This window comes from Balaenoptera acutorostrata, chromosome 16 (assembly GCF_949987535.1).
Source record: "Balaenoptera acutorostrata chromosome 16, mBalAcu1.1, whole genome shotgun sequence".
NCBI classification, from domain to species: domain Eukaryota; kingdom Metazoa; phylum Chordata; class Mammalia; order Artiodactyla; family Balaenopteridae; genus Balaenoptera; species Balaenoptera acutorostrata.
In genome coordinates this window covers 63,177,960-63,249,226 of record NC_080079.1, presented here as the reverse complement: position 1 = coordinate 63,249,226, position 71,267 = coordinate 63,177,960, and the positions used below count along the sequence as shown (strand labels likewise).

At 48.7% G+C, this 71,267-nt stretch overlaps 2 protein-coding genes across 2 annotated transcripts; both read left to right on the top strand.

Moving 5' to 3' along the window:
• The first annotated feature begins 15,009 nt into the window (after positions 1–15,009).
• On the top strand, positions 15,010–16,022 carry LOC130704998 (mitochondrial import receptor subunit TOM20 homolog). Its single transcript, XM_057530327.1, has one exon. The coding sequence runs from the start codon at positions 15,120–15,122 to the stop codon at positions 15,555–15,557; it is 438 nt and encodes a 145-aa protein (XP_057386310.1). The 5' UTR covers positions 15,010–15,119; the 3' UTR covers positions 15,558–16,022.
• A 13,033-nt stretch (positions 16,023–29,055) lies between these two features.
• CHST3 (carbohydrate sulfotransferase 3) lies at positions 29,056–70,627 on the top strand. The gene is made up of 3 exons (XM_007167714.2): positions 29,056–29,193; positions 62,892–63,113; positions 64,506–70,627. The coding sequence occupies exons 2-3, from the start codon at positions 62,956–62,958 to the stop codon at positions 65,797–65,799; spliced, it is 1,452 nt and encodes a 483-aa protein (XP_007167776.2). The 5' UTR covers positions 29,056–29,193; positions 62,892–62,955; the 3' UTR covers positions 65,800–70,627.
• Positions 70,628–71,267: the final 640 nt, after the last annotated feature.

Below are 71,267 nucleotides of genomic sequence, written 5' to 3'. Positions count from 1 at the left end.
GAATCCTCCCACTAGGCTATTAGTGCCAGGAGCTTACCCACCCACAAGCAGGCCAGCACCAGCCCCTGGAGCCCCAGGCCATACGGCCAGCCACACAGTGACAAATCCCCACCTACAAACAGGGCCTCAATACAAGGGCCTTGCAGCTGCTGGGCTAGGGGACAGCACCGCCTACCATATTCACAAAACCACTATTTTAAAAGCTAGATGCACCCCTATGTTCATTGCAGCATTATTCCCAATAACACAGATATGGAAGAAACCTGAGTGTCAATCCATAGATGTAAGATAAAGAAGATGTGGTACATATACACGATTCAATATGACTCAATTACAAAAAACCAGGGCATCTTGCCATTTGCAACCTCACAGATGGATCTAGAGTGTATAATGCTAAGTAAAATGAGATAGAGAAAGAAACATAATGTCTAATTTCACTCAAATATGGAATCTAAAAAAAAAATCACAAATGAACATAAACAACCAAAACAGAATCATACATACAGAGAAAAAAACTGGTGGTTGCCATGGGGCGGGGGTTGGGGGTGGGGAGTGAGGAGAACACCTGAGGGAGATTAAAAGGTACAAACTGCCAGTTACAAAATAAATAGGTCATGGGATGTAATGTACAGTATAGGGAATAGAGTAAAAGTACTGTAATAACTGTGTATGGTGACAGATGGGTACTAGACTACAACTAGTGATCATTTTGCAATGTATAAAATCATTATATTATACATCTGAAACTCAATAATATTGTAAGTCGATTATACTTCAATTAAAAACCAAAAATTCTGGGCTTCCCTGGTGGCGCAGTGGTTGAGAATCTGCCTGCCAATGCAGGGGACACGGGTTCGAGCCCTGGTCTGGGAAGATCCCACATGCCGCGGAGCAACTAGGCCCGTGAGCCACAATTACTGAGCCTGCGCGTCTGGAGCCTGTGCTCCGCAACAAGAGAGGCCGCGATAGTGAGAGGCCCGCGCACCGCGATGAAGAATGGCCCCCACTTGCCGCAACTAGAGAAAGCCCTTGCACAGAAACGAAGACCCAACGCAGCCAAAAATAAATTAATTAATTAATTAATTAATCAACACCTAGAATCAAGCAACTGGTGACATCCTGAATGAAGTAAGGGACTTAAATTACTATGCTGAATAAAGGTGTTAAAAAAAAAAAATCACTTAAAAAAAAAAAAAAAAAAAACCAAAAATTCTAGGGGGACTTCCCTGGTGGTCCAGATGTTAAGACTCCGTGCTCATACGGCAAGGGGGCACAAGTTCGATCCCTGGTCAGGAACTAAGATGCCACAGGATGTGCGGAACAACGAAATTTTAAAAAAATTAATAAAAAATTATACCTCAATTCTGTTTTTTTTTTCAACCAACCTTTATAAACCTGGGGTTTTACAGGGGAAGCTTATCTGGTGGCCTAGTGTGAGAACCCTGCCCCCTGGTGGCCAAGGCTAGCATAGCATCAGGGAGGCAAGGAAACAGGCGCTTGCTATCCCGGAAATGACCACAAGATGGCAGAAGAGCGCAACGTTCGCTGCACTAACCCCTGGGAAACTGCTCCCAATCTTCTGAAACCCCACACCCAGCCAGATGCCCAAGGAACTGGGACAGGGGGCCAGGAAGAGCCAGGCTGGTGCAAAAGTGACCTTATACCGCTGTCCACAGGAATGATGCCCGACGTGCCCCCATTAGGAGGCTAAGCTATCTTCTCTGGCTGCCACCACAGCCCTAGGGAGGGGCCCCCCAGACCCACCAAATTCAGCTAAGGCTCAGGAGGATGCAGAATTGGGCATCAGGGACCCACAAGCTATTGGATGCCAACTCTGACCACCACTGCACCTGACTCGCAGAGAACTTGACGGATATACAACTTTTAGTCCCTGGTCGGGGCTTAATAAAACCATTCACTCAATCATTTAATCCAGAGATGTGATGGAGCACCTACCAAGGGCCAGGGACTGTACTACAGTCACTGAGGGCACGGGGATGAACAAGAAACAAGGAATAAGCTCCTGCCAACACCGGGCTCCCGATAAAGTGGGAGAGACAGAGCTGAACAACAATCTCATGCAGGCACAAATGAAAAATCACTTAGGGGCTGTGAAGGGCGCCTGGGGGAGGGGTCTTGTTGACCCCGGGGGGCAAGAAAGAAACCTGGAGAAGGCATAGGAGTTTGTCAGGTGATACTAAGGGAAGAAGACTTTCAGGCAGAGGGAAGAGCCCGGGAGTGTGAAAGCCTGGAGGCAAGAAAAGGCTTGGTGCCCTCCTGGAACAGAAGGAGGCCAGTTAGGATGGAATGTCGCTCAGCCATGGAGCAGAACGAAGCACTCACACGCGCCGCTGTGTGCCTGAATCTCCAAAGGAGCCAGGGACCCAAAGTCACACACTGTAGGATTCCGTGTAGTTGAACTTTCCACGACAAGCAAATCCATAGAGACAGAAACCGATTGCTGGTTGCCAGGGGCGGGGGGAGAGGGGATGGGGAGTGACTGCATCATGGGTAGAGGATTTCCTTTTGGGGTGACGACAACGTTCTGCAACTAGATAGAGGTGACAGGTGCACAACATTCTGTACATCCTAAATGCTCTGAACGTGACTGAGCTGATGTCCTGTGAATTGCACGTCCAGAAAAGCCAGAGCACAGTGTGTGGCGTTCAGGGAGGCCAGCCAGGAAGGACAGGCAGGGCACTGGTGGGGATCAGCCTGCCTGGGAAGGCAGGGAGGACTTTGGGGTTTGTGTTTAGGGATCAGGAACCAGGGAAGGGTGAATAGGGACAGGCTCGCTGTGACCAAGCTGACCCCTGGTTGAAAGGAGATGAAATAAGAGGCAGACAGTCTAGGTCAGAGCTGATGACCCAGGGTTGAGCCAGGGGAGGGAAGACAAGGCAACACAAGGAGTAACAAGTGTTGGCGAGGATGTGGAGAAAATGGGACCATCGAGGACTACTGGTGGGAATGTCAATTGGTGCAGCCACTGTGGGAAACAATATACACGTGAGGCCAAAAATTAACAATAGAACTACCATGTGATCCAGCCATTCCATTCCTGTGTATTTATCCAGAGAAAGGAAAACACTAATTTGAAAAGATAGATGCACCCTTATGTTCACTGCAGCATTATTCACAACAGCCAAGATACGGAAGCCACCTATGTGTCCATCAATAGAGGTATAGATAAAGAAGATATACGTATGAGTGTGTGTGTGTGTGTGTGTGTGTGTGTGTGTAAGTACACATTCGAATATTACTTCAGCTCTAAAAAGCAGGAAATCTTGCTATTTGCAACCACATGGATGGATCGAGAAGGTATCACGCTAAGTGAAGTAAGTCTGACAGAGAAAGACAAATACCTCTGGTTTCACTCATATGTGGAATCTTAAAAAACAAAAACAAATGAACATAACAGAATGGAAACAGACTGAGATACAGAGAAAAAACTGGTAGTCGCCAGAGGGGAGGAGGGTGGGGGGATGAGGGGAATACGTGAGGGAGATTTAAAAGTATAAGCCTCGGGCTTCCATGGTGGCGCAGTGGTTAAGAATCCGCCTGCCAATTCCGGGAACACGGGTTTGGGCCCGGGTCCGGGAAGATCCCACATGCCGCGGAGCAACTAAGCCCGTGTGCCACAACTACTGAGCCTGCACTCTAGAGTCCACGAGCCACAACTACTGAGCCTGCGTGCCACAACTACTGAAGCCCATGTGCCTAGAGCCCGTGCTCTGCAACAAGAGAAGCCACTGCAATGAGAAGCCCGAGCACCACAACAAAGAGTAGCCCCCGCTCACCGCAACTAGAGAAAAGCTCGTGCACAGCAACAAAGACCCAACACAACCAAAAATAAAATAAATAAATAAAAAGTTTTTTAAAAAAATAAATAAAAGTATAAGTCTCAAGTTATAAAATAAATAAATCAAGGGATGTAATGTACGGCATAGGGAATAGAGTCAAAATACTGTTACAACTCTGTACAGTGACAGATGGCATATAGACTTATCCTGGTGATCATTTTCCAGTGTATCAAATCACTATGTTATACACCTGAAACTCATATAACATTGTAAGTCGATTATACTTCAATTAAAAAAAAAAAAGAATTACAGTAAGTCCCCCACATACGAACCTTCAAGTTGGGAACATTCAAAGATGCGAATGTGCATTCACATGTCCAATCACGTAAGTTAGTTCACATGTCTGGCGTACATTGTCATGTGCTTGCATCCTCTACAAGAGGCTGTGCTCCCGTGTGCTGTGCTGTACAGTACTGTATAGAGTACAGTAGTATAGCATCCTTATTTCAAGCCCTGGATGTCCGGAAGCAAGCGTAAAAGCAGCAGTGATGTAGCTGGTACTGCTAAGAAGCACCAAGCGAGAACAATGGAAACAAAAGTGAAAATAATGGAGAGAGTGGAGCGACAACAGGACGAAGAAGTAACTGAAGAACCAAAGAGATTCACGACGGAGGAAACGGCAAGGGGATTTTCTTTATTTTTTTAAAAATTTTATGTAATTTTTTTATACATCAGGTTCTTATTAGTTATCTATTTTATACATATTAGTGTATATATGTCAATCCCAATTCATCCCACCACCACCCCACCCCCGCCAACAAGGGGATTTTCTTTAGTTGAGGAGGCACTGTTAGTTTTTGAGGCACAGGATCCGAACGAAGAACGGTACGTGAAGCTTGCAGCAGCTGTTCAGAACGCCATCTAGTGTTACCATGCCATCGCTGACGAGAAAAAACGAGCTACTACCCAGACATCCCTGGATCGTTTCTTTCAAGAGGGTAGATAGAACTAACTGAATCCAGCAGGGAACCAGAACCTGTCCCATCAACATCCGGCGTGAGTGAAACTGCAGCTTGCCCTCCGTCTCCTATTGCTGACCAGCCTTCAGCTCTACCATCTCCCACCTCCTCTCCCCCCTCCAGTCAGTGGCTCTTCTTGCCTGTTCACTCGATGCCAGCCCCTGTATGCCAGCTGTACTACTGTACTACTGTACTCTTCAAGGTACTGTACTGTAAGATTAAAAATGTTTTCTTTAATTTTTTGTGTTTGTTTTTTATGTATTATTTGTGTGAAAAATATTATACACCTATTACAGTACAGTACTACATAGCCGATTGTATTAGCGGGGCACCTAGGCGAACTTTGTTGGCGTTACGAAGAAACTGGACTCACGAACGCACTCTCGGAATGGAACTCTTTCATATGTAGGAGACTTACTGTATAGCTCAATGCTGTTTTGTTAAAGATCAACTTTTATACAGCTGGGGTTGGATGGGGACCCTTCCTTATCGGGCTGCCCCCTGGTGGCCAAGGCTAGTATAGCATCAGGGAGGCAAGGAAACAGGCGCTTGCTATCCTGGAAATGACCACAAGATGGCAGAAGAGCGCAACGTTCGCTGCACTAACCCCTGGGAAACTGCTCCCAATCTTCTGAAGCCCCACACCCAGCCAGATGCCCAAGGAACTGGGACAGGGGGCCAGGAAGAGCCAGGCTGGTGCAAAAGTGACCTTATACCGCTGTCCACAGGAATGATGCCCGAAGTGCTCCCATTAGGAGGCTAAGCTATCTTCTCTGGCTGCCACTGCAGCCCTAGGGAGGGGCCCCCCAGACCCCGGAAACTCAGATAGGGCTGAGAAGGATGCAGAATTGGGCAGTAGGGACCCGCAAGTTATTGGATGACAACTCTGACCACCACTGCATCTGGCTCTAGGAGAACTTGATGGATATAAAATTTTTAGTCCCTCTAAACAGTGCTAATGAAATAAAGCAAAAGACACTATAAGTCCTATAAACAGACCTCAAAATATTCTCTCCAGATTTTTTCTTTAATCATACCTCAAAGATCAGACAAAAGTGAAATAACTAGCATTAGAATTTTAAATCCTCTTTCTTGCCAGATTGTCTCACAGACAATAGTGAAATAACTAGCGTTAGAATTTTAAATCCTCTTTCTTGCCAGATTGTCTATCTGAACAAGTGACTGTCATCCAGCAGGGCTGAAGTGACTATCAGCTGCTACAGGGCTGGGGAGCAGAGGCCACCCTGGGGGCAGACCCTCTGGCAGGGACTCAGGGCGAAGGGAGTGGCTTCCTGGCAGCCTGTTTGCCTGTAGATCTACATGCAGAAGGGAGCATGGCTCTGCCACCAGTGCCCTGATAAGGCTACGTCTGTTGCTGCCCCAGTTCTCCAAGGGGAGATCCCACCCCTCACCTCCTGCCCTTGGCCATGGATTATTTTTATCCATCCCAATCACCAGTTAGCCTGGCAGCCCTGTCATTTGGGAGCCTGGCCACCTCTGTACTATAATTCCCCAGCAGACACTTAGACCTCAGGATGGCCCCTTCCACTCACCCTTTGGTGATGCTCTGTGGCCAGAAGTCTCTTTTGCAGATTAGGGTCAGGACTCGGTGCTGTGGAGTCAAAACTGGGGCAGGGTGGAGGTTGGGCCTCTGGATTTTCTGCACCCACCTCTTCTCCACCATTAAATTGGGCTTGGACATCTTGGGAATAGGAGTGTGCCTTCTCTTCTCACAGGCGAAGGACCGGTGCTGAGTGCGGGGCTGGACGGAGCCGCACAGGGTCGCTCAGGCGCAGAGTAACCTTTGGTAACGCGCTTGCGCATTCCTCCCTGCCTGGGGCATGTTCACTTGCAAAGGGGCCGCTTTTCCCGCAGGCCTGGCCTGGCACCCGGGATGCGGCTGCTCTCCGGCCTGAAAGATGATTCCAGGGCCCCTTTGTGTGCCTGGCATGTTATTTCACTAAAATTTAACTTCCATCATGCCCCTCCGCTAACTCCTCAGGAAGAAGGAACCTAGGATGTTACTGAGGGCTTACAGAGCACCAACCACTGTTGAGGTTGTTTTATTTTGGGTTTTTCAGGGCAGATTTACACTTATTTAATGAGTATTAATACATCAATATACACAGAAACCTTAATGAAAAAGAAAAAAAGGAAATAAAATCAGAAACTGGACGAACTCATTTGCTTCACTGTCTTTCCCCGACACACATCACTGATAGCGAGTCTTTGGTTAAAAAATATGCCATTTTTTCTGGCATCATTTACTCTGGACAGTAAAGGTTTTTGTGATGTTACGGGATCCCACAACATTCTTGGGAGGTGGGCATGCTTCAGTGCAGGTTACGGATGAGGAAACTGAGGCTCAGATTTGGGCTAGGAGCTTTACCCAGGCCAGAGCTCCTTCTCTGAACACATTATTTAAAGTAATCTCCCCTGGGAGAATCCTTCTCTGTGCTTTGCCCTGCATTATATTTTTTCAAAGCACTAACCTCTACCTGCTTTGCCTAAATGGATATCATACCACACTCCATTGCGTTCCATTATATTATTTGATTGTTCGTGGCCTGTGTCTCTCCTGCACTGTAAGCCCCCTGAAAATAGGGAGCTAGGTGGCTTTGATCACAGCTGAATCCCCACACCTAGAACTGGAAGGGCCCACCGGGGCGCTCAACAAGTTTTGTTGAATAAATTCAAGGGTGAAAGCCTAGATTCAGACCCAGATCTGCCTGGTTCCAAAACAGGTGTTTTTTCCAACCCACCGTCCTGCCAAAGAAACCGAGGCTCATCGAGATTATGTATTAGTTGAAGCCAGCTAGAGGCTGAGCTCAGGATTTGAACCCAGGTCCTCCAGTCCCAAGCTCTCCTGGTAGAGTCCCTAGTAGGAGGGGCTACAAAAGTGTTTGCTAACCACCTCTGTTCCTTCCTCCCATCTCCTGCCTGGAAAGTTTCAAGCAAAGGGATTTGAGGGCTTGGCAGGTACCTGCGGTGTTCCTGAGCGTGGCAGCAGAGGCCATTCGAAGTGCTCCAGCGGGATGGGAGTTAGGAATCTGGCTGCCCCCTGTATAAACCCCTTCCCTCCACAGCCAAGGAGGCATATGCTTGGGCAGCTTAGACCCAAGGCAGATATCCCATTGCCAGGCCTCTAACAAGAGTCAGATGGTCCTTTGTGCTCTTCAGCTGACCCCCCACCCCCATGGGCATTGTCATCACCATGGAAACTGGGCCCCTTGGCTTCCTTCTGAAGGCATCTTTGGACAGCATCCTATCAGCCCACAAGCCCCCACTGCCTAAGCTGGCCCTGGAGAGAGACTCCAAGTGGGCTGAGGCCTCCAGGGCTTTAGGGCTGACCTGCTGACCCAGTTTCTGACCAAGATCCCCCAAGAGGAGAGAAGGCCAGGCATCGGCTCATTCGGCAGCGATGTGTGGGTGGCTGGAACACTGTGCTCAAAGCTGGGAAACGGAGGACAGCGGAGCTGCTGATCCAGAACACATGGGGCCTGACGATCAAGGGATGTTCCCTCCTCTGTATCTCTCACATAATGACAGCGGTAACAAGCACTACCACACTCTGTGCCAGGTACTATGCTAAGCACCTATGCTGCAGAGTTTGCTATTGGCCCATCTTACAGATGAGGAAACTGAGGCTCAGAAAGGTCACACAGCCAGCAGGTAGCAGAACTGATTGCCTTGCTCTGGAATGCTTAATGCACGTCTGTCTTGTCACCAGCACGCAAGCTCCCCAGCAAGGAGACTGCATCAGTTTTACCTCTGTCTCCCTAGCACTGAGCATAGGGTCGGACACGTAATGGTAAATACTTGTTCAAAAAACTAATGGGTAATTATAAATTGCAAAGCTGTTTTCCAATATATGATTATATTTTTTTGCTCTTCTCTTTTCCCTACTCTTGACTTCTCCCCAACCTTTTTTTTTTTTTTTTTCCATTTATTTTGGCTGCACCGGGTCTTCGCTGTGGCATGCGGGACCTACGTTGCAGCACGTGGACTCTTAGTTGCGGCACGTGGACTCTTAGTTGCGGCATGCGTGTGGGATCTAGTTCCCCGACCAGAGATTGAACCCGGGCCCCCTGCACTGGGAGCGCAGAGTCTTACCCACCAGACCACCAGGGAAGTCCCTCCCCAATCATTTTTAAACATTGTTTTCTTCCAGTTTTATTGACATAGAGTTGACATACAGCACTATATAAGTTTAGGGTGTACAGCATAATGGTTTGATTTACCTACGTCATGAAGTGATTATCACAAGTTTAGGGGACATCCACCATCTCATATAGATACAAAATTAAAGAAAGAAAAAATAATTTTTTTCTTATGCTGAGAACTGTTAGGGCTTACTCTTAACAACTTTCATATATCATTTACAGCAGTGTTAATTATATTTATCATGTTGTCCATGACATCCCTTCTTCCCCAGTAATTAAGCCTATTTTCCCTCACACCTCGAAAGGCTTTGGAATCTGTAGGCCCACTAAGTGTGGAGGTGTAGGGCCACTGCCTCCAAGATGCAGCTGAGTATAATGGATAAGAATGCAGTCATTAGAGCCAGACTGTGTGGGTCTGAATCCTGGCTCTGATATTGACTACTTGGGTGACCTCTGTGAGCATCAGTTTTCTCACCTGTAAAATGGGGATAATGATGGTGGCGTGATGTTAATGAGGATGGGGTGTGAGATACCTCTCAGGCACACTTCAGATGCTCTTAGCCTCTGCTGTTACTCATTCTACCACTGAGGTGGCAACTAGCTCCACAGGGGCTGTGACCAGCTTCGCTGGGGCGTAACCTGACAGCACCTGGCCTCATGTCCATGCTGCACACCTCTGGCCTCTTGTCCTGGGGCTTCTCTGAGGCCACTGAAGCATGGGATGCCAAGGACTCTGCTTGGTGTCCACTCCTGCATAACCGTGTGTGTGTGTGTTTGTGTGTGTGTGTGTAGCCCCTTGGGGTGGACATTGGCCAATGGGAGACAGGAGCTGGTGGATAAATTCTTCCTCTTATTCCCCCTGGTCCAACTGTCCTGAGGTGCATTTTATATGCCTTCTTGAAGGATACCCCCACCCCGGGGATAGAGCATTCATTCAAGCGCACCTAGAAGCAGCCAGGTGGGTCACACACCTTTGCTTCAACTCTGCCTCCTTCCCTGCTTCACTCCTGTCCCTCCCTCCTACCTGCTCCCTGGGGTCACTCTTCCTAACAAAGCAGTAGGCATCAGCTCTTAGCCTCAGGCTTTGCTTTCTAGGAATCCAGCCTAGACAACAGTTGTCTCCCTCTAAGGGTGTTGGAGGATGGAGGGAAGAAAAATGGCCCACCGAACTGAGAAGGAAGGCATCTTGGGATGGAAAAATGAGGCAGGCAGCTCCATCTAATCAATGGATCCATTTTATTACAAGATAACTTACTCTCAGGGTGCGATCAGCCAGACAATGACCTGGAAGCATTCGAGGCTGCACTCTGCACTGCCGAGGGGCCATTCAATTTTATAGTTAACCTAAGGTATGGGGGTACATGCTTGGAAACAGGACGTGTATTCCTAAGTCAAGATTTATGAATGGGTAACTACTCTCGTGGGTGCAGGGAATAGGCAGTAAAGGTCTTCATCATTGTTTGGGGACTAACAGAGCATAGAGGTCACCTGGTCCAAATGATTATTAAACAACATCTATGAACTACAAAGCCCTTGAAGTGATTTACTGCACAGTACAGTCCGGGGTAGCGTCAGTGGAAGGACAGGAGAAACCGAACAGGCCCAAGACAGCGTCAGTTATGCTAACAGCCATACGAAGGGCTTGTGCAAAGATGAAATATGCTCATTAATGTCAAGGGCTTAGATCAGGGTCTGGCATCAGTGGGCTCATCCTTCTCCCTCTTCCCCCACATCCGATCAGTCAGGAGGCCCTCTCACTCCATCTCCTAAACAAATCTTGACGAGGCCCACCACCTCCATCCCCACTGACACCGCCTGTCCAGGCCACCACCAGCTCCTTGCCTGGACGCTGAGTGGGTTCTAACTCCAGGCGTCCCGCTGCCAAACCCTCCTTTACTCTGCATCCACAGTGACCATCCTAAGGAACAAATCTGGTTGTGCCACTCTTCTGCTTGAAACCCTGCCATTTCTCCCCATTACTCCTTAAAGAAGGCACAAGCTCCAAACTCTAATTCAAAAAGATACATGCACCCCAATGTTCACAGCAGCGCTATTCCCCATAGCCAAGACACGGAAACAACCTAAATGTCCATCGACAGAGGAATGGATAAAGAAGATGTGGTACATATATACAATGGAATACTACTTAGCCATCAACAAGAATGCAATAGTGCTATTTGCAGCAACATGGAAGCAACTAGAGATTAGCATACTAAGTATGAAGTAAATCAGACAGAGAAAATCAAATACCATATGATATCACTTATATGTGGAATCTAAAATATGATACAAATGAACTTATTTACAGAACAGAAACAGACTCACAGACATAGAAAACAAACTTATGGTTACCAAAGGGGAAAGCGGGGGTTGGTGGGAGGGATAAATGAGGAGTATGGGATTAACAGATACACATACTATAAATAAAATAGACAAGCAATAAGGATTTAGTGTATAGCACAGGGAACTATATTCAATACCTTGTAATGAACTATAATGGGAAGACTATGAAAAAGAATATATATATATCTGAATCACTTGGCTGTACACCAGAATCTAACACAATATTATAAATCAACTATACTTCAATTAAAAAAAAAAAAAGAATGTGCAAACTCTGTAGTGTAGGGATACCCTCCAGGGTCCTCCCTGAACACGCCCACCCCACCTGGGCTCCCAGCAGGTTTCCCTTCCCTTCAGCTCTTCCCTCACTTGGTCTCTCTGCCGGAAGGGTCTCTGTGTGTCCCGTTCCCCTCTTCATCTGGCTGATATCAAGTACTGGCAGAAATAGGGAGACTTTCGTTGAACTTTTTATTGAAGAAATTTTCAAAGATGTACAAAATAGAATGACTAGTATAATGAACCATCTTCAACAATTATCAATACATGGCCAATCATGTTCCATCTGTACTCCGCCCCCCACTGCTTCCTCCTCTTCAGATTATTTGGAAGGAAATCCCACGTATCACACCTATCATGTCATCTGTTACTATTGGTATTTCACTATGTAACTCTATAAGAACTCTTCTTTACAAAAATAGTACCACAATACTATCATCACATCTATACAATTTAACAATAATTCCTTAAACCATCAACTACGCCATCAGAGTTTACATTTCACCAATTATTTTATAAAACTTTTAGGAAGACAGTTTGTATGTTTGAATCAGGATCCAAATGAAGTCCATACATTGTCTTTGATTCAGATGCCTTTAGGTTGCTTTTTTTTCTTTAATTTCTTTTAATTTATGTTTCCTATCCACCTCTTATTTTTCTCTTTGCAATTTTCACTTGGTTGTTATTGGAAAACTTGTGTCTTTCATCTGCAGAACTTTCCACAATCTGGATTGTGTCAGTCTTGAGGGTATCATTTTAACAACGTTCCTTTGTCCCTTGTATTTCCTTGAATTGTAGTTAGATTATAGGCTTGATTGGATCCAAGTTCATTTCTACTCCTCTTCCTCCTCCTCCTCTTCTGCTTCTTTTTCTGGAAAATTCTATTTAATAGGTGATATTTTATTCTTCCATCAGGGGATGCACAATGTTTGATCTCTCTTTTTGTGATATTAGCAGCCACAGATGATCAGTGCCTGGACCCTTTAACTCATTAGGGATGTAAAATGGTGATATTCAATTCTATGATTCCTTACTTGATTATTAGCTGGGACATTTCACAAGATTTAATGTAAAGGATTCACCAGTCTTTTTGGTTTTTTGAAGCCTGGATTACCCAGAAAGGGCTCAAGGGAACAATATTTCTTGGGTTCTTCCATGTTCGTAACCGTTTGGCTTTTATACTTGAAGGTCAGTTTCACTCGGTATAAAATCTTTTGTTCACATTTCCTGAAATATGTCAGTATATTGTCTTGTGACATAAATCATTGCTGTTGAAAAGTCAGATGACAATTTGTTTTTCTTTCGTTTATAAGTGATTTGCAGATGTAGAGAACAAATGTATGGACACCAAGGGAGGAAAGTGGCGAGGGGGGTGGTGGTGGTGTGATGAATTGGGGGATTGGGATTGACATGTATACATTAATATGTATGAAATGGATAACTAATAAGAACCTGCTGTATAAAAAAATAAATAAAATAAAATTCAAAAATTCCAAAAAAAAAAATTAGTGATTTGTCTTTTTGCTTTTATTCTATTTTTTTTTTTCCTTTAAAGCCCAATAGTTTTTCTAGACATAAGTCTCAGGGTTGACTCACCCAGGTATACAGATGCTTCTTCCAGATGAAATTTCAGGCCATGCTCTCTGTAAGGAACATTTCCTTGAATTATAGTTTTTAGTACTTTTTTTGTTCCACTGTTTTGCTTTTCTTCAGGGTTCTTCATGGATTCCTATTACATGTATGTTCACTCTTCCTTTTCTGTATTTTCTCTGTTCTGTCACTCTCAAATCTTTTTATCTCTTTATCTCGCTTTTAAAAAGCCCTCCTTTCTATCTTAGTTTTCTTTGAAACTATTCTCTGTTATGGTTATTCTCTCTTCTGTTCCTTTTCGTTTCATCTTCATTTCTGAAATGGTTTCTTGTTCTATATAGTTATTTATTTTCTGACTTTATCATCATTCTTTTCAAAACTTTCTTCTTTTTTCCCTAATCACCTGACTTCTGAGCTCATCCAATTTTGATTTATATAGTTTCATAATTTCTATCATTTAAAATTTTTCTCTAATTTTTTTTGAAATGTTTTCATCTCCTTTGTGGACATGTTTTCCTGGCATGCTTTTATTATTTGTAGGAATGTTATTTTGCAACTCATTCTCCTTCTTCTCATAATTTTACACAGGATTCAACCTTGATGCTTTTCTGATGCTCCTTTTTAAAGTAAAGTGAATTTTTCAGTATTTTTAGGAGACATCAGGTGAGTAAGGATAGTTTTCTAACTTCATGGGTCTTGAGCTCCTCATTCGGTTGAGTTTACAAAGTGATTGTTCTAATTACTATTGCTGCATAACAAATCACCCCAAATTTGGTGTATAAAACAACAACCATTTTATTGTGTTCACAGTTTCTGTGGGCCAGACATTCAGAAAGAATATTGTCAGGATGGCATGTCTCTGCATCGTGATGCCTGGTGTCACAGCTGGAAGACTGAGTGGAGATGACTTGAAAGTGCTGGGGCCATCTGACAGCTCATTCACTCATATGTCTGGTGCTGGATGCCGGCTGTCTGCTAGAATACCTACCTGTGATCTCTTCATGTGGCTTGTTGAGCTTCCTCACAGCATGGTGGTTGATTTCCAAGCGTGAACATTTTAGGAAAGAAGGTGGACATACATGGCATTTGGACAGTCTTGAAAGCCACATGGCCTCTACTTCCACGGTACTCTATGTGTCAAGCCAGTCACAAAGTTCCAGCCAGGTACATAGGTCCCACAATTAAAGGGACAAAAGTCAAGGCCACATTGTAAGAAGGGCATGTGGGGGACTTCCCTGGTGGCGCAGTGGTTAAGACTCCACACTCCCAATGCAGGGGACCTGGGTTCGATCCCTGATCAGGGAACTAGATCCCACATGCATGCCACAACCAATAGTTTGCATGCCACAACTAAGGAGTCTGTGTGCCGCAACTAAGGAGCCCATGAGCCACAACTAAGGAGCCCACCTGCCACAACTAAGACCCAGCACAACCAAATAAATAAATAAATATTTTTTAAAAAGAAGGGGGTTTTCCCGGTGGCGCAGTGGTTAAGAATCCGCCTGCCAACGGGTTCAAGCCCTGGTCCAGAAGATCTCACATGCCATGGAGCAACTAAGCCCATGCACCACAACTACTGGAGCCCGCGCTCTAGAGCCCGCGACACAACTACTGAGCCCGCGTGCCGCAACTACTGAAGCCTGCGTGCCTAGAGCCCATGCTCTGCAACAAGAGAAGCCACAGCAATGAGAAGCCTGTGTGCACCGCAACGAAGAGTAGCCCCCGCTGGCTGCAACTAGAGAAAGCCCGCACACAGCAACGAAGACCCAATGCAACCAAAAATAAATTAATTAATTTAAAAGAAAAAAGAGGCGCGTCCCTCGCGGCGGGCTTCGGGACTGAGCGGCGCAGTCCGCTCCGAGGGTTCTGAGGCAACGGCTGCTTTGCGGGCCCCGCCGCCGCCGACCCCACTCCTCGTTGGAGAGAAGATGGTGGGCCGGAACAGCGCCATCGCCGCCGGCGTGTGCGGGGCCCTTTTCATCGGGTACTGCATTTACTTTGACCGCAAGAGACGGAGTGACCCCAACTTCAAGAACAGGCTGCGGGAACGAAGAAAGAAACAGAAGCTTGCCAAGGAGAGAGCTGGACTTTCCAAGTTACCTGACCTTAAAGATGCTGAAGCCGTTCAGAAATTCTTCCTCGAAGAAATACAGCTTGGTGAAGAGTTACTAGCTCAAGGTGAATATGAGAAGGGTGTGGACCATCTGACAAACGCAATTGCTGTGTGTGGACAGCCACAGCAGCTACTACAAGTGTTGCAGCAGACTCTTCCGCCACCGGTGTTCCAGATGCTTCTGACTAAGCTCCCAACAATTAGTCAGAGAATTGTAAGTGCTCAGAGCTTGGCTGAAGATGATGTGGAATGAGAAATAAATGTCAACATAATAATCTCAATTAAAAAATATTTTTAAAATCTTAACTTGGAAGATGATCAGCTCTGGGGGCGTAAGGGCAAATAAGCTTGTTATGGACTGTCCTACACTGAAATCTACCAAAGTTAATTTTTACTTTGTGTAGATCCATTTGTCTGTTTTATTTATTTTTCTCAGTGAAAAGTGTATTTTGATAGGTTTTCATTTTATAAATACACTCAGTTACCGAAATATGGATTTTGTTTATTCCTAAAATGTGCAATTAGAATGTACATATATAATATCACATTACTTACATTAAAAATACCCAATGCTCAGTTTTGAAAGATAGGCCAAAAAAAAGTATAGAAGAAAACTGAAGAATGCACTTTTTTCTTTTAAGCTAGTGCAGTTCGCTGTACATCAGATGATTGGATGGAAACTTGATTGTGTATTAAAACTGAGCATTAAAATCTTTAAGAGATTCTTTCCATTTAATCTCTTAATATGTCTAATGTGCTGCTGTGCTATAATAACTTCACTCCCACTGTTGATTAAATCAGTGGGCCTAATGTGTTCTGGATATTTATGTCCTTGTATTTTAGATATGTGTAGTTGCAAATAGCACCAGGAATTAGATCTGTGTACACCCTTAATCTAGCTGAGTAAGCTTCGCCAGTTAATGTCTGCCCGCATTTATAAAATGAGGGAATTGGTCTGCTGATTCAGCTTCTAATTCCTTTGGTTCTGTTTAGCATTTTCAAATCCCTTTTTCTGAGGGATATATCTGTTTGGGCAACTAGCCCTTGCATTTTTTTAATATTCTGAATTTTGCATGCTTGCCTGACTTAGTATTTCTGAATTGATTTTTTTTTTTTAAGGTATAACTTGTGTTGATTTTCACTGAAATCATGGTTCTGTCACTACTTTTGTAAATTAATCTGAAATTTAACCTTCAAGGTAACTGGGACAATATGCTTGTAAAAGTGTGTGTTCCCCTTTGCTTTTATTGTCAGTGTACCTCCTGAATCCCCTTCCAGCCTGATTCACTTATCTTGCTATGGGAATAAGGTATAACTTTGTGGCTGAAGACTTGCAAAGAATGAAGATAATGGGACCTTTTATTCTCAAAATAGTGACATTATCTGCAGCCACAGATTCAGTATCAGACCTGAGAATAAAGATCCTTGGTACTTAAAAAAAAATAAAATAAAAAAAAATAAATAAATAAAAGAAAAAAGAAGGGCATGTGAGATGAGGAGATAATTTTTGCAGCCATCTTCAGAAAATAAAATCTGCCTCAGTAATGTATACATATGCTTGTGTGTATATATAATACATATGTATGTACACACACACATGACTTTGTACTTCTTGAGATCCCTTGATCCTCCATCCTCCAACCCCACGTTTGTCTGGAGCTTTTCTTTCTTTGTCCCTCATGTGCCTGTCCTGATTAGTTTGGATTCTACTCTCCAAGTCCCAGTGTGGGACTTTGTCATTAAAAAGAGCTCTAGTCTATTAGTTTCAGGAGTGTATAGGGGAAGCAAAAGTGAGTTTATGGGACCCAGATGGCTGTAGCACCATCAGACCTCACTGTACAGTGGTTCCCTGGCACTTATATACAAATTGGACACTGCAGAAGTATTTTCTAGTTTTAGCTGCTGTTGAATTGGCCTGCCATGCTTTTGAGTAGAAGCTGGTGATTTGGGAATTTAACTGTTCTCAGGACCATCAGAAGGCCAGGTGTCTTCCTTCTGCTTTCTGCTACACAGAAACCAGTATCACATGAGTCTAGTAACTATGGTTTGTCCCCACTCAATTGGTATTTTGAGCTTGTGGGTTTAATTTGTCACCTAGTTTTGTTGTAGAAATTGTCTGTGGCTCTTCTGTTTTTTTTATTCTAGTTAGGTTTTTTTTTTTGGGTGGCAGGGGCATATTAGTCTGTTAGGTCTGTCATAACAAAATAGCACAGGCCGGGTGGCTCAAACAACAGAAATTTATTTTCTCACAGTTTTGGAGGCTAAGTCCAAGATCAAGGTGCTGTCAGTGTTGGTTTCTGGTGAGACCTTGCTTCCTGGCTTATAGACAGCCACCTTCTCACTGTGTCCTCACCTGGCCTTTCCTCTGTGAGCACATGAAGAGAGGAAGTGAGATCTCTGGTGTCTCTTCCTCTTCTAAAGACACCCATCCTGTCAGATTAGAACCCTTATGAACTCAATGAACTTTAATTATATACTTTAAGGCCCTATCTCCAAATACAGGCACTTTGGGGGTTAGAGCTTCAACATACGGATTTTGGGCAGACAGTGTTCAGTCCATAACAGGGGGAACTTGGGGAGAGGCTAGAACTACGTTCTGCCATCTTCCCAGAATGAGAGAGGCTTTGGCTGTAGTCCGTACAGGCCAGTGACCCAGGAGAGGGAGCGGAGTGGAGGAGGGTGGGGAGTGCTCTGGAGGTGAGGGGAAGATGCCATCCAGCACTTGACAAAGGCCTTCCGTGGCTGGGGTCCTGCCTACGTCTGCCTCTCATCAACTCCTGACACGTGCTGCCCTCCCCAGTATGCTCCAAGGACAGCAAGCAGCTTCTCAAGTTCCTGGCATACACCGTCCTGCTCCTGGTCCCCTTGCCTTCGCACCCACAGTTGTGACTGCCCGTAAAGCCCTTCCTCGCTTCCCTGCCGCTTCTCTCCAGTTCAGTCAAGAGCCCCTATTTATTTTATCCTTTAGCATTTACCTTGGGTGTCTTCTTCTCTAGAAAATCTTCTTAGCTGTCTAGCTGGCCGCAGGGACCCACCACCTCCATGCTCCCAAGCTGTGTGCATTCATGCACACGCACGTACATACCACACACATGCACACGCACGCACAGTCCCATGCCACCCACAGATGCCTCCTCACTGCACTTCCCTCAATTGTGTCTTTATGAGCACCTCCACCACTAGACGGTGAGCCCCCTGAGGGCAAGGCCTGTGTCTTGTCACCTGCAGCAGACTGGATCCCTGCTCTCAATTCACTCCCCTCATCACAGAATTCTCTATCTATGCCATCACCGTGGCTTCATGGTGGGTAAAATAGACCTCTCCACCTTCATACCTTTAGGTTGGGCATGGGATTTGTTCTGACCAGTGATGTTGCAGAGGCTTTAAATGTACTTGGGTGGTTTGGTTTGTCTCTTGTATTCCTGTGATCTCTCTCAAGAAGAACATGCTCCAGGATAGCCACTGGTCCATGTAGAATGTAGGGACGTGAAGAGTAGACCTGAACCCAACCCAAAGGCTGGACCTAAGCCCAGCCAACCTGTGGCCTGAAACAGAAATCCCTGCTGACCCCCGACCTACCTAAGAATGAGGAAAATAAATACTTGTCATTGGGAGCCACTGAGATTTGCAGGATGTTTGTTTTGCAGACTTACTGCAGCAATAGCTGACAAAGACAACATTCATCCTAGTGTTCCCAAGCCCAGCACAATCCTGGGCCAAAAAATGTTTGTTGAATAAAGAAGCAAATCCAGGGACTTCCCTGGTGGCGCAGTGGCTGAGAATCTGCCTGCCAATGCAGGGGACACGGGTTCAAGCTCTGGTCCAGGAAGATCCCACATGCCACGGAGCAACTAAGCCCATGTGCCACAACTATTGAGCCTGCGCTCTAGAGCCCATGAGCCACAACTACTGAGCCCGCATGCCACAACTACTAAAGCCCGCGCACCTAGAGCCTGTGCTCCGCAACAAGAGAAGCCACCGCAATGAGAAGCCCACTCACCGTAATGAAGAGTAGCCCCCGCTCACCGCAACTAGAGAAAGCCCACGCGCAGCAACAAAGACCCAACGCAGCCAAAAATTTAAAAATTAAATTAAAAAAAAAGATTTAAAAAATTATAAAATAAAATAAAAAAGAAACAAATACATCCTTTGATCCAATACCTTTGCAGTATGAGTCAGTTCAAGTCACCGCACCTTCTGAGACCTCTGCTACCTCTTCTTTGCAAAGGGGATAATAATGGTTTCTTTGTAGGGTTGCTGTCAGGTGTCAATGAAATAATGTAGGTAAAGCTCCTGGCACTTTGTGCCCAATAAGTGCCATTTTTCTTCCTGCCTCTTCACTCCCTGACATCTTTAAGTGAGCTCTTAGGTTAAAATGATGGGGGCCCAGGAAGCTGAGTGGGGAGAGGGAAGAGCTCACTCTAGGGTCTTGGGCCTCGGGCCCTTTAACTCCAGCTGGGGAAGCCTCTTTATATTCTTCCCCTTCCCCTCTTCCTTTGCCCCCAGGATTTTTCCCTGAGTCACTGCCAACTAGCTCTTCCTGGCCCAGAGAAGGGGATTTGCCCCAGATCCTAAGAATGGCTCAACAATTCCTTGGCAGCATGCAGCTGGGCTGCCTTAGGTCAGGCAGCTTACACTTCCTCTCTCTTCGTGGAAGGTAGCCACTGTGTAAGAGGCCCGACTACTCTGAAACCACCATGCTGTGAGGAAGCCCAAGCTAGCCACATGGGCAGAGAGAGGCCATGCTGAGAAGCACTAACGTGCCACACATGGGAGTGAAGCCTCTTGGACTTTCCAGCCCAGGCCACCTCAACTGCCAGCTGAACACCACAGAGTGAGTGACCTCGGTTGATGCCATGTAGAGCAGAGGAGCCTTCCAGACGAATCCAGTCAACCCACAAGATTGTGAGAAATAACACATTTTTGTTGTTTTAAGTCATTAAGTTTTGAGGTGGTTTGTTACACAACAGATAAGTTCATAAATAAACGAAACTCTTTCTCTATAATATGTTATATATAATATGTATAATATATATTTTTATTATTATTTGCACCAATGAACCATTTGAGAGGAAGGGGCAGAAATCATGACCCTAAATATTTCTGTGTGTATCTCTAATGAACCAAATATCATCTTACAGAACAGTACAGTTATCAAACTCAAGAAATTTAATATGGACACAATATTATTATTCATTCTGTCCCTAGTCATATTGGGTCAATTATCAAAATAATGTCTTTCATAGTGATTTCTTTTTTCGGTTCCAGAATCCAGTTCAGGATTACACATTACATTCAGTGGTTGTATTACTTGTAAGTAGTTGCATAACAAGTCACCCAAAAACTTAGTGGCTTAAAGCAGCAACCTTTATCATGTCACAGTTTCTGTGGGTCAAGAATCTGGATGTTGCCTCTCTGGGCTACTTGGCTCAAGGCTGCAATCAAGGTGTCAGCCAGGGCTGCAGTGCTCTCAAGATTCAACTGGGGCAGGATCTGCTTCCAGGCTCATTCAGGAATTGCTGGCAGGATTCAGTCACGTCAGGGTGTTGGCCCAAGGGCCTCAGTTCCTTGAAACACGGGCATCTCCATAGGGTAGATCACAACCTGGCAATTTGCTTCATCAGACCAAGCAAGCTGAGAAGAACCAGAGAGGGAATGCTAGCAAGACAGAAGTCACAGTCTTTTGTAATCTAAACACAGTCTTTTGGGTTCTCAGAAGTGACATTCCATCACCTTTGCTGTACTCTATTATTAGAAGCAAGTCACCAACATGGAAGCAACCTAAGTGTCCATCAACAGATGAATGGATAAAGAAGATATGGTATATTTATACAATGTAATATTACTCAGCCATAAAAAAGCATTAAATATTGCCATTTGCAGTAACATGGTTGGACCTAGAGATTATCATACTAAGTGAAGTAAGTCAGACGGAAAAAGACAAATGTTATATGATATCACTTATATGTGGAATCTAAAAAATAACACAAGTGAATTTATTGACAAAACAGAAACAGACTCACAGAAACAGAAAACAAACTTATGGTCACAAAAGGGGAAAGGCATGGGGGAGGGATAAGTTAGGAGCATGGAATTAACAGATATATACCACTATATATAAAATAAATAAACAACAAGGATTTACTATATAGCACAGGGAACTATATTCAGTATCTTGTAATAACCTATAATGGAAAAGAATCTGAAAAAAAATAACTGAATCACTTTGCTGTATACCTGAAACTAATACAATATTGTAAATCAACTATACTTCAATAAAAAAAAAAAAAAGCAGCAGCAAGTCACCAGATCCAGGCACACTCAAGGAGAGGTGATGACATAAAAGAGGGGGTGTAATTAGGGACCATCTTAGAAGCCTGCCTGCCACAGTGCTCATGCCTCTTTAATCTCTTCTAACCTGGAATGGTTTCTTAGCCTTTTCCTTTGTCTTTCGTGTCATTTGACATTTTAAATATTACAGGCTAACAGTTTTGTAAATGTCCCTCAGTTTGGGTTTGTTTGATGTTTCCTCATGATTAGACTGAGGTGATTTTTTTCTTTTTTTGGCAGGAATAATTCATACATTGTGTCCATCCCAGCACATCACATCAGGAGGCACATGATGTCAGTGTGTCCCATTATTTGTGACCTCAGCTTGTGTCAATGTCGATAAAAAAATTATTCAATAGTCAATCTAAGAAAGAAATGGAAAATATTAATTGAGCCAACCTGGGCATTATAATCTGGGAGACAGTCTTTCAGACAGCTCTGAGAACTCTTCCAAAGAGGTAAGCGGGGAGGCTAGTCTATAAGTGAGTTTGGTGAAGGGGTACGTGCAACCAAGCACACATCTCAGTAGAAGGTTACTATTATTCAGATGAACAGATATCTTAGTTAATGGCTTTAGTGCTTTTCTAAGTCTGGGAAAATGCAAGAAGCTGAGTTCATAAAATTTTTCCTGAAAATATCCAATTATCTGAGGGCCAGTTCTGTCAGTTTTCCTAGAGCACAAAGTGCCTCATCCTGATCCCTGAACCCATTTCAAGGTGTACTGTAAGTCAGCGACTGCAGGGGCTAACAACTTGATTCTCATAGAACTGGATGGTGGGCAACATTCTTTATATTACAATCCCCTTCCTTTCACCCTTAATTTCGACCAAGGTTTGGGAAGCATTTCGTGACCAATTTGTCCCACGGCCTTAGGAATGCTCATTCTTAGGTCAGGAGAAGATTTTGTTGATAGGCCACTCAACATGCTATTATTGGACTAGGCCCTGTTAACAGTAGCCAAAAGCCTCTAGATCCCCTGTCTTACTAGTCTGTTATGGTCCAGAAAATGGTACCCTCTTGTTGTTTCTTCCCATATCTAGAGTTACACTATTACAATCATTGATCTTATAGGATTATATATTTGCTCAACTGTTTCAAGTTGCCTAGTCATTATTATTTTTTAAAATAAATTTATTTATTTATTCATTTATTTAATTTTTGGCTGCATTGGGTCTTCGCTGCTGCACGCGGGTTTTCTCTAGTTGCTGAGAGCGGGGGCTACTCTTCGTTGCGATGCGCGGGCTTCTCATTGCGGTGGCTTCTCTTGTTGCGGAGCACAGGCTCTAGGCGCGTGGGCTTCAGTAGTTGTGGCACACAGGCTTCAGTAGTTGTGGCTCGCGGGCTCTAGAGCGCAGGCTCAGTAGTTGTGGCGCACGGGCTTAGTTGCTCCGTGGCATGTGGGATCTTCCCAGACCAGGGCTCGAACCCATGTCCCCTGAATTGGCAGGCAGATTCTTAACCACTGCGCCACCAGGGAAGCCCCCATCATCATTATTTTTATCAGAGGCTGTCACATATGTGGTAATGAGAGAACAATAATCTTGTAAAATAGGCAGAATATAAGTAATACAGCTAGTAACATTAATAAGGTCATAAGTAAGTATTCAAGCTAAGAACTTCCATTAGGTGCAGCCCAGTATCTCCCCAGGTTGTCTGACCAGTCTGTTCTGCACCAATCAATATCTTTAAGGGAAATGTTATATTGGCTTTGTATATAAAGTTCACCAAAGATGTCTGCACAGACAAAGAGAGTGGTGGGTCATCGTGACCCTTTACAAGATTGAGAAAGGAATGGTGTCTTCTAAGGAGTTACATGGCTGGTGTCAGAAGGAGAAAAATTTATCTTTCTGATTGAGCAGGTATTTCTGCCATTGGGGAGGTCTAGTTAACACATAATGGAGATGCACAAAGGTGCTAGAGGGGAGAGAGGAGGCCAAAGGACAGAGAAAGTTTTCTGTTTAAATTTTTCTTGTCTTGCCTTTAAAGTGTGAATTTTTATTTCATCACTTGGATCACTTGGTTAAAATGGTGCTCAGCCTCCCACATTCTTAACCATCCTGCAATTCTGCCTCTGGCCTGGAAAGTTCTTTCAATTTTTCAAACACTGTTTAAAAAAAAAAAACAAACCTGAGACCAGTTCTCTTGGCAGAGCAACTGTGGGAAGAATTAGAGCCTGGAAACTATTTTAGGATGAAAATTCTCAATGTCCTGGATCAGACCCTTACTCTCTACCTCTCATTTGCCACCAAGATACCCTCACTGAAGGCCCAAGTAGTGGCTGGCATGCTTGAGGAGTGAATATCCTTTTACACTTATGTTTCTTTCAGTTGCTGGTCCCTTCACTTAGAAAGCCATGGCTCACTGCTACCTTCTTTCCTATCTGCAGAACTTCAGCTCATCTCTTAAGCCCAGGCCTGGGGTCTTCAGCTCCAGGAATAAGGCTGCCGCACTGCACAGTCCCAGGGGCCAACAGTCACATCACATTCCCCATGCCTGGTGCCCCTGGAGTTGTGCAAGCCTGTGGTCTTGCTCTGGGGACACCTATCCCCATCCCCAGCCCTAGCCTCACCTCACACAGCACACTGATTCACTAGTGCTTGTTCAGACATAGGTCTGTCTTCTCTAATCAGAAGGTGAGACTAGGCTTGTTTACCTCTATGGGCCCCCATATCCAATATGTGTTCAACAAGCATTGGGTGAACACAGGAATTCCTCAGTGACTACTCAGGTGCACCCTCCCCACCCCTGACCAACACCAGTAGCACAGAGTCTCATTCTCTACAGTCTGGTGGTGACACGGTCTAAGTTTCCACCTTTGTATCCCTTGAGGGGCATCACAAAGTTCTGGCAATAAAATTCCAGACTCCCTATGTCCCGCAGGAAGGCCTCCCTTATAAGACCAGCAGGTGCAGTTAAAGGTAGCTTCTTGGCAGATTTGTGAGGTTGAAATGGAGGCCCTCCCTTCTAAGAAGAGGGGATAGGGTCTGGAGAAACCCATGTGTCAAGATACCGACTCTAAAAACAAGTTGGAGAGCCTGCAGACTGACTCCGGGGCAGAGGCCGGGCCCCTGTGATGTGAGGCGAGAGCAACCAGCGTGGCTGGAGCTGCAGAGGGAGGGGTTCCAGGAGCTTACCCAGGAAGTGAGCTGGGGTCTCAATTCTCACCAAACCCCCTGGTCCCCTATTGCAGGTCGCTGTTAATAACAGAAGGGAAGCACCCAGTCGGGTTTTTCTGCTATAAGAGATACCAAGGTCTCATCTCACAGCCTTGAGTACCTTGCCCAGGTCCCCTCCATCTGGCAGCTGGTTGAAGCTTTGGATGGTCTGGACCCAGGTAATGAGCAGGGCCCTCTGACTTCTTGCACCTGTGAGGACCTGCTCGTGGGTCCCTCTCAATCCTCTTTGGATTTCTCATCTACACATGTTGAGAATGACAGATGCCAAGTGCAGATGTTGAGGGTTTTGCTTTTTTGTTTGTGTTCCAATTCCAAGCCCTTTCCCACGCTAGCCTTGTACCCCAGAAGTGGCTCTGCCCAGCGGTGCACTGCACCAGGTGCGGGAGGTATCACACTTGGTCAGATAGGACCATAGGTCACCGTGAAACAATACTTATTCATTTAACCAAAGTGACAATAAAAGATTTCAAAAGCAAATACAGACATTTTAAATTACTTAAAAGCTTGGAAAGAAACTTACAATCTGTTATCAAAAGCAGCTCAACAGTCCAAAAAAACTTTGTTCTCTTCATAGAGAGAGAAAACAAACCCAGGTTTTGCACCATCTTACCTTTAATATTAGAATTCATTTACTCAATTAAACTCCTTCTAATCTTCGTTAGTCCTGACTACACATAGAATTCCTTTCTAAAGACTCTTCTTTTCCCTCTTGCAAAGCTTCCACGACTTTCTATACCCATATTAATTTGTCCCATATTTTCTTTCCCATTTAGAAATAACCAGTTTTAGGACCAAATTACTTTCTTTCTCTTAACAAAATGCATTTCCGTTTCTTATACCTTCTTTTCCTTGCATACAAAGGTGTTTTCTTATTAAATTTTAGTTTTAATTAAATATATTAATTAGAATTCTCAACTCTTGAAAACCTTAATTTCTAGTGAAAACTAAGAAATAAGCAACTATGAACTGTCTTTTACATTAGCACTCTGTAGATTAGCAAACTTGTAAAATATTCAATAAACTTCCATCATTTAACTTAATTTAGCAAAACTCTAAAGTTTCAAGCTACCAAATACCTGAAGAAACTACTTTTAAGTAGACAGTCATAAAACATAATTATTCCTAAAGAGTTCTTTAAAAAAAAACTTATCTCATCTACATTTAATTTACTTTAAAAAATTCATCATACCAAGTTATTTTTCTTGCTGACAAATTCTGCAATAGATATAATAAGATCTTATTTAACCTCCAGTAAACCTAGGTACAATAAAAATATCATACTTAATGTTGATGGCTCCAAGGACATGTCTGATTAATTAAATCAGCAAAAATGAACTTTAATGCCCAAAGTTAATTTAATACTGAATACTTCCCAGTTCACATAAACCTGAAATTTCTTTGGTTTAGTTTCTTGTATATTTCTTTTTCTTTTAATAATTTTTAAAAATTTATTTATTTATTTTTGACTGCGTTGGGTCTTCGTTGCTGCATGCGGGCTTTCTCTAGTTGCAGTGGTGGGGGCTACTCTTCGTTCGGGCTTCTCATCGTGGTGGCTTCTCTTGTTGCAGAGCACAGGCTCTAGTCACGCGGGCTTCAGTAGTTGTGGCTTGTGGGCTCTAGAGCACAGGCTCAGTAGTTGTGGCACATGGTCTTAGATGCTCTGCAGCATGTGGGATCTTCCGGGACAAGGGCTCGAACCCATGTCCCCTGCATTGGCAGGAGGATTCTTAACCACTGAGCCACCAGGGAAGTCCCAAGAAATTAATTTTGTTAATAAGGTCTGGAAGTTGAGACATATATGTATAATGTACACACAGACATATAGACAGACACAACTAGAGATCTCATAGCTTCATTTTAACTTAGTCATGAATCAGGTATTACAATATAAAACTCACTAGTTTATAACTAACAGTTGGAATAAGTTAAGTTTAAAAAGGCCTCTTCCCTCCACCCCCAATTTTTCCTATCAGTCTCAGGAATTGGAGATGTCTAGATAAGACAGGAGTTCCTGAGAGCCCTCGTAGAACATTTACATCTCAAGGCACAGGGAGAGAAAAGCAAGTTCCTCCTAGAACTTGCTCTCTTAGGGTCAGAATTCTGAAAAGATGTTTTATCAAGCTGGCAAAACTAGTTATGGATTATCAAATGAGCCTAATCTTGGGCATTTTTCTCCAGAGTCTAAAGAATACTGTGTTCACACAGTGTTACCAAAAAAAAAAAAAATTAGGGCTTCCCTGGTGGCGCAGTGGTTGAGAATCTGCCTGCCAATGCAGGGGACACGGGTTCGAGCCCTGGTCTGGGAAGATCCCACATGCCGCAGAGCAACTGGGCCCGTGAGCTACAATTACTGAGCCTGCACGTCTGGAGTCTGTGCTTCTCAACAAGAGAGGCCGCAATAGTGAGAGGCCCGCGCACCGCGATGAAGAGTGGCCCCCGCCTGCCACAACTAGAGAAAGCCCTCGCACAGAAACGAAGACCCAGCACAGCCATAAATTAATTAATTAATTAATTTTTTTAAAAAAATCATCTTTTCGGCTTTAGTCATGGTACCAGAACAAAAGGTGGTCCAATTTTGTAGGATGCATCCTAAAGGGCTATTTTTAGGAACTGAACTTTCGTTTAATGTTTAATGTCCACCAATTAAAATAGTGTACCTTCTTTAGCACAAATACATACACACACACACACACACACACACACACACACACAAAGATAAAAGACAAACCAATTCCAAAAGGCTCAAAGCCAAACCAGTTCCAAAAGGCTAACTTTGATACAATAGCATAAAAGCCTATACACAAAGAATTTCATGTCATTTTCCTTCCCTTTTACAAAAACAGTTCCAGTTGATGGTCCCTTCATGGTGGCCAAAATTGTTACCGAACCGAACTCGGGTCTGCTTGCCCAACAAGCAGCATAGCCAACATACTACACCAGGTTGTGGTGAAGGAAAGTACAGGGTTTATTTGCAAGGCACCCAGCAAGGGAGTGGGAGACACGCCTCAGATCGGCTCCATTTGGTCTTTCAGTGAGGGGGTTTTATAAAGGGGAAGAACAAAGAGGCTGGGATTAATCATCTTGGGACATTTCCGTGACATTTTTTAACCTTTCTTTAAATTGAAGTATAGTTAATTTATAATACTGTGTTAGTTTCAGGTATACAGCAAAGTGATTCAGTTATACATATATATGTGTATATATATGTATATATACATATATATTCTTTTTCAGATTCTTTTCCATTATAGGTTATTACAAGATATTGACTATAGTTCTTATATTGTGCTTTCTGTGACATTCAGGTTCCGGGACTCAGGATGTCTCTGGTTTAGGATTCTCTGGCCAGGTGGTCCAGGCCTCAGGGGGTCTGTTAACTTATCTTGCCCTGGAGAAACAACCTGAGTTTATACATTAATGATATCTGTAACAGCAACTTTAGTACATTAACAGTGTTACTCACAACAGCAGCCTTAGCACATTAACAATGTTCTCAACAGCAGCAATTTTAGTCAACTGACTCTGGTTGACTAGTGTTCAGTTAGCACAGGATTGAAGTCAGAGGGGACAAGAAAGGGAATAAAGTTTTGGATAGACACATTAATCATAAACTCGTAAGGGAACTCAGGTTTTAGAAAGACTCCGTTTCAATAGAATGGGAGGCCGGAAGGACTTGAGGGGCTCTGGCAGAGTGAAGCCACGAGGATCTCCAGGCCACCTCCCTTCCAACCCTCCCCCGCCCCTCCCAAGCCAGGAGGGGAGCTCTTCCCAGCGTCTCTGAAAGCGGGTAGGGATCCCAGCGGCTTTAAGAGAATCCCAGGGGAGAGGCGGGCGGAGGCGCAGCGCTGGGAACAAAGGCCCACAGAGGGGTCCTGGAGAGCGCAGCTCCCCGGGGGCTGGGGCGACGGCGGCCGCTCCTCCTCAGCTCCTCCCTCTCCTTCCCTGCTTCCACCCGGAGGCCCGTCGCGCAGCCCGAGCTGCGCCAACTTCGCCAAAGGTTCCCAAGTTGCCAGGGGCGCAGGGGTGGGAGCTGGGTGGGGTGAGGGAGAAAAGGAGGAGGAGGAGGGCTCCCCGGGCGCCTTGGACGCAGTTCAGGAATCCGCCGCCACTGCCGGCCGCTCGCGGACTCGGGCCGAACGGGGAAGGCGCCAGGCAGGACCGCTTGCTCGCTGCGCAGGACGGCGCCCTCCTGGCGCCGCTTCCCGCCCACCGTGCGAACCGGCGGGGCCGAGCCTCCTTCCCTCCCCGCCGCCGTCCCCGGCCGGAGCCGCTTCTGCCTGGTCCTGCTGAGAGGAGGGCAAAGTTGCGGGCGGATGCTGCCCGCGCCGGACCCCTGCCTCGGAAAGTCGGATCCGCCCCCGCTGGAGGAGGCTCGGTGGCGGGGTAAGTAGGGCACCGGCATCCCGGAACCGCCTCTGGGCCCGGGAGATGGCCCAGCGGTGCGCACCCCACCATCCCCGATCGGGCGCGCGCGCCAAACTTTGGAGGAAGAGGGGGCGAAACCGAAGGTGGGAGAGGGAGTTCTCGGCGCGGGGAAAGCTCCACACAGGCACCTACACCTCCAGACCCACTGCACCCAGATTCACAACTGCTACATACGCACAACTCATCGCCCATCGAGCCACAGACACACGCACACGCTTCAGACCGAACCGTACAATTCCGGAAGTGCGGGCGTTCGGATCTTTAGACCAAGCATGTCCTCCAGCCTCAAATAAATCCACTGTCTTTGTCTGCTGCCCCTGCAGCCCCAAAGAGAGGTGACCCCAAAGCGAGACGGGCAGGAGAGGGGCTGCCTTGTCTTTGAAAAGTCGTGGCCGGGACCTCGAGGCTGAGTAGTGGGGAGGGGAAATCAGACATTTCAGTCGGCTCTCCGGGTTCATCAGGAGCGAGGTTGGCGTGGAAACTCGGTGTCTGGGTGATGTGTCTGGGTGTGCGCAGCCCTTCCGGAGGCGAGGCCGGGAGAAAGGAGGGAGTGACTCATAAACTCAGACCCGGCGTGTTAGGGTCTGTGAGCAGAGTAGAAAAGGCTGGCAGGCGGTGCTGCCCTGGACAGCTGGGTGGTGGCAGTGACAGGGCCTGCGAGGGAAGCACAGACCCTTCCCCCTAGCGGATGTACTTCCTCAGAGGGACTTCCAGGGGGGGTGGGCTGAGGAGATTCCAGCCCTGGGTGTGTATATGTAAAACGTGGTAGGGGATGTTTAACACTCCAAGGTCATGGAGAAAGCAGGGCAGTCCTGAAGCCATATTTATTTTCATTGCACCTGAAGTTGTGTCTGTTTTCGGATGCCCTTGGTGTCCGGGGCTCCAGGATGTTTCAAAGGTTGTCCTGGATCTAGTACAGTGCCTAGCATTGTTGGCACTTGATAAATAGTTGTTTGATGAATAATGACACCAATAATTCATATATGTTAAGGACACTCTATGAGCCAAGCCAGGTGGCCTCGGCTAGGTTGGAATTGGTCTATCTGCAGAGGAGGGGGCCCTGAGTGGCTCCAGGGAGCCCTGCCTGATCTGTTTAGCCCAAGCAGCAGGTTCTATTGTGCCCTGTGGGCTGGCACTGGGGACTTGAGTCTCAACATTGGCCTCTGCTTCCCTAAGAGGGGCAGTAAGAAAGTCTCTATTTTTGCATCTGGCTAAGCTGGGAGTGTCGTGGAGTGTTCTTCCTGGCTCCTACTGGCCTGGAAGGAGATGGGTCTCATGAAGGGTCTAGGAGCTGTGTCCTCCAGCAGTGGCTTGGCTCTGTGGTGGCAGCATGTAGAGGGGCAATCACAGTCCCTGTACTGACTATTGGGTGGGTTCCTCTGCACCAGCTGGCATGAGCTTCCCAGAGGAGTGGAAACATCTCGTGTTCCTGGAACTGGGATTGCAAGCAATCCTGAGAACGATTCCCTACCTGCATGGAATTGGGAACGTGCCAGGATGTGGTGCAACTTGGCCATGTAATCACAAAGAAATGTGTCATTCCCCCACCCCACCCCCGGCCCTTTGTGACTAGGTTTGGTGTGCACGTGAAGCTTCTAAGTGATCTGAATGCTGAAATTAGCAAAGTATGTAGGCAGCACACAGGATTGTGGCCCCAGATGAGCAAGAGAGTGATCTGGGCTTGGCCACCCCCAATTTCAGGTGGAACACTGCAGCCAATCCCTTCCCAATATCACCTTTCCACCTTATTTATGTCTTCTGTGAATCAAGAGCTCTATGTTATCTCATCAAGACCTTACATCCCTATGAAGTTAGCGTTTTGTCACCATTTTACAGATTAGGAAACTGAGGTTCAGAAAAGTTAAGTAACTTTTTGGCGGTCACACAGCTGGTGAGGGACAAAGCCAGGATTTGAAACTGGACAGTCTGACTCTGGAACCCATGCTGTTTCCACCATGCCCAGCTGTCTCTAAGGCCCCTAACTGGTTCTCCATAGCAACAAGGAAGCAACACTGATGCACTTACTGGGTCCTGGGGCCCCTGACTACAGTCCTCTCTTTACACACACTCTGCCTATCCTGGGTTACACCATGGGTCATGGAAATCAAAGGCTGGGTGGCACCAGGCTGCTAGAGCCTTCCGTGTGGATTTGGAGTCAGGAAACGATGGGGGTTTGGGAGTGACTGCAGGGAGATGTTGGAGTAATTCCAGTGAGAGCAGATTCACTGCTCACGTGAGAAATGGGTACAAAGCTACCACTCGTGACCATACAAGTCACAAGTTTGGGTTTGGAAGGAATTGCCAGGTAAACATCCTCAAATGGATTACTATATTCCTTTCCCTTTTCGGCCCTTGCCAGGGGAGACATCTATTTACACGGGGAAATCAGCCCTCACCTGAATATGAAGGGGCATGTCACGGCTGTCCTTCCCACCACCCACCACATGCCCAGGAGGGCTAGACTCCGTGGTGGTGTCTGGTCCTCAGGAGAGATGGATGGGGAGAGCCGGGGCAACCAGGGGCTGTGATAACCACGTGTCTCACCTGGCCCCCAGCTTATGCTTTCTCACACAGGCCCCACAGAGGGACAGTGGTTATCATTCCCGATTTGCTGGTGAGGAAATGAGGCTCAGAGAGGTGCAGTGGCTGCCCAAGGTCACAAAGCTAAGGAGGAAGGGCAAGCCATGCTGCCTTCAGGACTCCCTGCAGGCACTTGGGGGCAGCTGTGTTTTCTGCCTGGTTGGTATTCTATCTCCCCAGCCCCAAGGCTGAGAGGGGGTTACCCCTGTTGGGGCCGAATCCTCACAGCTCTGCCCACCCGCATCTCTACCCCCAGATCCTCTGATACAGGTGTTCGTGGCATGGGGAAAGCTGGCAACCTTAAACAAGGAGCAGAAGATAAGCACTGCCCAGCTGGCCCCTGCCCACCTTCCACAGCGAGCCCACCTGGGTGAGTGCCAGAGCGTTCACAGTGCTGAGCCGCAAAGATATGGGAGCCCTCTCCCCGCTTCACTGTGGTGTGGACTCGCTGTCCAGGATGGAAGTTGGGAGACTGGGTGTGGGGAGAAGCTGCCCCATCCGAGGGGCGGGGGCTATTAATCTTTGTACCCCTGGCTCTGTCCTAGTGCGTGACACACGGAAGTACTTAGGAACGTTGTCAGATGATGGATGAAGACCAGGGAGGGGCTGTGAGAGCCTCTGCTGGGAAGTGGTAAAGCAGGGAGCCAAGGGACTCTGCAGTGAGGAACACTCAGAGAGGCCTCTGCCCTTCATGAAGTCACGCAGGAGGAAAGGAAAACAGCTCTCCTTTTCATTCCTTAAACAGAAATACTTGTCCCCTTCGCTTAAACAGGTGGAAGAACACTGCTTGTCCTGCCCTGAGCATGGAGATTCCACGTCTGGGTGTGGGGTGGCCTCTGGCAGGCTGGACAGTTTGTTCTGTGCTTGAAAGTCTCAGCTTTCGTCTTCATCAACCTAAATCGGGCTGGTTCTCCTGCACATCCCCCCCTCTGCAAACTTGGAAGGAGGGGCATGCAGGCCATGGGAGCCCCTGACCACCGGTAACTTCAGGTCTCTAGCGGCCCATCACTCCCTCTCTATGCCTCTACCCTCCCCCCATGCCTCCCCTTACCCCCCTGCCCCACAGAGATGGCTGTGTGCTAAGGGACCGTGGGTTTTTTTAGGCTCTGGGAAATTTATCACTGGGATTCCAGAGGGCTCTCTGAAAAGGATTTGGAGGAAAAGCGTGTAAAATAAATAAGCCAATTCCCAGCTCAGCCTCTCCTGAAAGCCGCAAGTAAACAGCTAGCCTGGGAAACTCTGTTTTGGCCTCTGTGCTTACACCTGGCTCACCGGCTGCCTTACCAGCTCCCTCCTTCCTGCCTCCTCCCCAACCAGCCCCTCCTCCTTGACTCAGGGAGCCTCAAAAGTCAGGGAACACACCCACCGCCGGCTGTCCTTGTGCTTCGGGACACTGGGAAGCTGGCATACTGGTGGCTGGGGACAAGAGGAGCCTGTGGGAGAAGAGACAGTCAGGGGCTGCAGCACAGCCCTGCTGCATCTGAGGAAGTCTCCCTGCCTCGGCCCTGCTCGAGGTGAGTTTGACTTTGTTGATGGAGAATGGTGGGGCTTTTTCCAATTTTGTGGCATCTGAGGAAGCTTTACATCTTTTTTTTTTTTTTTTTTTTTTTTTTTTAATTTTATAGCTACTTTATTTATTTATTTCTTTATTTTTGGCTGTGTTGGGTCTTCAGTTCGTGCGAGGGCTTTCTCTAGTTACGGCAAGTGGGGGCCACTCTTCATCGCGGTGCAGGGACCGCTCTTCATCGCGGTGCGCGGGCCTCTCACTATCGCGGCCCCCCCCCGTTGCGGGGCACAGGCTCCAGACGCGCAGGCTCAGTAGTTGTGGCTCACGGGCCCAGCTGCTCCGTGGCATGTGGGATCTTCCCAGACCAGGGCTCGAACCCGTGTCCCCTGCATTAGCAGGCAGATTCTCAACCACTGCGCCACCAGGGAAGCCCGAAGCTTTACATCTTAAACATCAGTTTAGAGTGGATGGACCAAAGCTAATTTTCTCCAAGGTGGGCTCCCATGTGAAGAAACCCTAAAAACCCCGTTTACGGTGTAGGGCTTCCCGGACTAACCAGAATGTCAGGGGTCTTTGCTTTTGACCGGAGTCCTATCAGCTTAGGCCCTATCAGTTTAGGGTTCTGGTGGTGTGAGTTCACTGTTTTAAGTTTCTCTGTGGAGTATGAAGTAAACTCGTGATAACTTAATAACTTCATTTTATTCAGTTGACCCACTCTAAAACCCAGCACCCAGTGAGAAGGGGAGAACCAGGGTGCTAGGATGGGGGTATTTCCCTGGTGGGATTGGCAGCTGAGGGTTCCACTCAGTCCCAGGGAGGGGCCGGGGGGCCTTCCCATTGATGTGCCTATGCCAAGCTGGGTCAGCAAACTGAAACCCCTGGGATCTGGGGAACAGGCACCACCCTGAGGCTCTGGGTCACGCCTCCACGCAGGAGCCCCTTTGGCCTGTTGCTGTCAGGCTTCCAAGAGAGAATTTGAGGGGTAAGCCCCACGGCTTGCAGTCTTGTTTGGAAAGAGGCTGCACACCCACATACAGATTAGCACACATCATCATGGGCCAAAGTGTATACATACACACACATACACACAGATACATAAGCACAGGGATGCACTCATCCATCCCAAAAGGCAAATTACGTAATAGTGAAGAGTACATATTCTAAAGCCAGAATGCCCACCATACTGCTTAGTAACTGTGTGACCTTGGGCAAGTTACTTAACCTCTCTGGGCCTTACTTTCCTAATCAGTAAGAGGGGGATGGTAATGGGTTATAAGTAATGGGGTTATAAGTGAATTTGTATCTGTGAGGAGTTAGAAATGTGCCTGTACATAGCTAGGTGTTCTAACTATTGTTCACCACATATTCTGTGCCCCAGATATTCAGGCCCAAGGGCACAATACTTCCCAGAGAGGTGCTCACAAACTTGTCAGCGAATAGGATCAATCACTTTGCACTTTCTGAGTCCTGATTCTCAGGATGTATGGCATTCTCTGTACTAGACTCGAATTAGAATTTATTAGAAACATCATTTCGTCTTCCCTTAAGAAGCTCATTATTTTATACATTTATTTATTTATTTATTTATGGCTGAGTTGGGTCTTTGTTGCGGTGCGCGGGCTTCTCGTTGCAGTGGCTTCTCTTGTTGCGGAGCACGGGCTCTAGGCATGCGGGCTTCAGTAGTTGTGGCTCGCGGGCTCTAGAGCACAGGCTCAGTAGTTGTGGCGCACGGGCTTAGTTGCTCCGCGGCATGTGGGATCTTCCTGGACCAGGGCTCAAACCCGTGTCCCCTGCATTGGCAGGCAGATTCTTAACCACTGCGCCACCAAGGAAGCTCAGAAGCTCATTATCTTAAAACAATGTGGGCACTAACTCCCCCCAGAGAAGGGTATGATTCCTTTAGCAGCATCAGTTTTCAAACTAGGTTCCATGGAGCCCCAGAGTTCAACGAGGACCCCTCAGAGGTCTGATGGGAGGGGGGATCCAGGCCTCTCTCCCCATTTAACTTTTTTTTTTAATATTTATTTATTTATTTTATTTTTGGCTGCATCGGGTCTTAGTTGCAGCACGTGGGCTCCTCGTTGCAGTGTGCAGGCTTCTCTCTACTTGTGACATGTGGGCTCAGTAGTTGCGGCACACGGGCTTAGTTGCCCTACGGCATGTGGGTCTTAGTTCCCCGACCAGGGATTGAACCCGCGTCCCCTGCATTGGAAGGTGGATTCTTAACCACTGGACCATGAGGGAAGTCCCCCATTTATCTTTTCTACATATTGGGTTTCCTAGGAAAGTTCTGGTTCATAAGAAGGCTCCACAGCTTAGACGGTTGAAAGACCCCCTCTACAGTCTGACCCGCTTCCCATCCTGTGTGTGCCTGTCCGAGCATGCTGTGCGATGCCCGTGCCCATGTGGGCCCGTGCAGCTACCTGAACGTTGGCCCCAGGCCTCTCCCACTCTCTTCCCCACTTCCCTTCTCTCCCCTCCTCTCCAGCTACCATAACCTCCTCTCCAGCTGTCTGCAGGATTCTGGAAAGTGCTAACATGTCTGAGCCAAGATAGGGCTATCTGAGGAAGTATTTTGAAAACAAACTGGGCCACCATCCTGGCTGAGATTGCACTGATTTTCAACAAAGAATTTCGCAACTTCCGAGGTGGGCAGCTGGGGCTGTGGCCCCTGGCTGTCCTCTGGAGGATGCCTGGGGCCTGTCTCTGCAGGGTTAGGATAGACAAGCCTGAAGAGGCCCAAGATTGCAAACCCAGAACCAGGAAGGGGAAGTCATCCTCACAGGATGAAGAACTGGAACCCCCCCACCCCATCCCCCCGTGACCTCAGGGGTACGGCACCCTGTCCTCTTCTTGTTCTGAGAGATGCTACTTTCCTTTTAGTTTTCCTCCTCCTTTTCCATCTGGTGCAGGTGCCTCGGGGCTGGGGACACAGGAAATATTAGCACTAACAGCTAGTATGCATAGCCCTGTGCTTAATTAGTGCCTTCTGGGGCCGCACTCACCGAGTTCTCACAGGATGCTCTCAAGATAGGTACCGTTGTGCTCGCTGTTGTACAGACGGGCAGACAGAACCAGACAGATGGGATAAGTTGCTGGCACCCCACTGCTGATGAGTGCAGAGCTGGATCTGAGCCCTGCAGCCTGGCTTCATAGTCAGTGCTCTTGACCCTGGGTGTGCCCGTCTTGCTGGGGCCACAGCCGGAGAGGTGGAATGGCTCACCAGGACAGTCATTTCGTAACTGTGGCCAGGGCATGCTGCTGGTATCTGACTGGGCAGTGCTGGGGAGGCTGGCCTCAGGGGCGCTGCAAGCCGAAGTCTGAGCCTCGGCCTTCCCCAAGCCTCACTGGGCAGGGCACTGCCCTCGTACAACAGCCTCTTTTGCAAGGCCGGCCATCTGCTGATTGCTGCTTCCCCTTGGCAATGGCAGGTCTCAGAAAGTGACGCCGATGGCAGCAGAAGGGATTTAAATTATTGGCAAGGAAGAACTGGCAGATCGGGGGCCTCTGTCTCCCCGAAGGCCATTCCGGCAGGACAGAAACCTTACCGTGGAGTAAGCGCCCAGCTGCTCGAGATGCCGAATGGCTTCCTTTTTTTTTTTTTTTTTTTAAATAAAGTTATTTATTTATTTTTGGCTGCGTTGGGTCTTCGTTGCTGCACTGGACTTTCTCTAGTTGCCCTGAGCGGGGGCTACTCTTTGTTGTGGTGCCCAGGCTTCTCATTGCAGTGGCTTCTCTTGTTGCGGAGCAGGGGCTCTAGGCGTGCAAGGCTTCAGTAGTTGCAGCATGTGGGCTCAGGAGTTGTGGCTTGCAGGCTCAGTAGTTGTGGCTTGCAGGCTCAGTAGTTGTGGCACACGGGCTTAGTTGCTCTGCGGCATGTGGGATCTTCCCAGACCAGGGCTCGAACCCATGTCCCCTGCATCAGCAGGCAGATTCTTAACCGCTGCTCCACGAGGGAAGTCCCCAAATGGCTTCCTTGGGCCCTGTGATCTCCCAATGAATAGCATCCCCAGCCTCTTCTTTCACCAGCCCTTGTCACGTACTTGGTGTTCCAGGTTCCAAACTGACCTCTTTCCAGATGCACGTGTCCTGCTCTCTGTAGCCTTTCCAGCTGCCCAGAACCCTCTCTCCTTCCTTCTTTTCTCATGGTCAGCTCCCTTCATCCTCAGGCCTCAGCTTGGATGTCTCCTTCTAGAAGCCTCGGTCAGCGGCCCTCCCTATGGCTGCCTGCACGTCCCCGTCCTCACACGTTGCCCTGGCTGCTTTCATGGTCTGCGGTCTCCACCAGGTAGTGAGCTCTGAGAGCAGGACAGAGTCTGCCTTGTTCTCCTTGTGTCTCCAGTGCTTAGCACAGCCCCAGGCATGCGCTGAGTACCCATGCCTGACTGTGGGACCATGAGTGATGGGTGTGAAACCTGGCCGCAGGAGGAAGGAGGCACTGGACGGTGCCCAGGCTCCCAGGATAGGATGCCTAGGGAGTGATCAGTGTCTGGGCAGAGGTGGTGGGAGTCATGGTGTGTGGAAGGGGGCAGCTAATGTGGACCAGAGGCCCTGTGTGGGGCAGGGAGGGAATGGGAGAGTGAGACCCTGGGCAGATGGCCTCTTGCAGTTACTGCCCTGTGGGCACTGGGCTGGGATCGCAAGGATGGGCCTGAAACCCTCCAAGAGGCCCCTTTGAATTAGGTGGCCTGGTGGATGGTTGCACTATGGGCCTCACTACTCAACCCCACCAGCAAGCCGTTCTCAGTCCTGTCCCCTTCCTGGACGGACATTCATTCATCCTCTCCGGGCTTCAAAGCTGACCCCCAAGCAATGGAGGCCCCCCCATGGCTGAGTCCTTTCCCCTGAGCAGAGAGAAGGAAGCCCAGCTGGCAGGCTGCCTCCCAGGGGTGGTTCCAGTTGCAGCCTTTGAGCTGTCCTCACAGAAGTAGTAGGGCCCTGCGTGCTGGGTTCCCATCCACACCACCCAGGTAGCACACATTAGGTGCTCTGGCCAGGGCACCGCCTGTCTGGGTGCCTGCTCATGCCTGAAACCATGCCAGGTTGGCTGGGGGTAGCAGAAGGTGCCTCTAGGCAAGAAGACGAGAGGACACCTAGGCACAAATAACCACCTTTGAGTCCAACTGTGATGAGCCCACAAAGGTGGACATGAGGGAGGACTTGGGAAAGGCTTCATGGAGGAGGTGGGGGTTCCAGTGCAAGAAGGGAACCTGGGCAAAAGCACAGGCCTGGGAAAGTTCAGATTGAATGCAAAGGTTGGTGAGGAGTCCAGTGGGCTGAACTTCAATTTGTAGGATGCACAAAGAAGAGATAAGGCAGGATGGAGATGTGGTTACATGTGTAAGCTCTAGAGCCAGGCTGCCTGCATGAGGACCCTCAATCCCCACTTATTAGCTGTGTGACCATGGCCAAGTTGCTTAACCTCTCTGTGCCTGTTTTCTCATCTGTAAAATGGAGATACTAATAGTACCCATCACGTGGGGGTGAGAGGAGAATAAAATGTGTTTCTGTACAAGTGTTTAGAGCAGTACCTGGCACACAGCATCAAGAAGAGTGAGCTATTATCCTTTTTTTTTTTTTAAAGCAGCTAGAAAAGTAAATTGAGGTCAGATCATAGAGGCCTTTGGATGTCATACTTTCTGTTCGCTAAACACCTGCTGTGTGCCAAGTACTTTACAGACCTTCTCACTCAGCCCCATACAACCTAACAAAATTGTTAGCAAAGTCTCCATTTTATAGATGAGGAAACAGGCTCATAGAGGCAGAGTAACCTGCCCAAGGTCACTCAGCCAGGTGGAGGCAGAGGTAGTAATGAAACCCAGGTCTGTCTGGCACTTAGCTCTTTCTTCAACATGGAGATTAGAGAGACGTGACAGAGGCAGCATGGGGACATCCCCTGGGCTGGAGTCGCAGCCAGGAGCAGAGCATGGATGCTGTAGCCATGGGTCCCTAGGCTGGGAGAGTGGGAGGTGACAGGGGAAGGAGAGATGCAGGCAATCCTGGAAGGCAAGGAGATGAGGAGGCCCCAAGGCCACAGCACACAGCTCACCATTCAGAGCTCAGGGACAAGCCACTGAGTCATTTGGGAAAACATGACATCACTGAGTCTTGCTGTCTGCTGCCCACCTGCCAGTCCTCATGCCCAAAGTCCTGCAAGGGGACCCTCACACCCAGGCAGCGGGGCCAGGTCAGCTCCCCGGCTTCCTGCCCTGAGTTCTCCCCAACCTCTGTAGCCCCATCTTCCCACTGCTCCCCTCCCTGCCTGCGGCCTCCACACCACCCCCACTCGTAAACCCGAATGAGGCAGGAGCTTCTGGAAGTGATGATGAGCGTGAACAGCTTCCAAAAGGGCCTCCATGCCAGGCCTGTGATTGGAATTCTGGGTGGGAAGGGGACAGCTGTGTCGAGTTTTTAGAGCTGCTCTCCCCTTAAGAATGGTGCCTGCGGGACTTCCCTGGTGGCGCAGTGGTTAAGAATCCGCCTGCCAACGCGGGGGACACGGGTTCGGGCGCTGGTCCGGGAGGATCCCACATGCTGCGGAGCGGCTGGGCCCATGCGCCGCAACTGCTGAGCCTGTGCTCTGGAGCCCGCAAGCCGCAACTACTGAGCCCGCGAGACGCAGTACTGAAGCCCACACGCCTAGAGCCTGTGCTCCGCAATGGGAGAGGCCACTGCGGTGAGGAGCACGCGCACCGCGGCGGAGAGTGGCCCCCGCTTGCCGCAACTGTAGAGGACCCACGCACGGCACCGAAGACCCAACGCAGCCAAAAATAAGTAAATAAATAAATTTATAAAAAAAAAAAAAAAAAGAATGGTGCCTGCTATTCCACTGGAATCACTTTTTAAAAGTAAAGCCTGGTTGAGCTGTGTGCTCATGCTATGCCAGGTCCCAGCAGCCTCCACCCTCCTAGAAGGTACAGTTGAGTATCTGAGAGCTCTTTATGTACTAGGCATCCTCAGGCTGAGTGATTTATTTGTGTCAATCTGATTGCATGAGGTAGCCCCATTTTATAGATGCCATTGCTGAGGCCCAGAGAGGTTAGGTGACTTGTCCAAGGTCACACAGCCAGAATTCAAACACTTGGCTGTCCAACTCCAGATATGCCTATGCTTTTAGCCACTCCAGCCTCAAATAAAGCCATCGGAGAATCACAGGACGTGGGCTGTACCGAACCTATGTCTGCCAAATGGTGTGGTGCAGACAGGAAGTGCCAGGAGAATTTTCATCTCAGAGTGTGGGTTACGCCCCAGAGCTTGTTGGAGGTTGTGGAGACATTTAGGAGGTGACAGAGAGCTCCAGCTTCTTTGGCCGAGCAAACCCTGCTGACGTGGCCATTTGGGGTAAGACTCTCCCCTCTGGAAGGAGCACCGGGGCTCAGGGGGTGCCTGTCCTGGTTTTGGTGGGCCAAACCTGGAAAAGGAGTATGAGTCAAGCAAGGGGCCAAGTGCCAGCTTCCTCAGCCCAGTCTGTGGGTGCAGGATGCCAGGCTGCTGCAGCTGCTGCTGCCACTCACAGCTCCCTCCCAGCCCGCAGGAGGGGCTGGTGGCCAGCTCTGTGCTCACTGGCGCCCTCTCACTCTCACCACGACTTAGCAAGGGAGGCACGGTTATCCCCATTTAACAGGTGAGGACGTTGAGGCTTAGAGAGGTTTTCTGGTGCACCGGAACTCCCTTGGCCAAAAAGAGAGGAACTGAGACTCTTTAATTCTTCTTTCTGCCAAGAGACAGACAGGAGGGAGGGGTTAGCCTGCCCTCTGACACTGAGCCATGCAGGCTGGCTGTTCCCAGGCTTGCATTTCTGATTCATCTGCAATCACCAGATCCTGATGTTGCAAGGCGAATAACCTCTGGAGTGAGAAAAGCTCTGATTTCCCTTGAGCTATGAGTCACCATTTCTCTGGGAGCACTTTTGAAGCCATAGAGCGCCTCCCCAGGCTTCGAGGGGCAGGTTCCTTCTCTGCCCAAGTGCCAGCCCCACACTGGCCCTGGCAGTGCCTGTTATGGAAGGGCCAGGAAACAAAGAGCCTCCACGAGAGGCCTGGCCTTGGTGATTACCCAGCATGTGACACCCTGCCTTGCTCTCCACAGACAGGTGCCAGATTCCCAGAGGTCTGTGGGGTCTGCAGCCTTCAGGGATCCCTTGTCCCCTTTAATGCCCAAGGCCCATGTGGTCAGCACAAGTCCACCTGCCCTCTCCAAGGATGTCTGGGAATCCCCCAGGATTCCACAGTGTACAGAGCGGCTCCTCCAGACACTCCTCCCCCCACAGGAGGGAGGGGACCAAAGCCAGTTACTCCCTCCTTGTCAGTCTCAGGCCTGATCACCATAGTAATAATTTCTGGAGAGTTGTCACTTTTCTCACAGAGAAAGTAGACTGTTACGTTCGACTGTAGGGCCAATTCTGCTTCTCACTGCCCCCAGATTTTCCTTCTGCGATAAGATTTTGGCTTTGCCTCTGCTTAAATTCAAAAGCGTGTTCAAATGACTTTTCCAAAATGAGAGTCTCACCTCAAAAGAAATTTGCCTCTACCTCTACAGGTAGAAAACTGATACCTGCTTTTATTTTATTTTTATTTTTATTAAGTTTTATAAAATAAGTAATCCATGCCCATGGTATAAAATTGGAAAGGTACAAAAGGATATGTGGTGAAATCTCTTTCCCACGCCTGACCCAGACACCCAGGTCCTTCCACGAAGGCAACCAGCAATATTAGTTTCTTGTGTGTAAGCTGCTTTTAAATTGTCTAGTTTTAAAACAAATCATACTCCACTGGGCTTCCAGTTTCACCACCATTTTTGAGGCACAACTGAAAAACTGCAGCTCAGGAAGTAGTAGGGGCCGCCTGCAGAGTGCAGCTCTGCCCAAGGCTGTCCCTTACAAGCGGTGCTGGCTGCCCACGTACCAGTCCCCACCCCTCAGGGGTCACCTTGGGTTCACCCACCCCACATCCCTCATCCCCCGCAGCTCCAGGCAGCCAGCCCCTGGCTGTCCCCAGCTTCCAAGAGTGGCTCCTTCAGGCTCCAGGTGAAACCTGTGCTCCCCACTGCCCCTTCTCCATTTTGCCCTCTGGTCTGGCTGGGCAGGGGCCTGCAGCGGGGGCCTGTGGGGTCAGGGCCTGGTGACGGTGATCTGACCAGACTGTGCTGCCTGGTGACGGTGATCTGACCAGACTGTGCTGCCTCTTGGCTGGACTGAATGTTCAGAGTCCCCTAGGGGCTCACACAGGTAAGGTCCACCCGTCTCCACTCCTATCCTGAGTGTGACCAGAGGCCTCCCTGCTCCCTTCCCCTCCTCCCCTCCTCTCCCTTCCTCCCTGCTCCTCCCCTCCTTTCTTCTTTCCCAACATATTCATCAGGTGCCGTACAGCAAACATTAACTCTAATATAAAGCGGAAAGTGATAAGAAATGGCACAAGGCAGAGAAGAATGCTGCTAGGAGAGCCCTGTCCTTGAGACTGGCCTTCAGCAGACCCTGCCTTTCACATCCTGGCCTTGTACCTCCTGCTGGGTGACCTTGGGCAAGTCACTTAGCTTCTTTTTTTTAATAAATTTATTTATTTTTTTATTTATTTTTGGCTGTGTTGGGTCTTTGTTGCAGTGTGTGGGCTTCTCATCGCGGTGGCGTCTCTTGTTGCAGAGCACGGGCTCTAGGTGCGTGGGCTTCAGTAGTTGCGATGCGTGGGCTCAGTAGTTATGGCTCGCGGGCTCTAGAGCGCAGGCTCAGTAGTTGTGGCACACAGGCTTAGTTGCTCCGCGGCACGTGGGATCTTCCCGGACCAGGGCTCGAACCTGTGTCCCCTGCATTGGCAGGCGGATTCTTAACCACTGCGCCACCAGGGAAGTCCCACTTAGCTTCTTTGAACCTCCCTTTCTCATCTGATTAAGGAAGGAGAGGGTGGCAGTAAGGATCCAGAGGGCTGGTGGGAGAACCTGGAGCTGCCAAAGGGCTTTCTCAGAGGGTGACAGATGTGGGGTGGGGGGACAGTGCTCTTCCTCTAAGGGAATCACTATGAGTGTGGGGGAGGGCTCTGGGGACATGTGGGGTCTGGGCTCAGCCTTAAGGCATGAATGGGGGAGGTGTGGCCCTTTGGGTAGCACTCTCCTGCCTTGGCAAATGCCTTCCCTTTTCTGTATTTCCACACAGCGATGGACCTCCTCGGCTTTATATTTTTTAAGTAGTGGCTTTATTTTATTTTTTAATTTTATTTTTAAAATATTTATTTAGTTAGTTATTTAGTTGTACCGGGTCTTAGTTGCGGCTCATGAGCTCCTTAGTTGCGGCATGCATGTGCGATCTAGTTCCCTGACCAGGGATCAAACCCCAGCCCCCTGCATTGGGAGCGTGGAGTTTAGCCACTGTGCCACCAGGGAAGTCCCTAACTAATGGCTGTATTTTTGTAATAATGATAGATGTTTAACATGCAAAATTCAAGTAAAATGGATGAATACTGAGAAGAAAGCAACAAGTCACCCCTCAACCCTACATCCAGATGTAACCAGTTAGCTATCTGGTCCACATACTTCTCTAGGCATATATATAAAGAAAGGGGGGCAGTGGAGGGACAGAAAGTTTTATAAACATGGGGGAAATGCACAATTTAATTTAGCTTTAGGCCAGTGTTGTAAAGAGGCTGTCTGCCCCCAAAGCGGCCCCTCTCATCTGTTCAATAACCTACATGAGGGCCTGGTGTGGGGAAAGGGAACTTTCATGCCAGGATCTTTTTTTTTTGTTTTTAATTTTCACCAAGAACTTTACTGAACAACGTATTCACCCTTTTGTTCCACTACCTTCTGCCATTTTTCAGGCAACTTCATAATTCTGTCTTCCCAAAACTTTTTATCTTCTTGAACAAACAACTGTTCCAGGTGCCTTTTACAGTCTTCCAGGGAATTGAAATTTTTTCCATTAAGAGAATTTTGTAAAGACCAAAATAAATGGAAATCCAAAGGTGCAATGTCTGGTGAATATGGTGGATGAATCAGAACTTCCCAGCTAAGCTGTAACAGTTTTTGCCCGGTCATCAGAGAAACATGCGGTCTTGCGTTATCCTGATGGAATATTATGCATTTTCTGTTGACTAGTTCTGGACGATTTTTGTCAAGTGCCTCTTTCAGTTGTTCTAACTGGGAGCAGTACTTGTTGGAATTAATCGTTGGGTTTTCCGGAAGGAGCTCATAATAGAGGACTCCCTTCCAATCCCACCATATACACAACATCACCTTCTGTGGATGAAGACCGGCCTTTGGTGTGGTTGGTGGTGGTTCATTTCGCCTGCCCCACGATCTCTTCTGTTCCACATTGTTGTACAGTATCCACTTTTCATCGCCCGTCACAATTTGTTTTAAAAACAGCACGTTTTCATTATGTTTCAATAGAGAATCGCATGCGGAAATATGGTCAAGAAGGTTTTTTTCGCTTAACTTATGTGGAACCCAAACTTCAAAGCGATTCACATAACCAAGCTGGTGCAAATGATTTTCAAGGCTTGATTTGGATATTTTGAGTATGTCAGCTGTCTCCTGCGTGGTATAACATTGATTGTTCTCAATTATTGTTTCGATTTGATCGCTATCAACTTCACCTGGTCTACCCGACCGTGGAGCATTGTCCAGCGAGAAATCTCCAGCATGAAACTTCAAAAACCACTTTAGACACGTTGCATCAGTCACAGCACCTTCTCCATACACTACACAAATCTTTTTGTTCATGCCAGGATCTTTAAAACCTCTTTAAATTCACACAAATTACAAAAAGGGAGCCGGTTGAATCACAGATCTTCCTTGACTTATGATGAGGTTACATCCTGATAAACCCATCATAAATTGAAAATGCATTTAATACACCTAATCTACCAAACATCGTAGCTTAGCCTAGCCTACCTTAAACGTGCTCAGAACACTTACATTAGCCTACAGTTGGGCAAAATCATCTCACACAAAGCCTATTTTATAATAGAGTGTTGAACCTCTCATGTAATTTATTGAATACTGAAAGTTTATAACAGAACGGTTGTGTGGGTGTAGAATGGTTGTAAGTGTATCAGTTGTTTACCCTCGTGACCGTGACCGTGTGACTGACTGAAAGCCCCAGCTGATCGTACAGCATATCACTAGCCCCAATTCATGTACGGTTACTACTGAATGTATGTCGCTTTTGCACCATCTTAAAAGTCAACCATCTTAAGTCGGGGACCTTCTGTAGTACATTCTGGCTCTAGAACAGTGGCTTTCAATCTTTTGGACCAAAGCCTCAGACAGAGACACACACATCACTGAAACGAAAGTCGTATGAAACCCGTGCGTATCCTTATTATGCATCCTTAATACACTCTGATATTTTCTGTCCATACAATTCTGTTCTTAAAAAAAATTAAAAGCTTGTCCAACCTACCAAATTGATTGCACAACTGAAATTTGAAACGTATGGCTCTAGAACAGTGATTTTCAAACTTGAGCGTGCATCAGAATCACTTGCAGCGCTTGTTAAGACAGCTTGCCATGCCCACCCCGAGAGATTCTGATTGAGGAGGTCTGGGGAGGGGCCTGAGAATATGCATTCTGTCAAGTTCCCAGGTGCTGCTGGCCCAGGACCCCACTTTGAGATTCCACCCCCCTAGAATATGTTTTAAGACAATGTGCTCCCTTGGCAGAGACTCCCAGAGGATTTTCTGTATTCAACAGATAATAATTGCTGATGGCTAGCACAAGAATTGTAGGTCTCTGGCATTTCTGAGGCTGCTGATCAGGCAGTATCTTTGGGATCTTCAACACCACCCTCCTGAAATCCAGCTCACTATTAACATCAAGTGCTGAAAAGAGGTCTGCTAGGCAAAAGGACATTTATGCCCAATCCTGGTTGAATTGCCTGCCTCTTAATACCAAGCCCACAGAACATAAAAGGCCCCCCAGCCCTTTTGAAAACACTGTTCTATAGGCAATGAAAGGCGCCATTTACCATGTGGATTTCACCTTTCTGTTTTTTTAAACAGAAGAAGGTAGGTGAAGTGTGACCACCCCATGGAGAAAGCTGTCCCCTGGCTCTGGTTGGGGTCTGGTGGGTTTCACTGTCCCTGGATTGCCAGCTTTAATGGGAAACTCTTCCTGGCCTGAGTGCCCGCATCAGCACCCGAGCTTTCCAGCCTGCTAACTTCTGAAACTGGCCTATGTTCCAAGCTGCCTCTGTTCCTCCAACCAGGGGACTCAGCCCCCACCCCTAATCCTGCCCCGTCCCCTTCCCCTTCGTAGCCTTGGGGCCCTGCCCCAGCCCTGCAGTTTTCCAGAAGCCAGCCCTCAGCTGGGAGCAGCTTCGTGAGGGAGAGAAGTGTTAAATGGGCACAGAGCCCTTCTGTTCCATTAACAATGGCCCGTTGATGACTGGATTCTGCCCGGTTGGCCCCCTTGACTGGACTTCAGAGAGGAGGAAAGACTCCAGCCCCCCCGGCAGCTACTTCTGGGTGTGAGGTTGATTCAGAGGCCAAGGCCTCTGTCTGCCCACAGAACCTCATTCTTCAGGCCCTGATGCAGCAGTGAGGGACCCTCTCACCCCTCCCATCCCATCCCAGGGGTAGTTTGGGGCCCCAGGAGTGATTCACTTCAGTCTAATTCAACAAGCATCTATTGACCAGCTCCTGGGCACTGAGGCTCAGTGCTAAGTAGCTGTGGGAATAAGAATAACTGCTGACATGAATTCAGTGCTTATTATAGTCAGCCCCACCCTGGCTACCCAACAGAGTCACTAGGGAGCTTATAAAAATTGCAAAGCATAGACACTTCCCCGACCCCCAAATTTTCAGGAGTGAATCCCGGGCACTATTTTGTAAAAGCTCTCAAAGTGCTTCTCATGCGCAGCTGAGATTAAGAATCACCAGTCTCCTACTGGCTAAACACTGTGCTGAGCATTTAACTTGCAGCATCCGGTTTCATGGGGTACGTGCTTGTGGGAGGCTGAATAATGCCCCCCCTACAAGATCTCCACATATGAATCCCCACATCTGTGGACATGTTACGTCACATGGTAAAAGGGGCTTTGCAGTGTGATTAAGGATTTTGAGATAGGGAGCTTATCCTGGATTATCCAAGTGGGCCCAGTGTAATCATCAGGGTCCTTATAATAGGGAGATTTGACTACAGAAGAGGTGGTCTGAGTAATGCATTAAGAAAGACTCAACCAGCCATTGCTGGCTTTGAAGATGGAGGAAGGGGCCATGAGCCATGGAAAGCAGGCAGCCTCTAGAAGCTGGAAAAGGCAAGGAAGAAGGTTCTCCCAGAGACTCCAGAAGGAATGCAGGCCTGCTGACACGTTGATTTTAGGCCAGAGAAACTGATCTTGGACTTGACATTCAGAACTGGAAGATAATAAATATGTGCTGTTTTAAGCTACAAAGTTTGTGGTAATGTGTTAATACAGGGCAATTACTAACCGTATTTTATAGACGAGGCACAGAAACATGAGGCACTCACTTGGGGTCCCACAGCTAGTGGATGGCAGAGCTGGAACAGGAGGAACTCAGGTGCATCTGACCCCTGAATCTGTGCTCTCTCCACCTTACTGCACTGCCCCTACTTTGCAGCCAAACAGACATGGATTCAAATCCCAGTTCTGCCATGTTCTGTCTTTGTGTCCTTTGCTAGTGATGGGTACATCTGGCCGGGGGGGAGGCTGCATGGGGGAACATGTGATGACCAATTGGAATGCTAGGGTGGGCCAGGTTGTTTCCAGGTGGAGCACCATGTGGAAGAGTTTGGACTTGATTCTGAAGGAATGGAGCCCATGGGGTACCAGCCTATTCTTCCCTCTGCATTTCATGATGCTGCCTCAGACTTTCAGGCCCACTCAGTCTCTGGGATCTGGCCCTACTGCAGCAACCCAGCTGCCGTGCAGAACTGCAGGGTTGGGGCCAGGAGCAGCATTCTACTCATTGTCACCTGCAGCCAGTGACAACTGCTTGTCTGGGGTGGCGAGTAAGCTCCCATTTCACGGAAGGCCAGCAATGGCCCAGTGCCTCCAAAGCACATCTCTTCGAAGGCTCTCCTGCAGCCTTGCATTTGGGGCCATGCATGTCTTAGAGAAGGAATGTGAGATATAAAGAGGTCCAGAGAGTTGTTCAGAGTCATACAAGTTGGTACAGGTCCTGGCCAAGACTCTGAGCTGCCCACTGCTGTACAGCTCCTGCCTTTTGGCTAAATCTGCCCGCTCACCGCTACAGCATAGTGGTTGAGTCCGTGGAGTATGGAGACAGACTTCCTGGGTTCAAATCCCACCTTATAACTGAGGGCAAGTTGTTTGGCCACCGCTTGCTTTAATAGGGGATGGTGATTATTATCTATGAAGGTATCGTGGTACCCTTCTCACAGGGTTGTTCTGAGGACTAAATATATTTATGTGTGTGAAGTGCTTGGAACAGTCCCTGGTTCATTAGAAGTGTTAACTTCTGTTATGATTCAGCTCCCCTAGGGCAGAGACTCCTTTCCTCCCTCTATTCCCAATGCCTCTTCCCATGCTTTGCCCTGAGCAAATACTCAGCAAATGAATTTACTGGTTGAATGTGAGCTTTTATCAGCCAGAGGCTCACTAGGTACTTTCCGAAATATATTCACTTTTCAAAAATTCCACCTTAGTTATTCAAACCCTTCTCCTCCTCCTTCTTGCCTGGGAGCGGCAGAATTGCCATAAAGCAGCCTGAAGCTTGCTCTGCCCAGTGGTAGGTCCCGTGAGCAGTTCAGAGATAACCAGGCATCCCTAGGTATCACCAACCCTTGAGTGCAAGGTAACTGGCACAGTTAGCATGGCTGCCCAGATCTCCTCAGTTCAAGGCCATGCCTGACCCACCTGCTCAGGCCTCCTTGGGGTCTCTGAGCCCTGCGGCAGCACAGCTTGAGCACCTATTCCCAAGTGGCCTCCTAGCTCCTCTCCTATCTGAAGCTCACACCAGGCCTTCCAGCTGATGAGAGGGTCAGATGTCGTGTCATCCCCTCCAGAGTCCTGTCCCCGTCTTTCTTCTTCCCCTACTGTGAGGATGGGCCTCCTCATCGTTTTACTTCCTCAGAAAGCCCCCAAGCTTGTCCTTGCACATGAATAGACTCCAGGAGGGTGGTCAGTCCATGGTGTTCCAAAAAAGCCAAACTCGGAATTCCAGATTGGACTCAACTCCTTCACTCCTGCCCCAGGAAGGCCATTTCTGCTCCATCTTATCACCCACCTCTAGCTCCATTTTCCAAAGACCTCTTTAAAACCTGCCTACTGTTGTGGCGGCTGGTTTTCTTTTCTTTTTGTCTATTTAATTACACTTTTTTTGGTTTTGAGATAATTACAGATACATGTGCAGTTTTAAGAAATAATACAGAGAGATCCCTTGAACCCGTTACACGGTTTCCCCCAGTGGTGCAAAACTCTAGTGCAATATCACAACCAGGATACTGATGCTGATATAGGCAAGATTCAGAACATTTCCATCACCACAAGTACCCCTCATGTTGCTGTATTATAGTTATGCCAACTTCCCTTCTGCCCTCACCATTTTTTCACTCCTGGCAATACTAATCTGTTCTGCTATCTTAAAATTTTGTCATTTCAAGAACGTTATATAAATGGAATCATGCAGTATGTCACCTTTTGAAATTGGCTTTGTTCACTCAATACCTCCCAAATTCATTCAAGTTGTTGTATCTGTAGTGCATGCCTTTTTATTGCTGAGCAGTATGCCACGGTATAAGGGAGCTGGTTTTAAATGGACCACTCAAACATAGGCCTAAAAGCTTCCCAAGTACCGTATCCCAAGTAAAACAAGAATACTGGCATGTTCACCCGGCATCCACCCCTGGTCAACAAGAGATCAGCAACCCTCCTGTCAGTATGGCCTTGCTGCTGAGCTAGGGTGCACACCGGCAGCAGCTCTGCTGTCTGAGATGCCCGGAGGTGGCGCTCTCTAAGGAAGCTGGGTGCTCTCTAAGGCATGGCTCTCAATCTTCGATCACCTGGGGAGCTTTAAACAATTGATGCCCAAGCCATACCCAGACCAATTCAATCATAATCTCTGGGTGTGGGACCTGGGCCTCAGCAATTTCTGAAACTCCAGATAATTCTCACACGCTGTCAGGGTCGAAAAGCAGTGCTCAAGCAGATTCAGCAAACGCACAACAGCATGCTACCCCTCTAGCCGCAGCAGACATCACCAAGCAGTCACCACACTCTTTTCCTGCGGAGATCGACCTTTTCAAACACGCTTCAGGCAGCCACTTCCAATTTATCGGCCTTGGCCCAGGAATTGAAATGACTTGCCCTCCCAGCTGAGAAGGCTGAAACCGTTTGGCAACTGCCACATCCAGGTGTATCTAGGCCTGGGACCTGATGCATTAGGTGAGCGGCCCTCCAAATCATGCCAGAAAGGAGGGTCCTTGGCCCGTAGTAATAGCAGCAGCAAAGCCACAGCAGGCAAGGATTTTCTGGGCTGGTTCCATGGGAAAAGGCAAAGTGAATCAGCCAGTGTCCTTCCCCTGCGGCAGCCTGCAGCCCAGCTGGGAGAGAGATGTGCATGCAGAGTGTAAACCAACAGTGCCATCAGCATAGACAGGATCTGGCTCACACTGGTCCAGACCTGTAATAATGACCAGCCTGTGTGCAGTCCTCCTTATTTTCAGAGCCTCACACAAGCTTACCTGATGCTCACAGCAACCCTGTGGGGCTGACCCAGGCTCAGAGCAGTTCAATACCTTGCTTAAAATCACCAGAGAGGGCTTCCCTGGTGGCGCAGTGGTTGAGGGTCTGCCTGCCAATGCAGAGGACACGGGTTCAAGCCCTGGTCTGGGAAGATCCCACATGCCGCGGAGCAACTCGGCCCGTGGGCCACAACTACTGAGCCTGCGCGTCTGGAGCCTGTGCTCTGCAACAAGAGAGGCCGCGATAGTGAGAGGCCCGCGCACTGCGATGAAGAGTGGCTCCCGCTCTCCGCAACTAGAGAAAGCCCTTGCACAGAAACGAATACCCAACACAGCCATAAATAAATAAATAAATAATTTTTAAAAATCTTATATAAAAAAAAAATCACCAGAGAGGGCTTCCCTGGTGGCACAGTGGTTAAGAATCTGCTTGCCAATACAGGGGACATGGGTTCGAGCCCTGGTCCAGGAAGATCCCACATGCCGCGGAGCAACTAAGCCCGTGCACTACAACCAGCTACTGAGCCTGCGCTCTAGAGCCCGCGAGCCACAACTGCTGAGCCCACGTGCCACAACTACTGAAGCCTGTGCTCCACAACAAAGAGCAGTCCCCGCTCACCACAACTAGAGAAAGCCCACGCACAGCAACGAAGACCCAACGCAGCTATAAATTAATTAATTAATTAATTTTAAAAGTCACTAGAGAATAAATGGGAGAGCTGGCACCCAAACCAAGTCTGATTTCAAGTGCCCCCTGTCTAGCCCTCAGAGCAGTTAGACATTGACAGCCTGGACCTCTCTCCCCACCTTCAGACTCTGTCTCTCCTCTCCAAGGGCTGGGTATAGATGGACTCCTTCGTGGCCATTGATCAGCCCAGACAATAGCAGTAGTCAGTGTGGGCTAAGACCCAGGCTGCTCCCCTCTCTCCTACCGCTACCTCCCCTACAGATCTGGCGCCTGGATGGTGGGCAGAACTCCCTGGTGAAAAAGAGAAGAGTCACAAGGAATAAAGCTCCTGCCTACTGTTAACAGGAAGGATTAAATGGGGGCTTGAGGAAACTGTGGGACTGCAGACCACCCTGGACGATCCAAATTCTGTATCCTCTGCATTGAAGACAGTAGGATTGGAAAAAAAACAGGGAGCAAAAGAAATTCTCTTCTCCATCTGTCCCTTACATGGACATTCTCCACTGCAGAAAGTCCCCTTAGGAATGTCAGTCAGTAGGAGAAAGCAGGAAGGGGATCCTGGGCTTATGCACTGAGAGTTTTTCTCTTCCCAGTTATCTCAGAAATCCTGTCCTGGTGGCTCAGCACCACAAAGGCTAAGTTTGTACTTGCATCACATCTGATGCAGGTGGGGTGACTCTCCAAGCAGCGGCTCAGTATCTGGGCTGCTTCCACCTTGTATTAAGCTAGTTGGAACATTTGGCCTCCAGTCTTGCCACAGCAAGAGAAGAGAGGACCTGGGGAATGTGTGGGATCATTTTAAGGACCAGGACTTGAAGTGGCTTATATCACTTTAACCTACATCCCCACAGGTCAGAACCTGGTCACTGGCCCAACCTAACTGCAGGAGGGGCTGGGGAAGGTAGAGGGCATGTGGGTACCTGGTGAGCACCAAGTTTCTGCCAGTTGTTTCCCTAGAACTTCACCCACACAATATATTATGGAACATTTGGTTCTTCAATCTATTATGGGAAGAAGTGGCACCACGCATCATTTTGATTTGCCTTTATATGGTTTCTTTAGGCAATTGGCCTCAACCTTTTTCTGCTGTAATACCCATGGCAGATTATGTTCACACTCAAGACACACTCCAATGGACTTGCCCAAATTTTCCCAAAATCCAAAAAACACTTTGTAGGAAAGCCCTAAGACTTCTAAAATTTTGGCTCGTATTCATAAAAACATATAAAGGCATGTGAGTAACAATATAAAATTAGCCGTATGAAGATCTTTGCCAGCTGTGGTGTGGAATGGATTGGCAGCCGTTTTGTGCAGTGTCCTAGGCTCTCTGTAACACCACCTCCACTCTCGTTCATGAAAGCACAAGCCAAGCGAGGGAGAAAGGTAGAATTATAAGAACCTTGCATCCATTGCAGTTCTTTTCAAAAGCAATTTTTTTTTTTGGCAAATTTTGATGCTTTAACTATTCTTAGTGACCTCACCATTAATTGTAATCTGTGGTGTTTTGTTCAGTAAAGGCCTTTATGTGTTAAATGAAAGGCTTGGAGGATGGATGTACAAGGCACATGTGCTAGAATGGAGGGTTTGTGTAGGAGGAGACCTGGAATTTGGCTGGCATTGAGGGGTGATGTCAGACAGCAGAATGGTAAGCTAAAGGGGGGTGAGGACTTTTGTTTGGTAGCCAGTAAGGATCCCGTAAAGTTGGAGGGGCAAACTGGTTTTATCTCACATGCCAGCTCTAATGGATTGGCACTGCACTGAGAAGGCTTATGAGGCTACATTTAGTCTCAGCTGAAAAGAGGACAATGATTGATTAGTGATGTCTGCCCCAGGCATAGGACTGCTGAGTGGAATGTGTACCATTTATTTGACATCCCCGTGCTGAAGGTTATTGAGTGGGCTAAGCTATGAGAGTCAGGGTGATAAAGTTTGGCGGGGCCATCACTAACCTGGGAGGCAGGAGACCTATGTAGTAGTTCAAGTTTTGTCACCACCCAGTTATGCCTTGGTCAAGCACTTCCCTTCTCTGAACCTGAATTGCTATAGATGAAAAATGAGGAAGGGTGGACAAGAAAATTTCCAAGCCCTTTCCAATCCTGACGTTCTGCAGTTTTAGGGCAAAAGCCATGTTTTTCATGATTGGTGGGGTAGTATATAGGACAGATTTCTCTTGGACCTTTCCGAAAGAAATGCACACTTGCACAGTTGAAGGCAAGTACAGCTAGAGTTGGAAAGCCGAGCTGCTTTGTGTAAGGCTGCTGGCCTGAGTCCCTGCTGACAGCATGATTTTGTCCTGGGGGCAAAATCCACTGGCATTCAACTTGACCTCAGCCTGACAGATCTGAGGCCTGATGCCTCTGTTCACCACAGCCAGAGTGGAGCTGGCTACTCCGCAGGGGTCCATTGTACCCCGTGGCTTCTGCCATTCTGCAGCCACACTCCTGTCAGCGCACTCAGCACTTCCTGGAGATGCGGGGCCGTATGGAATTTGTGAGCAGCTCTGGCCTATAGGGAAGCTGGGGAGAGAGCATCCTTAAGGGTTCTGCCTATGGTGTTTCTGGGTCTCTCTCCGGCTGCTCTGCTGCTTCAGGGCTACAGGTGACTGCAGTGCCTGGGACGGCGAAAGTCAGCAAGTTTATCCCCAGATGAGGCTGAGAGTGAGGATGAGATGCCCAGAGCCAAATGCTCTGCATAAATGCATAAATGCATAAATGAGCAGATGTTGGCTCTGCCTGAGGGGTGTTTCTAGCTGTGGTCACATCAGGTTATCACCCTGGTATTTTTAGGGGACTGAGACCCCCACCCCACTGCAACCATTCCAGTACTTGCCACTAGTCACAAGCCACAGAGTCTGCTGCATCTGTAAAGACAGGGTGAGTGGTTCCTTAGTAGGACCATTTATCGCAACTTGGGCTTGGATTAAGCATTTCACTAGCATCTTATTGAATTCCTCATGACCACTGAGTATACAGTAGATGCTGTAAGTGTCCCATTTATAAATAATGAAACCACTCAAGTTTAAGTTCCTTTCCTAAGGTCACAGGGCTTCAAAGTCAATATGTAAAAGCAAAGAAGTCAAGACAGTCACTGTATAATTTGTTCAGGCTTTTCCAAAATGTCTGTCTGTGTCTCTATGTCTGTCTCTCTGTCTCTGTCTCTTTCCCTCTCTCTCTCTATATATATAAAATCAATGGCATGTTAATCATCTTCCTCACTAACACGGGGGAAGAGAAACTACAAGAAACTCAGCCAATTCTTAAACACAGTTATGAATCCATTCATTCACCTCACAAACGTTATGAGCCCTGCCACGTGCCAGGCACTGTGGGTGCAGCAGAGAACAGGAATGCTGTCCAAGGAAGGAACCAGGGATCCTCCTGGAGTCCTCTGTTGCCCTCCTTCACCCTGCCTATTGTTTATGAATTCATTTTTTTTTTTTTACTGTGGAAAATAGACACACCATAAGATGTACTATTTTAACCATTGTTAAGTGCACAGTTCAGTGGCATTAAGTGCATTCATGTTGTTGTGCCACCTTCACCACTATCCATCTCCAGAACTTTTTCATTTTCCCAAACTGACACTATGTCCTCATTAAACACCAACTCCCCATTTCCCCTCCCCCCAGGGCCAGGCAACCACCCTTCTCCTTTCTGTCTCTACGAATTTGGCTCCTCTAGGTACCTCATGTACGTTGAATCGTACGGGATTTGTCCTTTTGTGTCTGGCTTATTTCACTTCATAAGCATACTGTCCTCAAGGCTCATCCACGCTATGCAAGTCACAGGCACCACGCGGGTTTCCCTAAGGTGTCACGTGTCTGTCCTTCCTCTTGTCCACTCCGTCCCTGCTTGCTCAGGCCGCCTCCTCTCTCCTGGACCAGTGCAGAAGGGACAGCCCGCTCTCCCGGCCTCCAGTCCTTCCTTCTTCCAATGCATTTTCCACACCGCTTCCAAAGTAATCTTACATTTCTCTTTTTAAGCTTCAGATGAGATTTTTTTTTTTTTAATTTATTTTTGGCTGTGTTGGGTCTTCGTTTCTGTGCGAGGGCTTTCTCCAGTTGCGGCAAGCAGGGGCCACTCTTCATCGCGGTGCGCGGGCCTCTCACTATCGCGGCCTCTCTTGTTGCGGAGCACAGGCTCCAGACGCACAGGCTCAGTAGCTGTGGCTCACGGGCCTAGTTGCTCCGCGGCATGTGGGATCTTCCCAGACCAGGGCTCGAACCAGTGTCCCCTGCCTTGGCAGGCGGACTCTCAACCACTGCACCACCAGGGAAGCCCAAGCTTCAGATGAGATTTTAAAGCTTATTAATTAAAGTGGTACATATGCATGGTTGTCAAAAATTCAAATCCAAAAGGGTAGAAAGTGAAAAGAATCATCACTTAATACTCCATTTTTGTAGCTGCGCATCAGCGTTTTTAACCCCTGCCTGGCTTGCTTTCATTGAGCCAGTGCACCGCAGTTACTCAGCCAGCCCTGTCTGCTGAGACACGCAAGTCGCTTCTCACACACTGGACTTCCAGAGCTGGGCGCACATCCTTGGCCACGACTCTCGGCCCACGTCCAGGTCGGTTCCAAACAAGCCAACAGACTCCTCACCAGGCTGCCTGGCTGCATGGCTGTGGGCCGCCTGCACTCCAGCCTCTGCTGCAGCTCCTGACTGGGCGAGGGCTGGAAAGCCCAGAGCAGTGGGTCGGCTCCGACGTGGCCCAGGGCCTAGGGTTCAGCGTGAGAGGCACGGGAGGTACCTGTGCAGATAGGGAGGCTGGGACTGTTCTCGGGGCCCGTATCTGCACAGCCATCAGCGTTCTGCACAGGATGTGCGTCTCACACAGCTGAGCAAGCCCTGGTGAAGTGGCTGTGTCCGATGGGGGTAGAGAGTGTGCTGCCCGATACCCCCGCACAGCCAAACAGGGCCGAGGGGCAGCGGGGTCTGTCCCGGCCGGGGCTGGCTCCCTCCGAGTCTGTGGAGGCCCCACCCTCACCAGGCTGACCTCAGCCCCGTGGTCCACCTCGTGGCTCTGGCCCACAGCTTCTCACGAGTTCTTGGATGCCCACTGCCACTCAGGTGACACATACCTCCACCTTTGGAGCACGTACTCTGGCTCTATCTTGGCTGAGGTTGGACATGTGCCCAAAAGGAAGTTTTAGATGGTTTGTTCTTGGGAGAGGAAGCTGGAGCCCTGGGATGTGAGGGACCTGGGGAGGAATGATAGCCCCGGGCTGCGCAAGGGACCATCCATCAGCCAGGCCTCCATCCACTTCCTCGTTCTCTCATTCCTTCTCTCACTGGTTCATCCATCGGCTCCTGGCCATTTACTCTCTTGTCAGACACTAAGCTCGACAGCCCAAGCCATCTCTGGACGTCCCTCTGTGAAACAGAACCTTGCCTGGACAGGCCACTGGATGGACTCCTGCATCTCCCAAGCAGAGGTCACCTATGAGCACGTGTGCTCCTGCCCTCCGTCTCCACTCTAGGGGATCCAGAGACAACTCACAGAAAGCCCCCCGAGGTCTCCCTTCCCAGGTGTCTGGCGACACGGCATGGTTGGGGCAGCCTCCCGGCCCCCTAGGGCTGCAGCTCATGAGTTAGTTCAGAATTTTCCCACGATGGGCCTCACTGCTCACACCTCTGCCCAGGATCCTCCTCCGTCTCAGCTCCTGGCCTCCCTCGGCTCAGGCAGCTCCTCCTCCTGCCCAGTGGAAACGGTGTGAGCAGGGCCTGCCACAGCTGAGGCCCCAGTCCCCACTGTGCTCTTGGCCCCGAGCAAGCCAAGGGAGGGGAGTGGAGCTTTGCTGCCTGATGCAACATCGGGCAGGGCCCATCCCTTATCAGAGCGCCGTTCACAGCAGACCCTGGGACCCCACCCCCCCCAACGGGAGGCAGCGGCGGGCCCAGGGCCTGCCTGGGAGCCATCCAAGTAGAAAACTGTTCTCTTGTGAAGGCCCCTTGCAAGGTCACGAGGGAGGCCTGAGCAGAAAGGCCTCCGAGGGGAGAGCCGGGTAGGGGAGCTGGTGCCTAGAGTTTCGGGCCTCAGATCGCAGCCTGCTTTCTTTCCAGTGCTCCCTCACTGAGATTGCCTGGGATGCCTTCGCTGGTTTCTGCCCTCCCTACTGTTAGCACATAGCTGGAGAGACTTGAAACTGAAAGCCACAAGGCCTAGTTTCTTTATCCTCAAAAAGGCATCCTGTGTTGATGTAATTCAAGAGACTGATGTATGTGAAGCCCCAAGCGCCAAGGTTTGCCCATAGTACACACTCGTAGCACACACAAGTAGTATATACGTGTAGTATCCACTCAGCCCATGCTTGTAGTACACACTCGGCATATAATCAGTGCACACCCACAGCACAGGTCACAGCGCACACATATGCTTCACCCAGGGAACAATGGCTTTTTCTTCTTCCTCTTTGTATTTTCCATCAACTTAGAATGATTAAGCATCTCACAGTGGGCTAAGTGCTTTGGAAAAGGCATCCATCTATTCATTCTACAAAAATTATGAGACACCTACTATGCCTGGTGCACATGGAGCAGGGCATTGGGCATACAAAGATGAAGCAGACAGAGAGCTCTCCCCTCAGGGAGCTCACATTCCAGTGACTGAAACAGGCAGCAAACAAGTACATTTCCATCCCGGAAGGAAATAAAGCAGGGTGCTGAGAGGGAACATGATAGGGAGAGGGGAGATGGTCAACATTAGGTCAGTGGTCAGGGAAGGACTCCGGAGGAGGGGACATTTGAGCTGAGTACTGAGTATAACTGGGCCCAGGACGGCTGCCCCACTCCCCACTGCATCCAGGCAGAGCTGGGCTGGCACATGCCCCTGGCCTTCTTCAGCACTGACCCTGGTGCCCTGGAAATATGACCTCCACTGGCATCCCAGCAGGGACGTACCACCTTTTCCTTTGGCTGTCACAATTTCCTTTTGCTGGTGTTGGGGGAAGGAAAGGTATCAAGTACTCCCCTGGGAGATGGCATCCGTCAAGAAAAGGAAGAGATTTTTCATTCTTCCCATGAGCTAAGTAAGGGGGGCACCACGGGTTTGGGGAGGGAGGTAGCACAAAGTTTTGTCCAGTGTCACAGATATCACAGACACACTTCTTGCAAAGGGCCTCCTGCAGGCCAGGTTCTACCTGAGTGACCTCCATCCCAGCCCTGTCCTCGTCCCTCATGGCCCGTGACCTCCTGGCATCTGTGACCCTCTGCTACCCCCGGGTCTAAACCTCTCTCGCCTGCCTGCCCACTTGCCTGCTGGCCTGCCAAAGCTAACCCTAGGGGTAGCCTGCCTGGGCAGGGCAAAGGAGCCAACAGCCTGCCTGCGGTTTCATTTGGAGGGAGTTTTCACCCTTGTGTCTTCCTTTTAGGGCAATGTCGTGAAGGTTCTCAGGAATCTGGTATTATTCGGGGGGTGAGGGGGCTGGGACAGCGACTCAAAAATAGAAACAGTGCCCGGAAGGGAGGGGAGGAGAAGGTTCAGGATCTTTGTCATCGAGGCAGCCAAAGTTCTAAATCTTACCAAAGATGTTAGACCCAAAAGAGAGAGGACAGTGAACGCAACTCCCCCTGGGCCACACCTGCCTTTTCTCCCTCTCCCATGTACCAGATACTGCTCCTCACAGCAACTTTATGCAGTAGGAACCACCCTTTCCATGCTACCAGTGAAGAAAGTGAGGCCCAGAGAGGTTAAGTCCCTTATACAATGCCACACAGCGTGGTAGACATGCAGAAAGGACGAGAGCCCAGGACTTTTGGTCCTAGCTCCTTCTGCTTCCCTCACATCATCAGACCCAGGCAACTCTCAGCTGAGAGCCGAGAGGGAAGAAAGCCAGGATTTCAACGCTTTGTGGTCTGCAGACTCAGTACTGGGGCTCACCCTCCCAGCAAGATAGGTGGCCTCGTATCCCACCCCAGGCTAAACTGGGTGCATGAGGAACATGGCCCTGCCCGGCATTCTGCAAATGAATGCTGACAGCCTTCCAGGCACCAGCTTCAACGGGTTGACTCACCAGTGGTTTGCTGGGCAGCTGATATGTGGTGGGTGCCATTCTAGACGCTGGTCCTGACTTCAGAGAACTTGCAGTCTGGGAATGGGAGACAGACAGACCATCAGCTGGAAAGCCCAACCACATGTGCTATGGCGGGGGTGGGGTGGGGGTGTCACTGTGGAACATCAAGAGGCTGGAATGACGTAGATCTGGGAGGGGTGATCGGGCTACTGCTGGAGGAACCTTGGGCAAATTAATTAATCTCTCTCAACCTCAGTTTCCTCATCTGTAAAATGGGATGGTTGCTACCTAATAGGGCTTTTGTGAAATGAGGAAATGCAAATCAAGCGCTTAGCATGACACCAGGCATAGAGTAGTAACTTTATAAATTTCAATAAATTTCATCTACCCATATCCTTCTAGTTGACTCTTTCAACCAGAGTGTAAGCCCCATGAGGGCATGGGCCGGGTCTGCTTCTGCACTGCTGTATTGCCTGTGCCTAGAATGGCACATAGTAGGTGCTCAGAAAATATTTGTTTAATGAGTGCATAGGAAATGGCCCAGAAGAATTAGGAAGAGGCAAAAATATTCAGTTGCCCTTGAACTGGCCTTGCAGCCCTCTTCCCTCCTGGCTCCTCTCCAACTACCCACACTCACAAAGCACCCCAGCATTCTGCCAGGGAGAGCTGCCCACTGCCCCACCACCACTCTGCCCTGCACAGCTGAGGAACTCCACTCCAGCTGCCAGGGTACACATCTGTCTTCTCACAAGCCTCACTGCTTTCTCCAGAGGGTAGATTTTCTGGCTGTCCCTAAAGCCACTTCCATTGTGTGATGAAGGTACAGCCCTGGGACCCTCCTTTCTGCCCTCCCACTCCCCCATGTCATCAGCTTGGAAGAAGGATGGTCCTGGATGTCCTGCACAAGGTCACAATAAGATTTTTCCAAACTTGGAGCAGACTGTCTCCCATGGATAAGGGTCCTCGTGGAGAAAGGGATAGACTTTTGGAAGAGGGGGTTGTGCTGGAATCTTGGGGCTTGTGGTACGGGACAGTGTGTGTGTGATGGTGAGGACGAGTGAAAGAAATGGTGATTCAGGCTCCACTGGGCAATGGTGTTTTTACTCCAGCTTTAAAAAATATATACACTTTGCGTTAAGTGTCATTTATTCCTTTAACCATTCTGTCATTTAGCAGCCGTGCATGAGTGTCTCCTGTGTGCCTGGTCCAGTGCTAAGGGATAATGAGGGACCCAGACAAACTCCCTGCCCTCCACAAAGGGATGATCAGCACTGAACAAGTCATACAAGTGGGCCTGCTTTATGACAAAGTCTCAGGTGCTAAAGGGAGTCTTTGTACTGTGGCGGGGCCGAGGGGGCCCTAACCTACCCTGGGGAAGCTGCCCCACGAAGCTGAGACCTGAAGGCCGAGGCCATGTGAAGGATTTTGTTAGAATTCACATGCTATGGTGGAAAACCTTTAATTTTTTAAAATTTATACATCCGGGACTTCCCTGGTAGCACAATGGTTAAGAATCTGCCTGCCAATGCAGGGGACACCGGTTCAATCCCCGGTCCGGGAAGATCCCACATGCCACAGAACAACTAAGCCCGTGTGCCACAACTACTGAGCCTGCGCTCTAGAGCGCGCGAGCCACAACTACTGAAGCCCGCGCACCTAGAGCCCATGGTCCGCAACAAGAGAAGCCACCGCAATGAGAAGCCCACGCACCACAACGAAGAGTAGCCCCCGCTCATCGCAACTAGAGAAAGCCCGCGCGCAGCAACGAAGACCCAACGCAGCCAAAAAAAACAAAAACAAAAATTATACATCTGCATGGTAAAATTCCTAATAGTGCACAATGTTACACAGCAAACGTTAAGACTCACCCCACCCTTCTCTCCTGACCTACCCGTCCCTTTGTTACAGGCCTTGTGACTGTGTCACAGTCCACTTTTCTCTCCCTTAATTTTTTTTTTTCAAATGGGATCATACTACATCAGAGGTTCTCAACCTGGGATGATTCTGCACCTCCCCCCTGCCCAGAGGACATTTGACAATGTCTGGAGATATTTTTGATCATCACATCTAAGCAAAGGGGATTCTACTGTTATCTAATGAGTAGAGGCCAAGGATGCTGTTAAACATCCTACAAGGCACAGGACAATCCCCACAACAAAGAATTATCTGATCTAAAATGTTATTAGTGCTGACATAAAAAAGAACGAAATAAGGCCATTTGCAGCAACATGGATGGACCTAGATTGTCATACTGAGTGAAGTAAGTCAGACAGAGAAAGACAAATATCATACGATATTGATTATATGTGGAATATAAAAAAAGGGTACAAATGAACTTATTTACAAAACAGAAATAGAGTCACAGATGTAGAAAACAAACTGATGGTTACCAGGGGGGAAAGCGGGGGGATAAATTGGGAGATTGGGACTGACATATACACACTACTATATATAAAATAGATAACTAATAAGGACATATTGTATAGCACAGGGAACTCTGTAATGACCTATATGGAAAAAGAATCTTAAAAAGAGTGGATATATGTATACGTATAACTGATTCACTCTGCTGTACAGCAGAAACTAACACAACATTGTAAATCAACTATACTCCAATAAAAATTTTTTAAAAAGTCAATAGTGCTGAGGGTAAGAAACCCTATCCTATATAAACACACTATGTCTGCAGCTTGCTTATCTATAATATATATACATTATTTATATATAAAATTATAACATATTGGGTTGGCCAAAAAGTTCATTTGGGTTTTTCTGTAACATCTTATGGAAAAACCCGAGCGAACTTTTTGGCCAGCCCAATATATAGTAGATTATTCACGTCAGCATTAGTAGATCCACCACATTATTCTTTGTGGCTGCATAATAATCCATTGCTTGCTCCATCATATTTTATTTAGATTGTTTCACTCTTTTGCTATTGCAAACATGTTTATCGCAAGGAGTATTCTTTTCATCCACTTGCCTTTCAGTCATGTGTGAGGTCAAAGGAAGTGAGAATGGAAGTGACATGGACGAATCAGAAGGTTCATTGGTATTTTGAATGACCTCATTTCAAGTCTCTGGGGCATAGTCCATTGGGAGAGTGGGTCTGGGGTTCTGGCACAACAGGGCTGTGGTCCCCAAAAGTCTGGTGGAAAAGCTCCTGTTTGTTCTCATCTACAGACAAGGGTGTCCTGACCGCTCATCTCTCCACAGGACCAGGTGTCCCCCACCTGAACGACGAGCCAGGTCCTGAGTGATGGCCCCAAGCTGAGTGCCCATGGCCCCACCCTTCCCCATGGAGAAAGGACTCACTTTGCCCCAGGACTGCCGACACTTTCTGCACAGCCTGAGAATGAGGAGCAAATATGCCCTTTTCCTGGCTTTTGTGGTGGTGGTTTTTGTCTTCATTGAAAAGGAAAATAAAATCATATCAAGGTGAGGGATGCAAGCACAAGTCTTCCCTATCAAGGTGGGGTGGGTGGGGGCAGAGAGGTAGCTATAGGGCTCTCTGTGGAGCTACAAAGGCAATCCCTCAACCAGTAATCATCAGACCTCTCCTGTGCCCAGGCAGTAGGTCATGCCCATGTCCTCATGACTGCACAGCTGTGAGACTTGGGTTCCAGACTCAGGCAATTTGAGTTGGAATCCTGATTCTGGCACTTTTTTTTTTTTTTTTTTGGCCGCAGCACACATCTTTCAGGATCTTAGTCCCCCCACCAGGGATCGAACCCATGACCCCTGCAGTGGAAGTATGGAGTCCTAACCACTGGACCGCCAGGGAATTCCCCTGATTCTGGCCCTTTCTAGCTGTGACAGCTTAGACAAATTATTTCACTTTTCTGTCTTAAGTCCCTCTTCTGTAAAATGTGACTAATGATGGGGCCTGCCTTGTTGTTAAGATTAAACAAGAAAATGTAAAAGCATTTAGCCCTGTGCCTGACACACAGTTGGTGTCCTGTACTTGCTGGCCATGGTTATTATTATTAATTAACTTCCTGGCCTAGGATGATGCCTCACATTAACAGCATATCTCCTATACCAATCTGAAGTCATGGATGAAGGTGAGGCAGGGTCCTGGCACAGATACCCTGGTGGGCAGGGTTGCCATGTTCAGCTGCCCAGGTTGTGCACTGTTCAACTCCAGGGGTGTGCACTCACAACAGCTACGCTGGGAATGCTGCCCCCTAGAGTTGGCAGTGTACCGCTGTGTGCAGTGGCCCTGCTAGTGGGCCTGCTAGACACAGAAAGATTTCACAGACCTTCTCTCCCAAGCACAACCCCTGCAAGAAAGCATCAACCAGGATGGGTAGGTTAGGAATAGGGCTATGTAGTAGGCACTATGTCAGTGCCCTGCCTGGGTTCCTTAGCATGGACTGCTCCAGTTTGTGCCTACTGGGTCCTACTGCAAGCTTCTGCAACTCTCCACCTGAGGGCATTCTCTCCACCTGCACACTGGCAAGCCACAAGTCCTGGGGAGTAAATGCCTCTGGGAGGCGCCCGCAGTCAAGGCCAGCTGTGAGCTTCACACCCCTTGGGTAGAGAATCCTGAGGTGTGTTCTATCTACCCCATCTCCTGGGGTTCCTCCAGCAGAGCGATTTGGCCACAGGGGTAGCCTGCTCACCCTTATGGACTTCCTCTCCTCCCTGCCTCACTTCCCAACCCCTCTACCCGTTCTTCCTGTGATCAAGTCCCAAATAAACTACTTACACTCAAATCCTTGCCTCAAAGTCGGCTTCTGGGTGATTATCCTGGGATGCTCCTCAGGGTGGCACAGGGGATGGAGTCCCCAGTCCGTCACTGACCCCGGTATCCCTCTGTTCTCACAGGGTCTCGGACAAACTGAAGCAGATCCCCCAATCCCTGGTAGATGCCAATAGCACCGACCCAGCCCTAGTCTTGGCCGAGAACGCATCTCTCCTGTCCCTGAGTGAGCTGGATTCGGCCTTCACGCAGCTGCAGAGCCGCCTGCGAAACCTCAGTCTGCAGCTGGGCGTGGCGCCGGCAGAGGAGGCTGCGGAGGAGACCGCAGAGTGGGAGCCGGAGCAGCAGCAGGAGTCCCGCCCACCCGCCGAGGCCCCGCCCCGGCGCCACTTGCTCCTCATGGCAACCACCCGCACGGGCTCCTCGTTTGTGGGCGAGTTCTTCAATCAGCAGGGCAACATCTTCTACCTCTTCGAGCCGCTGTGGCACATCGAGCGCACGGTGTCCTTCGAGCAGGGCGGCGCCAACGCCGCGGGCTCGGCCCTGGTATACCGCGACGTGCTCAAGCAGCTCTTCCTGTGCGACCTGTACCTCCTGGAGCATTTCATCATCCCGGCACCCGAGGATCACCTGACCCAATTCGTGTTCCGCCGGGGCTCCAGCCGCTCCCTCTGCGAGGACCCCGTCTGCACGCCCCTCGTCAAGAAGGTCTTCGAGAAGTACCCCTGCAAGAACCGCCGCTGCGGCCTCCTCAACATGACGCTGGCCGCCGAGGCCTGCCGCCGCAAGGAGCACATGGCAATCAAGGCCGTCCGCATACGGCAGCTGGAGTTCCTGCAGCCGCTGGCCGAGGACCCCCGCCTGGACCTCCGCGTCATCCAGCTGGTGCGCGACCCCCGCGCTGTACTAGCCTCCCGCATGGTGGCCTTCGCCGACAAGTACGAGACCTGGAAGAAGTGGCTGGCCAAGGGACAGGACCAGCTGAGGGAGGAGGAGGTGCAGCGGCTGAAGGGCAACTGTGAGAGCATCCGCCAGTCTGCTGAGCTGGGCCTGAGGCAGCCGGCCTGGCTGCGGGGCCGCTACATGCTGGTGCGCTACGAGGACGTGGCCCTTAGGCCGCTGCAGAAGGCCCAGGAGATGTACCGCTTTGCAGGCATTCCCCTGACCCCGCAGGTGGAGGACTGGATCCAGAAGAACACCCAGGCGGCGCACGACGGCATCTACTCCACGCAGAAGAACTCCTCGGAGCAGTTTGAGAAGTGGCGCTTCAGCATGCCCTTCAAGCTAGCGCAGGTGGTACAGGCTGCCTGCGGCCCCGCCATGCGCCTCTTCGGCTACAAGCTTGTGCAGGACGCCGCCTCACTCTCCAACCGCTCCGTCAGCCTGCTGGAGGAGCGCGGCACCTTCTGGGTCACGTAGGGGACCCGGGGCGTTGAGCACCCCTCCTGGTGAAAGTCCCGCCTTGCCTGCCTCACCCAGGCCAGCTGGGAGACTGCAGCGCCGCCGCAGGGGTGGGCAGGAAGACGTGCAGGGCGTAGGTGGCGCCTGCGCTGTAGAAGTAGGCCCCCAGCCCGCTCGCTTCCCCGCAGCTGTGGGCCTGGAGCTTCCCGCTGAGAACAGGACAGTGGCCGGTCCTGTTGAGGGCTGTCAAACCCAGACCTAGGGGGCTGTGGTCTCCTGAGCAGGCCCAGGCAGGCCCGAGCCTATTGACAAGCCTTTCTCTTCTCTCTCTCCCTCTGTCTCTCTCTCCCTCTCTCTCTCTCTCTCTCACACACACACACACACACACATATACACACACAGAAATATACATGAAACACACATAGGTGCCTGTAGACCCTGTGGGTCAGAGTCCACAAATATTTAACAACCGAAAGGGGTTTCAGACACTGACTAGTCACAGTCAGACCCCCTGCTGTACTCAGTGTCAACCTTTCAGTTTCTGAATTTCTCCATAATCCAGTGTAGCATCTGGGTGGGTCCCTGGGGAGAAGTGAAATCAGCTCTATGTAGAGCTACAAAACAAACATACACATATAAAGACAAATACCTACACTCACACCACACGCACAGGCAGAAGAACATAAAAACACAAACACACACACACAAAAAATCTTCCCTGTTGCTTTATGCTTTATCTGTAACACACACCTAAAGAAAAGCCTCTGGTTACCTTTTTAGAGTTATTCGGGGAAGGGGGAATGATATACGGTCATGGGCCATGACCCTGTTCCCCATCCAAGTTTGAGGCTGAACGGTGGATACAGAACTGCCAAGTCCATGGCCTCTGCCCACCTTAGATTCTCCTGGCTACCTCCCCTGACCCATTCATGTCCTTGCTGCTAGCAGGCAGCATGGTTTGAAATGGCATGGCTGACCCTCGTGTGATTGCAGCCCGAAGGCCCTGTCCTAGCTCAATTGGCTCCCCAAGAGCAGGTCCGTATTTGAAAGCTGCCTCAAGCCTGACGGGCAGGAGCATCGGTGGTCCCTGGAGGCAAAAGGCAGCTCGTGAGTCCTGTCATTTCCAGCCAGGCCTCTGTGGGGCAAGGCCCAGAAGGAAATACAGAGTGCTCTTGAGGGAGAAGTCACATCAGGATACCCTGTCCCCTGAGAAGACAGGGGAAAGAGGTCAGCCACATGGTTGGTCGTCATGGTTATGTGGTTAGTGTCTGGAATTCCTCATTTAGGGCTCTGGGAAGAGTATTGCTCAATGTGGGATGGGGAGAGTGTTTTTATTTTTTATTTTGTTAAAGTTATTTATGGTTTGGTTTCTTGTGGCTGTGTTTTCAGGTTTGTTTCCGCAGGAGTGCTGCTTGGAAGCATTGTGGGCTTGAGGGGCTGAGGGGGGCCGGGAAGACCAGTGGGGAGCACATTGGCTCCTGCTGGAGGAAGAGGAGGAGGAGCCTTCCTCCAGAAGGACCAGAGCCGAGGTGGCCACATGGCAGCCCACAGTGCCCCACGGGCTTTTCTGTTTGATCCCACGTGGAACAAATCTCAGAAACCAGTGGTGTTCTTTGCTGAGTGTCCAGAGGCAGCATAAATTAGCAATCCTCACCCCCTCCCCAAGAAGAGGCCAGATTTGAACATCTCTCCCAGGTCCTAACATATTTCCTGGGGCGTCAGGGACCTATGACCAAGCAGCAGATGTCCCCACAGTGGAAGCATTTCCCCCATTCCCACCCCAAACTGGGGAGCAGAACTCAGTACCACCTCAGAACTTGCAGAAAGCATCAGCAGTTCACTAAGGGCTGTTTCTGATTTCCTGGACAACCTCTGTGTCAGATCCGTCTCATTGTCAAGCCCAGAGGGCTGAGTTTTGTTTTGAGTATTATGGGGAGCAGGGAAATACAGGATCTGGGTCCAGCTAATGTTGCCATAGGGAAGAGGGGGGTGTGTCCTGGCAGGAAGCCAGCCTTTGAAAAGGTGAGGACAGTGGCCATCTTGTGGGATCCATTACAGTCAGTGCGTTTGAGCTGCTGGGTTTCCATCACCATGGATTCAGCCAGTCGAGGAAGTCTCTAGGTTTTCCGTTCCAAGAATAAATTGTGCCGGGAAATGGCTCTAATTTGGGGTCCAAAGGGACTCCAGCTCTGAAAACTTGATCCTGGGGCAGAGTGGGGCCAGGATGGTTCTGGCAGGCCCAGAAGTACTGGCCATTCTTCCCCAGCCCTTGCCCTGCTCCCTCCACTGTTCCCCACCTGGGGGTGGTAGGGGGCAGGCACCTCTATCCAAGGCCCTCTCTGGTTCCTGGGGCCCTCCTAGTGTGGACTGCAGACTTCTTCCTTCTTCCCTTCCTATGCCTCTGGGGCCAAGGCCTCCACCCCTGAGCTCTGAGGACTATGCCGAGAATGGACCTTTGGGACTTCTCAGGACATTAACAATTTGTACACTGCAGGTTGACTTAATTTATTTATTTTGTGAAAAAGAAGAGACAGAAAATATTTTATTTTTTGCATGGACTCAAAGCTGTACCCAAATCAAAAAAGACAATAATAATAGAAACCATTCACTTTGTACATACAAGGACACTCCAAGACGATTCAGAATACACGAGAGGACAAGACTGAGAGCGTGAGAGTCACGATGGCCGCAGGGTATTTTTTTAGCTCGGTTTCCTCTTGTTGATTTGAAGATGTGACAGTAAGGCCCTTTCTGCTATATTACCTTTGTCCAGGTATCTGAAATAGGACACAACTCAAGAGAGTGTTGCCTTGGGCTCAGCAATGCTCTGGGAACCCTTGGGGTTTAGGGAGGAGAAGGAGGGATGACTACTGACTCTACACTCCATGGGACCTGGTTGGAGTAACGCGTGAGGGGTTTTCAGCAGGGAGCTGCGCTAGGGGAGGTGGTCCAGCTGGGAGCTAGTGCCTCCTTTTCCAGCAAGGCCAGCCCTGGTTTCTCTGCTCCCTCTGGCCCCCACGAGCCTTCCCCTCCACAGCACCCACCTGCCCGGAGACAGAGGGAGTGTTGAGGCCTCACCTCCGCCCGCCGCCAGCTTCCCCGGAACAAGAGGCTCATTCAGCAATGAGCGTTTATTCGTTTTTCTTTTTCTTCATGAAGACCTCTTTAGCCCAGCCTATAAAAATAGTTCAGAACATTCCAGGCCTTGGTGAGACAGGGCAGTGTCCAACACCCTCAGGCTGTCGCCACTGCTGCCCATTCCTGGCTTCTCCTCTGGGCCTTGTTTATAAACCTTGGAGTGGATGAGGACATGGGGGGAAGGGTCTTTGGGAGGAGGATTTTTTGGGGGGGCAGGATTCCTGAGTCCCATGAAGAGGGAAAAAGAAGAAGCAGATGTGCAGATCTCTGTAGCACGGCCCTTGCAGGTTATCACCAACTTATTACTAAGGTTGAGAGACATAAGCAAATTCTAGCCCTCTGTCCCTTTATGTGATGCACTCACTTGAAAATAACTAAATGAACAGGAAAAAAAAAAAAATGTTTGTCTGCCAGCACCCTCAGCCTGGGAGCTATGCCAGAGGGTGGTCTAATGGGGCAGCTGCTGACCAAACCCTTAAGAGCAGAGGACCCAACCAACCCATTACAAGAACATCTTCCCCTTCCACCTCTGCTTTCTGAACGAGCTCCAGGAGGTCCCTGTCCCAGAAGACGTATGCTTGGCCTAGAGAGCAGACAGGAGATGTAAGCATCAGATGGTCTGGTCCTGACCCTGAAGGTCTCTTCCAGCCCTGATTGACTATGAGGCCCTGGATTATGAAGGACAGGGGCAGAAGACTGGATGGCTGTGTCCCCAAGGCAGTCCTCTCCCACTCCCATCCCCAAAGGCTGAAAGCAAAGGTGGGTCTCAGAGGGATGGGTTCCTGAGGCAGGGAGAGTGGGGTGGGGGAACAGATGCCCGCAGAGGATGCTCCTTCTTTAAACTCGTGCAGTCTGACGAGCTCCAAGGAGTGGATCTTGTCAGTCTGCACAAATTTAAAGAAGGAGCGTCCTCTGAGTTCCAAAGTTAATGGGTTTGCCTGTGAGGATTCCTAGCACATGGTCCAGCTAGAAGGGAGGAAGGCGGCCCAGGGTTTCCTGAATGTAGCCACATGGCCTTTCAACTGCCCAGGGTTTCAGAAGAGTGGAAGCTGCTCTTTACCTCAAAAGGATGAAGCAGAATTGGCAGCTCAGATGTCTTAAGAACTTCAAGAGCCTAGGGTCTTGTGACCTTTGTCATTCCATACTGTGCATGGGGGACTAATTAGTTATGTGTTTCCAAGATTACACGGTGCCATCTTCAGGGCCCAGCTTGTATTGCAGACCAGGTGTTTTATTTGTATTTATTTGTCAGATAAAATGACCTATGTTCCTGGCTTCTTCTAACATTGGGCTTGAACTGGTCACCCCCTGAAGTCTCCCTTTCATCTGTACTTTCTAGGCCAAGTCTGCCTGGCTCCCCTGCTCCCTCCTGGTTCCTGCAAACTCTTTTTGCCAAGAATTTTGGCCCTCTGTCATGTTTCATGGCCGCATAGTACAGGATACCCCTTCGTGGCCATGGTATGTACATATGTGTCCGCACGTGTGTATGTGTAACATGCAGCTCAGCCTGCTTGGCCGTGTTGCTCCCAGCCCCCTTGCCATCGATGTCCCCGATGTTCTTGTCGTGGCTACAATCTCCTGGAAACACAGGGCTGCCTTCAGAAAGCTGGTGGCCACCACCAGTCAGGATCTTCTCTGCAGAACAGAATGTGAACCCATCACCTGATGGCTTACTTGATTTATTTAATTAAAAATGAAAACGCGCAATGAGCAGAATCTGAAGTGTCTCTGTCCTCTTTTTTGCGTTTATTCTCAGCAGCAATTGGGTTGTAAAAATTTAACAGGAAAATTTGTACGTCAATTATATCTCAATAAAGCTGGAGTGGGGAGGGGAATGGGGGGAAAAAAAGTAACAGGGAAAAAAATTAGCAGCAGTAGGAAAGGGGTAACTTCCAGCAGGAAGCAGGTCAGAAAAACTGCCTACTCTTGAGGGGTGAAAGGCACAAGGGAAGCACGATTAAGTGCAGAGGGTGTGATGAATGTTCTTTTACCAGAATGGCAGAGCTGGTGATAACTGTTTGGAGTTGGCTACAAGGATGAGGTCTGAGAGATAAATACCCAGGCATTGTCAGGCAGGGACAAGAACATTAGCTAAAGGTCAGGGGACCTGGGGACAAGTCCTAGCCTTGCCACTCTCTGGCCCTGTGACCTTGGGCAAGTCATTTCCCTTAATCTGTACCCCAGTTTCCCTTAGAATGAAAGGTGTAATTAGTAGTTGACAAGCATTGTTCCAAAAAAGTCCCTTTAGGGATGGATTCAAGTCAGTTGAAAGGGCAGGCAATGCTCTCACTCGGAGCAACTGTGCGTTGATTCACTTCACATGTTGAAAGAGTGCTTAAGATTTCATC

Excerpts from the sequence above, each read along its gene's own strand:
- CHST3 (XM_007167714.2), top strand. The coding sequence starts at position 62,956 with ATGGCCCCACCCTTCCCCATGGAGAAAGGACTCACTTTGCCCCAGGAC. Across the intron at positions 63,114-64,505 it reads GAAAATAAAATCATATCAAG|GGTCTCGGACAAACTGAAGC; the intron begins GTGAGGGATGCA and ends CTGTTCTCACAG.
- LOC130704998 (XM_057530327.1), top strand. The coding sequence starts at position 15,120 with ATGGTGGGCCGGAACAGCGCCATCGCCGCCGGCGTGTGCGGGGCCCTT.